This window comes from Aythya fuligula, chromosome 15 (genome assembly GCF_009819795.1).
Source record: "Aythya fuligula isolate bAytFul2 chromosome 15, bAytFul2.pri, whole genome shotgun sequence".
NCBI classification, from domain to species: domain Eukaryota; kingdom Metazoa; phylum Chordata; class Aves; order Anseriformes; family Anatidae; genus Aythya; species Aythya fuligula.
Window position 1 is genome coordinate 3,852,256 of NC_045573.1, and position 60,948 is coordinate 3,913,203.

General features: G+C 56.1%; 2 protein-coding genes across 3 annotated transcripts; one reads left to right on the top strand and one right to left on the bottom strand.

Moving 5' to 3' along the window:
* The first annotated feature begins 4,500 nt into the window (after nt 1-4,500).
* On the top strand, nt 4,501-54,341 carry TNRC18 (trinucleotide repeat containing 18). The gene is made up of 28 exons (XM_032197443.1): nt 4,501-4,775; nt 18,802-18,927; nt 19,260-21,092; nt 23,526-23,628; nt 23,802-24,007; nt 24,219-24,365; nt 24,898-25,082; nt 26,022-26,445; nt 26,945-27,898; nt 28,465-28,640; nt 29,251-29,387; nt 29,868-29,996; nt 31,760-31,934; nt 32,971-33,334; nt 35,925-36,200; nt 43,287-43,526; nt 45,108-45,550; nt 45,901-46,056; nt 46,835-46,976; nt 47,416-47,533; nt 47,818-47,893; nt 48,223-48,331; nt 49,250-49,366; nt 49,645-49,809; nt 50,161-51,455; nt 51,587-51,823; nt 52,286-52,360; nt 52,838-54,341. The coding sequence occupies exons 1-28, from the start codon at nt 4,577-4,579 to the stop codon at nt 53,042-53,044; spliced, it is 8,814 nt and encodes a 2,937-aa protein (XP_032053334.1). The 5' UTR covers nt 4,501-4,576; the 3' UTR covers nt 53,045-54,341.
* A 2,298-nt stretch (nt 54,342-56,639) lies between these two features.
* Nucleotides 56,640-60,004, bottom strand: SLC29A4 (solute carrier family 29 member 4). 2 transcript variants are annotated; one of them, XM_032197637.1, is made up of 10 exons: nt 59,840-60,004; nt 59,217-59,348; nt 59,011-59,124; nt 58,801-58,892; nt 58,617-58,686; nt 57,967-58,238; nt 57,747-57,882; nt 57,345-57,532; nt 56,904-57,144; nt 56,640-56,812 (listed from the first exon to the last, which is right to left on the bottom strand). In XM_032197637.1, the coding sequence occupies exons 1-10, from the start codon at nt 59,997-59,999 to the stop codon at nt 56,670-56,672; spliced, it is 1,548 nt and encodes a 515-aa protein (XP_032053528.1). In that variant the 5' UTR covers nt 60,000-60,004; the 3' UTR covers nt 56,640-56,669. The 2 variants fall into 2 exon arrangements, with proteins under 2 accessions (XP_032053528.1, XP_032053527.1); XM_032197636.1 differs by having other exon boundaries at nt 58,617-58,691; nt 58,801-58,929.
* Nucleotides 60,005-60,948: the final 944 nt, after the last annotated feature.

A 60,948-nucleotide genomic window follows, 5' to 3' on the forward strand; every position in this document is an offset into this window, starting at 1 on the left:
AGAAAAAAAAAAAAGCTTTTTATTGGGTAAAAGATGAGAAAAAAAAAAAAAAAAGCAAAAAACAACACAGAAACCAAAACACAACCCAAGAAGCCAGCCCTGCTCCACCAAACACCCCAGGATCCTTCACCTGCTTCCCGGGGGTCTCCCTACGGGACCCCCCCACCAGGATGCAGTGAGGATGGGGGGGGTCGCATGCCCCCCCCCCAATGTATCCTGATATTGGGATTTGTTGCACCAGGGACCCCTTTTTGCCTTCAAATCCCATCCGTGCTGTGCCACCCCCTGGGGGGGGGGGGGGTTATTTGGGGTGGGGGATCCCTGCTCCGCTTTGGTGATGTGGGGAAGGAACTGAGCCCCCCCCTTTAGCCCCCCCCCAAGGCTCTGCCCCCCCAAAAACGCAAGGGAAAGGAGATTTTTTTTTGGGGGGGGGGGGACAGTTTGCTTTGCCTCTCACATCTCCAGGCTGGTCCCCTCTGTTCCCATTGCCCCCCCCCCCTCCCAAGGGCAGAGAAAAAGAAAAAAGGGGGGAGAAAAAAAAAACGGGGAGAAAAAAAGGGGGGAGAAAAAAAAAACGGGGAGAAAAAAAGGGGGGAGAAAAAAAAAAAAAAGAAAAAGTGGAAAATTGGAATAATAAGGAAAAAAATGAAAAAAAAAGGGGAAATGAATGAATTAATAATAATAAATTAAAGCACTAATGAAGGGGCAGAGCAGGAGGTGGGGGGTGTCCCCCCTCCCGGGGCTGGGGGCGGGCGGCACCGTGGGAACCTGCCCGAGGGGGGGCACGAGTGACCTGCTCCCCCCCAAAAAATGATAAAAAATCGGTGTTTTGGGAAAAAGCAGTGATTTCAGGCAGAAAACGTGAGAGCCCCCCCCAAGCGTGGTGCCCCCCCCCCGGAGGAGCTGCTGCTGGGGTCGAGGGGGGGGGCGAGGGGATAACGTGGTGGGGGGGGGTTAATGGGGAAAGCGGTGAGAAAAAGCGATCCTAATAATTAAATTAAATTAAATGAGAGCTGCACGGGGGGGGGGGGGGGGGGGGGGGGAATTTTTAACCGGGGGGGGGCTCTGGGGGCTTTTTGCAGCCCCGGAGCTGCTGCTGCAAAATGGCTCCGGCCGGGGGAGGAGGGAAAGGAGGAGGAGGAGGAGGAGGAAGAGGAGGAGGAAGGGCTTGGGAGGGGTGTGGGGGTGTGTGTGGGGGGGGGGGCAGCCTTTTTATTAGCATTTCCCTGATTTATGGCATTTACGGCATGCCAACCCCCCGGCCCGGGGACAGCGGCGGGGAGGTCCGGGCGCGAAGGCATTAAACATTTATCAAATATGCTTTTAAAGCCACATAAAAGCGATTAAGCCATTAATATCCCCCCCCCCTCCCCTTATTTTTTTTTAATATTTTTTATATATTTTATTTTTTTTTATTATTTTTTTTTTCGGGCTGCTGCAGGAGAAAGGGAAAAAAGGGAAAAAAAAGCGAAAAAAAAAAAAGCAGCGGGGTTTGAGCCCTCGCCTCTGACGCAGCCGGCTCTCGGATATAAATAAAACACCATTTTTTTTCTATAAATACGGATTTTTTTTTTTAATTTTCTTTTTTTTTTTTTTTTTGCCTCAAATACGGCGCCTCGCGGAACGCCAGGAACGCGGCGCCGCTTTAAAAAAAAAAAAAAAAGGGGGAAAAAAAAAGAAAATAAAGGGAAAGGAAAAAAAAATAAAGTGCTGGGGGGGGTCCCGAGCTTCCCCCCCCCCCCACACCCAGCGATTTTTGGGGTAATTTCACCCGGTTTTTGGCCGGGAGCAGCCTGGAAACGCCCGGCGGCGGCTGCGGGCGGCTCGAAACTCCTGGGGGGGGCACGGGGGGGGGGTTGATTATTTTTTATTTTATTTTATTTTATTTAGATCGGGATGAAATTGGATTTTCTCCTCCCCCCCTCCCCTGTCCAAACCCGCTTTTGGGGTTTTAATTCCAAACTAAATCGGGAATTTGGGGGTAAGGAGGGGCCGGGGGGGGGGGCATTGAAAAAGGAAAGCGGGGCTGGATTTTTTTTATTTTTATTTTTATTTTTTGAGGGGGGGGGAGGCAGCTTTTTCCTGCCTTCTTCCCGCGGCTGGGAAAAAACAAAAATACCAAAAAAAACCGAGTTTTGGTTCAATCCGGGGGGGCGCCCCCCCCCGCGGGCAGCCCGGCGGTGTCGCTTTGCAGCCGATTTTTCCATTTTTTTCCATTTTTTTCCCGATTTTTAGCGGCGGGGCCAGCGAGGGGGATGGGGGCACCTCCCCTTAACCCCCCCCAAAATATTTTCGCCCCCCCCCCACCCCCCCCTTTGCCTAATTCAACCCCCTCAAAGGCGGCTTTGTCCGCGGCGGGGCCGTGGGAGAGGGCCCGGCGGCATTTCCCTCCTCCCCCCCCCTCCGGGAGGGGCAAAGAGCGGGGAAAAAGCTCAAAAACAACGGCGAGACCCTGGGGGGGGGGGGGGGGCCCCCCCTTGTGTCCCCCCCCCCCCAGCACCCGGAGGGGCGGGGCGGGAGGGGAGGGGGGGGGAGTGGAGGAGGGGGGGGGCCTGGAAACCGCCGCGCGTGATTCGCACCGGGCGGGGAGGAGGGGGAAGGGGGGGGGGTGGGGGGCCTTGAAACCGCCGCGCGGGCCCGCGTGGCGGCGCGCCCCCGCCGCCTGTTTACCCCGCCGCTGAGTGGCGGGGCGGCGGGCCAATGGGCGGCGCGGAAAGCCGCGCGAAGCCCCGCCCCCCTCCCGCCAGGGGGCGTGGCGCGGGAGAACAATGCGCGCTTGGCCGGCGCGCCGGCGCGCTTTTTTCCTCCTGCCCTCCCCCTTCCCCTCCCCCGCCTTTTTTTTTTTTTTAATCTTTCCCATTTTTTTTTTTTTTTTTTTTTTTTTTTTTTTTTAAGCTCCGGGCTCGGGGGGCGGAGGAGGAGGAGTGTGTGTGTGTGTGTGTGTGTGTGTGTTTGGGGAGGGGGGGTGAGACCGATGAAGCTCGGCGGGGCCCCGGCGCTCTATGGAGCGGCCGCTTCGCCGCTGCGCTGCCCCTGAGCGGAGCCGCCGAGCTGCTGCTGCTGCTGGTGCCGGCAGCGGGCTGGGCCGGCGGGGGGCGAACCGGCTGCTGCCCCCGCACCCCCCCCCTCCTCCGGACCCCCCCCCCAGCCCCGCACCGGGCCTCCAGCCCCGCACCGCCGCCGCCATGCCCCGGGACCAGGCGGCCTGACCGCGCCAGGTAGGAGCCGGCAGCTCCCCCCGGCCCCAAAAGCACCGTCCCCGTCCCCCCCCCCCCTCCCCTTTATCCCCTTTCCTTCTTGATTTTAAATCTTATTTATTTTCGCCACCCCCGCTTTTCGGTTTTTTGCCCTCAATTCCTCAGCCGAAAGCTGGGAGCCGGGGAAGCGCCCAGCCCGGCCGGAGCTCGGCGCGGGGCTTCCTCTTTATTTATTTCCAAACTTCACCCTGCTTTTATTTTTTTTATTATTTTTTATTTTTTTTGAGAAATTTTTTAAAATTAATCATTCCCCTCCTTCCGTCTCTTCCCGCTCCGGAGCCGCTCCCGGTGCCCGCTCCGCGGAGCTGCGGCCGCCGGGTTTTTTTTTTAAACCTTTTTTTCTTATTTTTTCCCCCTTTTTTCTTTTTTTTTTTTTTTTTTCCTTTTTTTTTTTTTTTCCGCCCCGTTGGAAAATAACCACGCGTCTCGTTTTTCCCCGGCGGGAGCGGCGCTGGGCAGAGCCGGGAGCACAGCCCACCAGGTACTTGGACGCCTCGGAAATGGGGGAAAAAGAGGCGAAAAAAGCTAAAAAGGGCACGGCACCGAGCAACCCTTCCCCGGCCGCCCCTCGCTCGCCTTCCTCGGCCGGGGCTCCCTCGGCGGGAGCGGAGCAGGAAGAAACCCGGCTCTTTTAGGTCGTTTTTCGGGCATTTTTCGCATTTTTGCATTTTTTCGCCTCTTTTGGCCGCCCGCTGGCTGCGGGGAGCCGCGGTGCTGGAGCCGGCTTTTGGGGCGCTTTTGGGGATTGGGGAATGTTTTTTTTTTTTTGGGGGGGGGATCCTCATCGCCCCCAGAACCACTAATTAACATTCCCCCCCCCCTCGGAGCCCCTAATTAATTTTTCCCCTCCCTTATCCTCCCCCTGCCTAAAATTCCCCGACTTCGAGGCCGGTTTTTTAAATTCTCCCCTTGGCGGGGGAAGCCGCGGGTGGGTCCGGAGGTGCCCCCCCCTCCATCCCTAGGGGGTGTGCTCATTGGGGACCCCCCCCCCCTTTATCAATCCGTGTCCCCCCTCCCCAATTTTTTTTTTCTTTTTTCTTTTTCTCCATCTCTCCGCAGGCACCACCGCAGCGGGGCTGGCTCCGCGCCCCCCCCCCCACCCCCCCCCCCCAACAACCCAACCACCACCATGGGACTCCCGGACGCTTTTTTTCTGAAAACCCGCTGATTTTGATTCTTAGCATCACTTTTTAATTTGGGGCGCGGGGAGAGGAAGAAGAAAAAGAAGAAGAAGAAGAAAAAATAATAATAATAAAAAAAAAGGGGGGTGGGTGGGTGGGGGGGGGGAAGGCACTAGCGAGCCGGGCGACTGCTGGATGATGGATGGCCGAGATTTCGGGCCCCCCCGCTCGGTGCACGGCCCCCCCCCGCTGCTCTCCGGGCTGGCCATGGAGAGCCACCGCCTGGCCGCCGCCGGCCGCCTGCCCCCCACCGCCGGCCCCATGGCCGGGGGGCTCCCCGCAGCCCTCCAACCCGGCAAGTTCCTCGCTTCGGGCATCAGCATCCACTCCCACCCCGGTAAGGAGCCGCGGAACCCCCCCAAATCCTTTCCCCTTTCCTTCCTTCGCCCACCCTACGGCCGGCCCCGCAACCGCTCGCTTGTGGGGTTTGGTGTTTTTCCCCCAAAGATTTGCTGCGTGCTGTGGGTTTTAGGTTTTTTTCCCCCCAAAATTTGCCGCGCGGTGTGGGGTTTGGGTTTTTATCCCAAAGGTTTGCTGCATGTTTCATTATTATTATTATTATTATCATTATTATTATAATTCCTAAACATTTCCTATCTACTTCAGATTTCATTTCATTTTCCCCCAAATTTTTCTCTATCCTTCAGTTTTTAGGGCGTTTTTTCCCCCAGAATTTGCTGCGCGGTGCGGGATTTGGGCTTTTTTCCAAAGATTTGCTGCGTGCTTTGAGTTTTATTTTTTTCACAAAGATTTGTTGAGTGCCTTGGGGTTTTTCTCCCAAGGATTTGCTGCGCGGTATGGGTTTGGATCCTTTTTCTGAGGGTTTGCTGCGTGCTTTGGGTTTTAGGTTTCTTTTTTCCCGAGGAATTGCTGCGCTGTACGGGTTTTGGATTCCTTTTTTCCCAGGGATTTGTTGCGTGATTTGAGTTTTAGTTTTATTTTTCCCAAGGATTTACTGTGTGGTGTGGGTTTGGATCCTTTCTCCAAGGGTTTGCTGTGTGGTTTGGGCTTTCTGTGTTTTTTTCCCAAAGATTTACTGTGCCGTATGGGCTTCGGGATTTTTTTCCAAGGGTTTGCTGCGTGGTTTGGGTTTTCAGTTCTTTTTTCCAAGGATTTGCTGCGCGGTTTGGGTTTCGTTTTCTTTTTTCCAAAGGTTTCCTGTGCCGTTTGGATTTCAGGATTTTATTTCCCAAGGATTTGTTGCATGGTTCGGATTTTTTTTTGTTGTTTTTACTTTCCGGAGGGTTTGCTCTGCTTTGCCTGGGACAGATTGAGGAAAAAATATTCCAAAAAAATAAAAGAGGCAAAATAATAATAAGGGAATTGGGGGGGAAAAATCGCTCCTTGTTGCTCGTGTGCAGCCATCGCAGAATTTTCGTGCTCCGTGGAAAATCCCTGCTGCTCGGCACGGCCACAGCTCGCCTCGGTCCTCCGGGAGAGAGGGAATAAATGGAGCTTGGGGAAGGCTGGGAGGAAAGAAAGCACCTTGGCTTGGGCTTGGGAAGGGGCTCGTCTGCCTCGCAGTGGGACAAAAAGCCACCCTGGGGTGGGAAAAAGAGGCAAAACGGGAAGATTTTGGGGATTTCGCTGGTGCGATTCCATGCCGGAGCGCGTTCGCCTGAGCCGCCGCGGTTTGTGCCAGCTCCGCGGCAGCTCTGCTGGGAGTGGGCGGCTTCTGTGTTTTCTTCCCCTTGGTAATTATTGTTTTTTAAACCTGCAGACAAAATTTCTATGCTTAGGCCATTCCTTCCCCTATTTTATTTTATTTTTTTTTTCTCGGCGCATTCCAACCTTGGGCAACCAACCACCCTCACCGTCGCCCTTTTTTTAAAAAAAAAAAAAAAAAAAAAAAAAAAAAGCACAAAGCTCAGTTGTTTTTTTTTTTTTTTTACAAAATGTGCACTTTATTTTTTTTCCCCTTACTCAGCTTTTTATTTATTTGGTTCCACGTCTGTTTTTTTGGAGGGGTTTTCTTTTCATTCCCTTTCCGAGTGGCCGGCAGGGCTGTGGAGGAGCGCGGCATTCGGCCGGCCGCGGGCTCTTGGGGCTGTGGCCCCGTTCCCTCACCAGCAAGACTTGGGAGATTTCTTCCTGGTTAATTTTCCTCGCTGGCTGATTTTTTTTTTCTTTTTTCTTTCTTTTCTCTTTTTTTTTTTTTTTTTTTCCCTCTCCTTTCTTTCCCCTGGGTGTGGAGAGGTGACTCGGAGTTTACTTTAGGCGTTGGGAGGGTGACAGGTTTTGCAATAATAAACCTGCTTTTCTCCCAGCCGCCCGGAATGAATGACTTTGAAATTTGCAAACCTGATTGCCAACATCTGCAGAGAAGGAAGCAGCCCGAATCGGGAGAAAAGATTTATTAGTTTTAGGCTAGGTGGCAGTGCCAATTTCCCAGGTGCGAAGAGAAGAGGTGTAAAACCAAAGAGCTATGAAGCCAAGCACATGGGCAAACACCTTTTCCTTCTCTCCCTTTTGTCTTTTTTTTTTTTTTCCACTTTTTTTTTTTTGTCCTCCACTTTTTCCTTTTTCCTCCCCCCACCCCCTGCTTAAAGCAGCACGCAATCTCTGCAGAAAAAAATTCATCTGGACAATCTCAAGCCAAACCCTTGTGCCTTTTTTTTTTTTTTTTTTTTTAAGTTTTAATTGGGTGGCTCTTTTTCTCTCTGCGTGCTTTTTTTTTTTTTTTTTTTCCTTTCTCCTCCAAAGTTTCCTTTTCAGGCGCTTCCCTGCAGCCTCGCCGCCCCGGGAAAGGAGGCAGGAGGCGAGTCCCAGCACCCATGCTCGGGCTGGCCCCGCGGGCGATGCTCCCCTTTCAGCTCACCCCACAGCCCTTTGCTGGGAAAAGGCGCCTGGTGATCCCATATTTTTAAAAATTCACTGCTGTATTTTTATTTTTATTTTTTTAAATTTCCTTCCCTTGCCCCAAAACCTTCCAAAAATCCCCCTCCCTCCGCCGTGCCCGGCTCCGTGTGCTCCTCGGGGTGAACGCTTAATATTGGGGTCGGCTCGGGCTCGGCGATTTGCAATCGGGGGAAAATTGTTTGAAAAAGACGTGCGTGGTCGGTCCCTGGTGAAACTCCCGTTGTGCCGCGACAGTTGGTAGGCAGGGATTTTTTTTTTTTATTATTTTTTTTATGGCTTTAACAATATCGTTTGAAACGATGATTGCTTCCTGCTATGGAGAGGCCTTTTGTGGGGACGCGTTTGCAGCATTGAGGGCGGCGTGGCTTTTTTTATTATTATTTCAATTTATATATATATTTTTTATTACTGCCTTTTTTTGGCGGCGTTTTTTTTCGGAGGGGCGGACGGCAGCGGCTGGTGCAAGGGGTTAAGAAAAAGTGGGCAGGAGGCGAAGCCTTTAAATAGAGCCAGCTCCAACCAACCTCTGCGCACCGCTGGGCTGAAGAAAAGAGGCTGCTGAATCCGTCCCAGCGTCCTCCCAAAATAAATACGCCCCGGTAAAAATAGCACGATTGGCCATATTTGAGGATCCAGCTCTCACCGGCACCGACGTCTTTATTTTCCTCGGCGCGGGCCGAGCCTCCCGGCCCCTTTTTATTTTTGGGGGGGATTTTCTGTGGGTCCTCGCCCTCAAGGCCGCGTTTTGGAGGCCGGGAGCCCTTTGTTTTGGGGTGTGTTGGGGCTGTCCTGGGTTTGGGGGTGTGTGGTGGTGTTTTGGGGAGCTTTCCCCGGGGAGGAAGGGGGAGGCTGGTGGTGGTGTTTTGGTCCCGGCCGTGGCTGGGAGGAGGGAGGCTGCGTGTGAAGGGAGGCCGCGGTCGATGGTGGCGGGGTCCATTAGGGCAGGAGCTGGCTCTTTGGGGCCTCAGGGTGGGAAATCAGAGGGGTTTCTGCCTCAGTCCCATCCCAACACCACCGTCCTTGGGTACAAGTGGAGCGAGCGACCTGGCCTTGGCCTGATCCGACACCGGCTTGGGGTTTTCGGGGAGCTTTGGGGAGGTGGAAGCTCACAAGGGGCTGTGGCCGTGCTGGCAGTCAGACACTGAGTTTAATAATAATAATAAAATCTGCTTTTTGTTACGTCCTGAGGTATCCTTTCTTGGGTGGGTGTCTGGGGTGCGTGCGGGGGCCGCCCCACGGCCTGCCTTTGGCTCTCACAGCCTCTTCCCCTAAATCCTGCCTGAGAAACGCTTCCCCGAGCCCAGAAAAAGGGACAAACGGAGCCGAATTTGCCTTAAATCCAGCTCGAGAGCAGCCCCTAAAAGCAAAGCAGAGGGGAGCGATCCATCTTAGCTCGTTTCCCTGCCTCCCCATCAGCGTGCGCACCGAAACGCGGGGATTATCGGGGTCAGAAACCAACCCCCAGCTCCTCGGCTCCAGCTCGGGGAGAAGTTTTCCAGCACAGCAGCGTTGGGGAGGAAATACCCAGCGCCCGGGGTCACTTTGCTGTGCCAGCAAAATCCCCCTGCAGGCACCCTGCTCGCGGCGGCGCGGGGCTTCTGCTGAGCCCGCATGTTCCTGCAGGCTCTCGGGGCGTGCTGCAGCACGGCTCCCTTCTTTTTTTTTTTGGGTGATTTTTCTTTTTTTTGGTGATTTTTCTCTTTTTTTGGGAGCTGCGGGATGCTGCGAGGGGAATAAGGCTGTGCGTAATGGCCCTTGAAATGGCCGTGCCCCCCTCCCTGCCCGCCCAAGGGGTGGTGCGCGGGGGGCTCGGGGGGGGGGGCCCGGCCCTGTAATGCTGCCAGGGGTGTGGATGGGATGGGAGGTGTCTGTGTGTGTCCCCCACTGTCACATAGGGCCCTGGTGAAATCGGATGCTCGCCCATACATCATCCGTCAGGGCAGTGAGAGTGGGTGTGTGTGGGGCTGGGGGGTGTCGGGCTGTCCCTTACACCCGGTGTCCGTGGGGACAGAGGAGATGCTCGGCCATTAAATGCTGCCCCCGCGGCTCCCTGGGCTTTTTTGTACTGTGAGGGGGAAAAATTCTGTGGTTTTGGGGGTGTCCCACAACGTGCTGTGAGGACAGGGGAGGCTTTGTGCTGTGGGGACCGCGTCCTGGTGCCGGCAGCCCCCTTGTCCTGGCGGCTGGGTGGGCTGTGGGGTGGCGTCTCCGTCCCCAGACCCCATCAAATTCCCATCCCCAGTGCCCCAAACAGGGATGTGCTTGGTGCTAGTGGGCTGTGGTGGTGGAGAAGAGAGAGGGGAGGGTGTGTGGGGCTTTCTGACCCCTTCCCAGGCTGAACGGTGGCACTACAGAGACCTGCTCCATCCACGGGGCTCGCTGTGTCCCCCAGCACCAGAGCTCCTTGGCAGGGCTGCCCCAAAGCCACCGGCCCCAACTGGTGATGTGCTGGGGAAAATCTGATCTGGAGAGGACGTTGGTGCTGGAAATCCTATCCTGGGGCACTGGGGGAAGGTGCCCACGCTGGGAGCAGCTCCGGCGCTTTCCCAGCAGCTGTTGGAGAACGGGGAATTGCCGGGAATTGATCTCACTGCTGACAGGGTTAGCCAGAGCAGGGCTTTCGTAAGGGCGATTTCACATCTCCTTCCTCGGATAACCCAGGCTGAAGCTGAAATTAGTGTCTAATTACATAGTAAATAGCCCTGACCCTGCCGTTTCGCCATCTTTTGGCGAGTAGGGAACCGAGCGCCGTTACTGGGCATTAACCTGGTGGGAGCCGGGCAGGTGAGCTGGGTCTGTGTGTGGGTCCTGGTGGATCAAACATGGGGTCAGCGAGTGGCAGCAGGGCCCCGTGCACCCCAAAACTCATAGGGTTGAAGCTCGGGGTGGGCACTGCCACAGGGACCTGGGGCTGGCCCAGTGGGTGCGAACGCAGAGCTCGGTCGCGCGATCCGGCATCACCCTCTGATGGTGCTGGAGACCAGAGCCCGCTTTGTTCTGCCCAAACTGATGGCACAGCAGGCACTAAACCCACCCAAAAACGTGGGTGGGGTGAGGCGGGGGGGCTGGGTTTGTGTTTGGGTGCTTTCACCCTCAAAAAAGGGCTCGCCACAAGCAGTGGGATGGTGCAGCTGGGTGCCTGCGGGCCCGGGCAGCCCGCGGTGTGTCTCCGCTGTTGGCTCGCTCCGCTTATCTCTTTCTTCCCCCCAGCCTTTAGAAGCCCAGGGGATGGCTGCCGGCCTCCTCCTCTCCGTCTGCTGTAGCTGACGGTGCTGGGAAGCGAAAGGTTTAGAGCTGGGTGTCTGCTGCCCGCATCGATGGGCAGAAAGGAGAGGCCAGGGAGGGCTCGGCAGCGCCGGCTTGGTGCAGCGGAGGCTGGCGGCGGTTTAAATCCGGGAAGACTTGAAATATCAGCAAAAGATGGAAGTGACCTTGGGAATAAACGGCGTTGCCAGCACAGCAGTGGCCAAAGAGCCATTTTGTGGGAGCTGGATGCAGGCGGGCTGAGCGTGCCGGGGTGGGAGCTGCGAGGAGCGACGCGGTATGGTCGGGAGAGATAACGTGCTTTTGTGGGGGGATAACGGGGGCAGATTTGAAGGCTCCCCGGCCCTTCTCTTGAGATCTGTATCCCCGGCAACTTCTGAAAAGGTGGCTCTTGCTCCTGCCACCATCCATCTTCCCCTGCCACGTTACCGAGAGCAGAGATCCGCTCTTGTGCTTCGCGGTTAGATATATTGCCTGCGCCTTCCTTTCTGCCCCCGCTCCGTTCCAGCGCGCCATTCATTTTCAGCACAATTCCCTGTGGCTTGAATACGCTTTTAATACATTTGCTTTAATTGCTTTTAATAAAATAATTTAAAGGGCTGCCGTGCTTGGGAGGAAGGGGTTTGGAGGGATTCAGCTCTCGCCCTTGCTGCTTGCGCTCTGCAGGCAGCGGCGTTGGCCGCGTGCGAGCGGAGCAGCGCCCACGTTACCCCGCGGACTCCCCGCGGCTCCCGTGGCCTCCTGCCCCTTCTGCGCCCCGATCCCCGGGGCGAGGAGGAGGATTTTTTGCAGGGAAGGCTCCGGGCAGGCTCCATGCAGGAGCTCCCGGCCGTGGTGAACCCCCCGAGCACCTTTCCCCCCTCGTTGCGCTCGGCCGGGCGCGCACATCGCGCTCCGCTCCCTTTGTGCGCCGCGCGCCGGGGTTTCCCTTTGCAATCCCAGCGCTACAGCGGGGCTGTCGGCGTAATGAGATTAGTGACACAAAGCGGCGATTCTTCGGCTGCTTTTCATGTACGTTCAGGGCTTGTGTGGGATCGGAAATTCCTACTTTCATCAGATGAGCCCTCTCTGTAACTGTTCTGCGGACGGACCTTCCTTCCCTCAGCTCCAGCGATGACATTCGTGTTGGCACAAGCGTTTCAGACTTTCCCCTCCCGCCCTCCTCTGCCTCCGCGTCTTCTCTGCCTGAGCCATTGTGAATTTTATCTCACTGTGAGTTTTATCTCATTGTGAGTTTTATCTTCCCTTCCCTGAATCTCGCCGTCAGCCCACGCCGCTTCCATCTTGCGGAGAACTGGAGAGCTCGGTGCCCTTCCCCGGCCAGGCTACGAGCTGTTGTAGGAGGGGAAAGGCAAAAAGTGCTCTAGGATTGTGTAAATGCTCCTTGGTTCCCATCTAAGCGTGTGTGTGTGCACAGGCAGGAGACACACGCAGGGCTTCACTTGATGGAGGGCTCGGCAGGGGCTGCCTGTCCCTGCCTCGTCTCAGCCCCGTGTCGTCGGGGCCAGGTTGGAAATTTGTCAAGGGTCTAAAGGCTGTGCTTAATTTTGAATGCGGATTTGCATAATTCATCAGGAATTAAATCACGCCGCCATAATATTTGCCTCTGCGCTCATCTCCGTGCATCAGCGGCAGGGAGGCGCGCGGTGCTCGGGTGCAGGTCCCCCCATGGGCGATGCTCGGGGGGACGCAGGGCACCTGGGGAGGGCAGGAGCTGAAAAAGGGCTGAGCAGGGCAGAGGGGGCAGAGGCTGGGCTTTTGAGCCTGGTTTGCTAAGGAAAAGAGGCTTACGGGATCGTGGTCTGTCCGCGGGTGGTGTTCTTCCAGCCCAGATGCCCGCAGCCTGCTGCTGAATTTCTCCTGGGGTGGTTTTGGGGTGCTGCGGGGTCTGGGTTAGGGCGGTTTGTTGGCACTGATGGGTGCCTCGGGCTTCACCGCGTGCTTGCCCCGTCCCAGCTGCACCACATCCAAAGCATGAAGCTGGAGTGGATCAGACCTCGTTAGCTCATCACTGCTAAACGAGAAGCTGGCGAGGTGCAGGATGCGAGCGGTCGGTGCCGGAGCTCCCCCGGCCGTCTCCATCCCGCACCGTGAGATCCTCCGGGAAGCCGTGGCCGTGGCACGGAGCTGGCAACGCCGAGTCTGGCGGCGTTGGACCAACGCTGGCTCTCCTCGGCGGCCGTTTGGGGAGATGGAAAGCCGAGGGGAGGAGAGGGCAGGTGGCATTTACCTCCCCGGCTTCTGGCGGGCGCCCCGGCGCGCGGCCGCAGGGCTGGCTCCTGCCCATCACGCAGCGGTGTTTAATTTCTCAATGGGAGGGCAGGGAGATAATGCTGCACGGTCCCATTTAACCTGCTGGTGACCTGGTCTTAAGTCATTGTGGCTGAAAATAGACTGCGTTCCCTCCAGGGCATGGCTAATGGCTCTGGGAAAGCTGGGATCTCTCTTTGAAGGCTGACTTAATTGCTGCTGGCAGGCACTCGGTGCAGGTGATGTGGGGACCGGCACCCGTGCCATCCCACAATAACCTCCCCCCACTGCGTGCCTGTAGCTCTCCTGGCTCTGGCAGCGGGTAACGAGCTCCTTTCTAACGAGCGAGGGCACGGGACGCGTGGGCGTAGCTGGGTTAATTGGGCGGGCAGGGCTCGGCGAGCCGCGGGGGCCCGCTTGTTTGCTGCTCCTGCGCCCATTTTGAGTAATTAACAAAAAAAAATCAGGAACGACGAGGTGAAAGGAATTGGGTTACGTTCCTGGGCTTAGGAAGGATGCTGAGCACACGCAACTGATGGGTACGTGTCCTTATCGGGAGCAGGGCCAGCCCTAGGACCCCTGGGGGACAGCTTGGACCCCAAGGATTTTTGGGCAGGTCGCTGGGAGCCCTGCTAGAGCGGGCTGCCAGCAGCCAGGTTGCTTGTTCCTGGGGATTTTGGTGAGCAATCGGGGAGTTAAATGAGTATTTTTTAATTTCCACACAGCGTCTTGCAGGACACGGAGCCGGAGAGCGCGCCGATCGCTGTGCAGATGGGAGGGCTCGGTGGGCGCCCGCGGGGCACCGGGATTAATTACTGCTCCATCACAGGGGAGGTGTCGGATGTGGCTGGGGGCGCAGGGGAGATGCTGCAGCACTCGGTGCTGGCCCGGGAGGGCTGACACTGTTGGGCTGTTCCCATGCTTTTGGGGTTGATGTGGGGTGGGTGGGACCGGCTCGGCTGTCCTCGGAGCGGCCGCAGCGGTGCCAGGCACGCAGCCTTCGGCGATGCTGCGACCTGGCGAGCGGAGAGGGACGAGCCTGCTGGTGTCTCCAGATTGAGCTGTCCTTGTAAAACAATTTGCCAGGAAATATCCCCGCCGCCAGCTCCCCCTGCCCTCTCCATCCCCTGTGGGCTGAGAACACAGTGGGAGCACGGAGAGCTGCTGGGGAACGTGGGCTGAGCGGGGACGTGCCCAAGAGGATGGTTTCCATCCTGGCACGAGGGAAAGCCACGGTCCCTCTGCTAGCGGGATGCGTGTCCCCAGCTGGGGACAGCCCTTTGGGGCATCCCTGAGGCTCAGACACCTCGCGTTGCGTTTGCTTGTCCAGGCAGGGGCTGAGCCTGCAAGAAGCCGGAGCGCACGAGCGCAGATCCCTCGAGTGCTCGTGGCCGCTTCTTCCCTTTTTCTTCCTCCTCCTCCTCCTCCTTTCTGGGACTCGTGAGCGCTCCCGGGTGAGCAGGAGGTGAGCTCGGGAGCTGGGCCGGCGGCAGGGAACCCCGCGTCCTGCCCCGCTGTGTACTTTGGCCGTGGTGATTCACGGCTGGAGGAGCGTGGCACGGCCGCCTGCCCGCCCGGGGCGCGCGGGCTGCCCGGGGAGCGCGTGGCGTTCCCGTGCTGACGCAGCCGCCAGCAGTAGTAAATATTGAGCAAGAGCCGCGTAAAAATAAAAACAGCCTGGACGCGGAGTCCCACGTGGAATGAAATAAAATTTAAAAGACAATAGAGGTCTGCGCCGGGCTCGGCTCTTAGGGCAGTGGTTTTTTTGCAGGGTGGTGGTGGTCGGGCCGGAGAAGGCGGGGAGCACAGCCCCGTGTGCCTGCAGGGACCACCACAGCTCTCCTGCAGAGATGGAAAGGAATTAAATTGACCAGGCTGTTCTGGATGAGACCGGAGCATTTCAGGGGACACAACTTGAGGCTGTAAATCCGGCCCTTAGAGCAGCTGCCAGCCCCGTGGCACGGGGTGCCAGCGGGGTAGGGGCAGATTTTGGGGGCAGAGCAGCTGCAGGGACGGGGAGCGGCTGCGCTCCGGGTGCATCTGATCCAGGGGTTTTGGTTTCAGCCCGCCGTGTCCGGGGGCTCGTATCGCTGTCGTCTCGTGTATGGCAGCGAGTCAAGGCGGCTCCGGTGCCTTGGGTGTCACTAGAGCCACCCTGGCAGCCAGGGGAGGAGGTGGCAAAGATTTACGCCGTCAGCACTCCTGGCTCGCAGCTGCTGGCGAGCCGTAGGCGCGGGCACGAGGAGTGGCCACCGCCGTGCTGCGCGCCCCTGGGGCGTGGGGTGTGCCAGGGGGGGTCCCAAAAAGGTCTCCCCCGTTAAGGTGGCATTAGGGGACGGGGGTGCATGGGTGGTGGTGAGCATCGATAGCCTCTTTTGGTGTTGTGGGGACAGGCTGGCTGCTGGATCCTCGCCCTGCTTGGGTCTCTCTGTTCCCGTCCCTGCCGGGGAAAGGGGACAGCTGGGGGTGGAAGCGGTTATCCAGCTGCCTGTCCATGGGCTGCTGTCCCAGTTGGCTGCTGTGATGTGCTGTGGGCTGGACTGGGGGAGAGGTGACCGTGTTCCTGGTCAAGGGCTGCAGCTCCGAGTGGCCGGGAGAGATCCTGGTTGGCGAGGGGGCTGCGGTCTCCCTCGGATATCCAGCACTGAAAACACCCGGTGGAAATAAACCCGTGCTGCTGTGCTTCCCTTCCCTGATCCCTTACACTCTGGGTTCAAGCTGTGGGGTGAGGACTTTTTAGCTGGGGCCCCTCGGTGTGTGCAGCCCCTTGCGTCACCCCAACCCGCTCCCGCTGCCTCGCGGGCTGGGGAGGAGAGGCGAGGTGCTGGCGGTTGGCAATATTTCATAAGTGGCAGAAACCCGTAACGGGCAGACGGGTGCAGGGGCTGGGGGGGGGGTTACTTCACCTCTTCCAGGATCTTCCGGTGCTGGGGCTGTGGTTTTTCGGGCAAAAAGGGCTCAGGCACGGGGCCCGGCTTTGGGGCGCGCTGTGGCCAGCTCCGCACGTGGCCACTTGGCCATGTAGGACACGGGGCTGTCACACAGCTGCGTCCTGCTGCCCCGTTCCCTTTGAGGGGACAGCAAAAGACCAGAGAGCCATCCACGGCTGTGAGCAGAGGCTTTGCAGATGCTGCTTCTCCCTGGTGTGTTGGTGATGCCGATGCTGCCGGGCGGTTGGGAAGGTGGGGAGCAGGTACCCCATGGAGGTGCTGTCTCGGCGTTGTTCCCACTTGCTGCCCGTGGCTCTTGGCAGGTCCCCGAGCGAGCTGGCACCTCCGTGCTGGGCTGGCAGCGAGGGGACGCGGCAGAGGTGCCGTCCGGGCTGGGGTGGAGCAGTTTTCCCAGCACCAACACACACACGTGCCGCACCAGGCATGTCGTCTGGCTCGTCCTCCGGAGCCCTGTCCGGGGGAAATGCGTGCTCAGCTCCAGCATACCCCCTCCTGCCCTGCTCTTTCACAACCCTGACTCGTCTGGCTGGGGCAGAATTTCAGGCCTGGGGACTGCCATGAGCGGAGGGGCTGAGACGGGAGAAATCCTGCGGGTTAAAAGCTCGGGGCGATGGCTCCTGGCTGCTCTCTCCTCCCGGGGAGCTTGAGGCAAACCCTGAGCGGGCTGAGCACGTGGGGCCCGGCCGCTTCCCCCAGCGCGACCTCCAGCCTCCAGACGTTTGGCGTGCGGTTTGTGCGGTCGCTGCTATCTCCTCTCCCCATCGCATCCCCTCCCGGCGCTGACTCACCCGGCTGTACCTCTTCCCCGGGCTGCCTCGGAGAGCCGGGCGGCGCTGCAGTTGTGGCAGCCCGGCTCAAAACATCTGCCCCTGCCGAGTTCCTCTAATAACAGCCCTCCGTTGATAGCTCCTGCACGAAGCTGGTATGTTTTTGGGGGAGATGGAGGCAGGGCAAGATGCTGGGATGTGCCCGTTTTGGAGTCGGGAAGGAGGGCGCGGGCGTGCGCCCCCGCTCCGTGCCCATCCACCGCCGCAGGGGCGTGGGTGTAGAGGCAACAGGAGCTGCAAGGAGGCTTTTTCCACCTCCCCTGGCTCTTTTCCTCATGAGGGTGAGGTTTTCCAGCAGCCTCTGTGCTGCTGGACGTGTGTTTTTGGTGTGGCGGGGACAGGGGGCACGAGCAGCAGGCTGCGGGAGCGTGTCCCAGCCTGACGGGGCACGTCCCTGGGCAGCAGGGCTCCTGCGCTGCTCCAGCAACCGCCCTGGCCCCGGGGCAGAGGGAGACGGTTGCGGTTTCCCCCTCTCCCCTCCCTTTCCCCTGGCAGCGGGCCGTGGTTGGGGTGAGCTGTGCGTTGCTCACTGCGGTAGAGTTTCTCCCCTTGGCATCGCTTTCTGGCGCGGAGATGCAAGGAGGAAGCAGCTCTTGCCCGCGGCCACCTCCTGCGAGCGCGGCTCCTCGGCACCCGGAGGAACCCTATCGCCTCCAGGACCTGCCCGGGGCAGCGGGGCAGCAGGTTTTGGGCTGTGAGAGAGTTTTGGGGCAGCCCCGGGAGCAGGAGGACTTCATGAAGGGGTGCCTCGGGGTTGCGTTTCCATCGGGTTCATCCCCTGGAGGGATCTGGCCCCGTTTTCTCCTCCCTGGCCCTGCTGCTGGTGAGAAATCGGACGAGGCTGCAGGTTTGGGTGATGAAGCAAATCCTTGCACGTGCCTGTGCCCTGTTTTCCCCACCTGCAGAGCTTTGGGATGGGCAGTGAGCCCCAGTGCTGGAATAAGGCTTCTCCCAGCCCCAGTGCCTCTACCAGGGCTCGCTAGGGGTGCCCAGCACATGGGGTTTTGGGGCTCAGCTGGTGCAAACCTGCCCCGTGCTGCACCAGATGGGTCCTGGGCATGGGAGGTGACAAAGCTGGGATGCTCCTCGGCTGTCTCCAGACCTAAGTGGGGCTGGAAATGCTCCCGTGTGAGGGTCTTGGGGTTAAAAAGGCGAGGATCGAACGCGTGTGCGCTCACGGTGCCTTCACAGGATGAATTGGGAAGTTTTGGCTGCTGGGAGCAGGCTCTGTGTTGAGCCTCGTGGGCACAGCAGCCAGGAGGGGTTGGTGTGAGGGTGATAACACGGGAACAGGGCGAGCAGCAGGAATCGGAGCCTCCTGGAGCCCACTGGGCTGTAGGTGCATGTGGGCACTGTGTGGAGGTGCATGGAAGAGGTCGAGGCTGTCCAAATAACGTGAAATATTGGGTAGCTCTCAGGGTTTTGCTTCACGTGCAGCTTCAGTAGGTTGATCTCCATCTCCTTGTGGGTTTTGGTGTGGTTTTGTTTTGATCCGGTTGGCTAGGGGACTACTGACAAAACTCATCCTTGCCTGCTTGCTTTCAGTGGGATCGATGCATTTAGGGGGAGTTTGTGGCTAACGGGATCTGAGAGGAAGGGTGGGAGCTGGCAGAGGGCTTCAGTGGCTCCTTCGGGCTGTCCTGATGGCTTTGATCCGGTCTTTAAACGATGGCACAGCCTGGGAACCTCCTGCCTCAGCAGGTTCTCGGGGCAGAGCGCGGTGCTGGGGTGTGCACTGCGGGACGGGTGCCGTGTGGTGGCAGTGTTGCAGAAGAATTGCTGCCCGTAGCCAAGAGCTTCTTTAATTACCACTATTACCCTGATTGCCTTCACCACCACAACCCTGCCTCTGGTTATTCACATCAGGACGCTGCTGGGGGGGCCGCTTGCAGCGGACTCAGGCTGTGCCCAGAGAGCAGCACCCTGGGCTCGCAGCGCACCGGCTGCGTGTTTGGGGTCCCTCAGAGGTGCTGCTGGGTATAGGGCGAGCTGGGGGACCCCGAGATGGGTAGCCAAAAGCGGGGAGGACCCGAGCAGTGCCCCCCATCGTGGGCTGTGCCCTGCCTGCTGTGGGGAACCGCGCGCGTCCTCGCAGCCCCCGCTGCTGGCGCGCGAGGGACCGCCAGCCCCAACAGTCTGCGCTCCCGCGGGGCTCGTTCCAAGGCAGCGGGGCTGAAACGTGTTTCCCTCTTCTGTTCCCGTCTTCCTGCAGGCTTCTCCCATCTGCCTAACGGGCTCTACCCGTCCTACATTCCCCTGAGCCACCTCGAGCCCCCCAGTGCCGGCAGTCCTCTGCTGGCCCAGCTGGGGCAGCACAGCCTCTTCGAGTCGCAGAAAGGTGAGTGGGGGTCCCGCCTGGTCCCGCCCCGTGGTGCTCAACATCTTTGGGATAGGGGAGGTTGAGGGGAGAGCTGCACCCCCTGGGGTTATCGCCAAGGGATATTTCTTGGGTTTTAGCAATATTGAGGTCTGAAATGTGGCTGTGCCGTGCAGCAGAAGGCTCGGTGTGCAGCAGACGGGGCTGTCCCGCGTCCCACCTGAACCACATGGAGGTTCCTGGTCCTTCCCAGCCTCCTGAGTCACTGCTGAGACATCCTAAAACCCCGCTCCCTCCCAATTTGCCGCCTCTCCCCTGTCTTTTCTAATCTGGTGTCTGCCTTTGCTCCGCAGATGGCTTCTACCTGTCCAGCCACGCGGGCCAGTCGGCTCTGCACCCGCAGCCGCCCCTCTCCAGGACGGCGGGCAGCCACACGCCGAGCACCCTGCTCCGGGAAAAGGACCTGGGGCAGCTGCACAAGAGCTCGAAAGAAAGCCTGAAGGACCCCGGCGGGAAGGAGCGGGGATGCCGGAGCGACCTCTCCCTGCCCTTCGCCAAGAAGGAGGGCAAGCCCAAGGAGGAGCCGCGGCCCCGCAGCGTGGTAGACCTCACGCAGGACACCAAACCCGACGGCGACCGCAAGGTGAGCGTGGTGGAGAAGGCGGTGAAGGTGGGCGAGCGCCTCTCGCCCTTCCTAGCCGAGCACTTGCCAAACCGGGGCGGAGGCGGCGGCGGTGGAGGAGGAGGAGGCGGCGGCGGGGAACCCAAATCCAAAAACCCGCTGCAGAGCTCGTCCCTCAGCAACTGCAACGGCGGCGGGGACCCCATGCTGAAGGTCCTGGGCGCCGAGCAGGACCGCTGTGCCAAGGACCCCGCTCGGCACGACGAGAACATGAGGCCTTCCGCGCACGCCCACGCCGAGCGGCTGAAGCGGGGCGAGCCCCTGCTGCCCTCGGTGGGGGCTTTGCACGTCTCCTGCAGCTGCCCGTCCCCGCACCCCTCGCAGCCGGGGAAGATGACGCCGGCCACCGCCTTCCCCCCGCAGCCCGTCCATTCCAGCATGTACACCATCTTCCCGCCGGCCAAGGAGCTGGGGAGGGAGCACAAAGTCATCGCCCCCACCTTCGTGCCTTCGGTGGAAGCCTACGACGAGAGGAGCGGGCCCATCCAGATCGCCTCGCAGGCCCGCGACAACAAGGCGAAGGACAAGGAGCTCGGCAAGGTGGGGGTGCTGCAGGCGCCCCCCGAGCGCTGCCTCGCCGACGCCCCCCGCCCGCTCTTGTCCCAGGACTTCCCTTGCCACGGCGACGCCAAAAGGATGGAGGCGCTGAGGGAGAAGGGCTCGGTGATCAGGGCCAACTCCATGGCGCTGAAGAGGCAGGTGGCTTCGGAGCCTTTCCTCAACCGGCCGGGGCTGGGCTCTCCGGAGAGCAGGGAGTTCCTGGCCTCCAAGGACTTGCTGAAGCCGAGTCCGGAGGCAGAGCATCGGCCCTGCGAGCGGGACCGCTTCCAGCGCTCCGGCTCCAAGGAGGCGGCCAAGGTCTACGGCACTTTGGACTCCTCTCGGCAGCACCTGGAGCACGGCGCGCTGAAGCCGCCCGAGCAGAAGTGGAAGCCCTTCGAGATGGGCAACTTCGCCACCACGCAGATGGCCGTGCTGGCCGCCCAGCACAACCACGTCACCCGGGCCGAGGAGGAGGCCAAAAAGGTTTACCTGGACCCCAGCGGCTTGCCCCGCTCCTCGGTGGTGGGCTCGCGGGGCGCCGCCGACGTCCTGCACCCCACCTCCCACGGCGAAGGCTCGGCCATGCAGAGCCTCATCAAGTACAGCGGCAGCTTCGCCAAGGAGACGGCGTCGCGGCAGAGCTGCGGCAAGAAAAGCCCCTTCGGCGGCTTGGGCAACATGAAGTTGGACTCCTCGCAGCTGGGCACCTCCAAAGTGCAGCAGCTGCTGGCGCAGCAGCCGGCCAAGCAGCTGAAGAGGGATCCCGAGAGACCCGAGAGTGCCAAATCCTTCGGCCGGGAGAGCATCAGCTCGCAGGGCGAGGTGGAGGTGAGGCATTTGCCCGTCGGCATCGCCGTGGCCGTGGCCCGGCAGAAGGACAACAGCAGCAGCAGCAGCAGCAGCAAGCTGGCGCCCAGCCTGGCGGACCGGGATCGCTCGCTGTCCCTCAGCAGCATCAAAGGTGGGTTCCCCAAACCCATCCTGGGGCTCTCAGCACGGGTCTGCGGGTGGGTAGAGCAGCCCCAGCGCAGGCTGCGTGGCGTGAGCTGAGCTGGGCGTCCTCAGCTCCCTGTGCCTCCTGTTCCCAGCCAAGTTTTGGTGGTAAATCACGGCCAAACGGGGCTCCCCATGTTGGTCCTGTCCCCATCCTTGGGCTGTGGTTGAGGCTGCACCGTCCCTGCTCCGGTGGCACTGGTGTGAGTCTGCCCCGTGCAGTTTGGCTCCTCCGTGGACCACCAGCTGCAGCCCAGAGCTTCACGAGGCTGTGGCAAAGCCAAGCTGGGCCCATTTGGCATCCCTGCCTTCCCATTTTTCCCCCGTAGCCTTCCCCATTTTTCTCTTTTGCCCCCCTCTCCGCGTTCCCATCGCCTCCCGGCGCCCTCGAGAGCCGCCGGGGGACGTGGTGGGGCAGCACAGGGAGCTGTTTGTTCAGCCCTCGCATCGCCCAGCCCCTCCCGGCTTGCCTTAAACGTAATTTACCGAGCCCGGACTAAAAGGGCTGCAAACAAGGGCTGGATTCTGGCAGGCCCACGGGCGTGTTGCTAAGGGATGCAGTTGGCTTTCAGACAGAACACAAGCCTGCTTTTCTCCTCCTCTCGCCCCCCAAAAGCTGTCCGTCCCCCCCCCCAGCTTTGTGTGCCGGGAGATATTCATCTAATAACATCAGCTTGCTCGCGCTGAGTGGACGGTGCTTGAATGTTTAGACCTTTTAAGAAGCAGAAAGCGGGCTTTAGCGGGCTAATCTGTAGTATTTGGCAAGTAAAATGCAAGTATTTAGCGCCGGGCATCGGTCGTCAGGGAGACGGGCCCGAGCCTTTTCCCCTGTGCAGCAGGGATTGAATTTTTCTCTGCGTCACGGTGGTGGGGACAGAGCCATCATTCACCGCCGGGACAATCGGCGGTCTGTAGGGAAACGGGCCCGTCCCGCTGGCGGGGCTGGGGCTGGGGAGGAGCTGCACGAAGAAGAAAGGGTGTGCGTGCACGGGGGGGGTGAGGACAGGGCCATAAAACCGCCTGGAGACGGCTGCTGACCCTCTTTGGGATGGAGAGGTGTGTGCCGGTGTGCAAAGCATCTTCCCTTTCTGCCTGAAGCCCGTGGCAGGAGCCTGGGGAGAGGATGCTGGGCGAGATGTTGTCTCGTTCCTGGATTCCTTCTGACAGTGAAAGCTGAGGGAGTTGGAGGCTTGACAGCAAAAAAAAAACCAACAAAACCCAAAACGTGGGCTGTCCAGGTTTGTGGGAATACCCAGCGGAGCCCTCCTTGAAAAGGCTGCTGTCAGCAGAGCGGGCTGGATGTTACGGGAGGCTGGCTCCTGTGCCAAACCTCAGCCAGACGCCAGAGCCGGGGGCCAGGGTGCAGCCATGCGAGGCCGCCGAGCCCTGCAGGGTGCAGAGCATCTTCCAGGCTGGAGATGTGCTGGCAGGGAGCACCCAGAGCCGTGAGGAAGCAAGCACCTTCCTCCTGGACCCACTGATGGCCCTTTAGAGCGTCTGGCAGCTCGCTGCAAGCAGGGCTGGGATTTAGGGGTCACCCACAGACAGGGAAACGTGGAAGAAATGTGTGTACAAGAGAGTAGTTGGGGAAAAGGAAGCCTAAAATCAGGCAGCTGGAGACCTTGGATGAAACGAGAGGGTCCACAGTACCTGCTCCGAGCAGGGCCAGCAAAAAGCAGCTGCAGGTGTGCTTCTTCCTCCCCTCGCAGACACAGCTGCTGCCCTGCCAGGCTGTGTTTTAGGATTCTGGACGAGCTGTTGCTCCAGCGAAACACCCAGCCCTGTCTTTGGACTCCTGCCCTCATCTGCCATCTGTGCCCCTGCCTCACCGGCCCCTTTCCTGTTGCGTGGTGTGGGAGGGGGGATGCAGATGCCCGCTCCAAGGTTGGATTGCAGCACCCAGCCCTGAGAAAAACCATGTTTTTCTCAGCATCTGTCACGTTATTGCTGCTTTTTGCAGAGGGACAGGGCTTTGAAGCACACCCAGGCTGGTTTACAGGAGCAGAAGGAGCCTCTCAGAGGCGCAGCTCACATCCCTGCCCCGTGAGATGTGCTCAGCCTGACCGTGTGGTTTGATGCAGGGATTTAGCCGGGCCTGTGCCCTTCTGAGATGGGAAATCCAGCACCGTCCTTTGGCAAAATGGTCCTGTTGGTCCTGCTGCTCCAGGAGGCTGGAGGCTCTCCTGTCCTGGGAGAGCAGCCTGAGGTGTTGAGTCGGTCCCTGGATGGCTTGAAAAATACCAACCTTGAGCCGGGTGCTCCCAGGAACCCCTTTTATGAGAGCATCTTGGTCACGTAGGCAGCCCTGCCATGTCCTCTGGGGTTTGAACCTGGTAGTTTTGAGGAGAGAGAGCTCGTCCTGGGCTGCTGCTCGCCTCTGATGGCTCTGGCTGTCTCCTAGGGCACGGACGCTCGGAAGACGACTGCGGGGACGAGAGGAGCCGCCACCGGGACAGCCACCTCCTGGCAGGGCGGCTGGAGCGGGATCAGGAGAAGCTGCTCAGGTGAGGCTCAGAGGGCAACGGGGTCTCCAGCCGTGGCTACCACAAGCCACATTTGGGATCACGCTTGTTTTACAAGCTGGCCCCGTCCCCCTGTGCTCCCCCTGTGCTCCCCCAGTGCCCCGTAGCACTCAGCGCCTTCCTTTCCTTCTCCCTCTTGCCTCCCCCGTGACCAGAGAGAGCAAGGAGCTGGCGGATTTCGCCCGGATTCATCCCTCCGGCTGCGCCACCAACGGTTTGAACTCCAACCTGATGGTGACGGGAGGCCCGGCCCTGGCGGGCTCGGGGCGCTGGTCTGCAGACCCCGCTTCTCACCTGGCCGCGCACCCCTGGCTCCCCAGGACGGGGAGCCCCTCCATGTGGCTGGCCGGCCACCCCTACGGTGAGTGCCCTGGAGGCAACGACACGTCCACGGGGTGCCCAAACCGCTGTGATCCACTGCCAGGTATCGCAGAGCGCCCGGTGAGGCTGCTCGTTGATGGCAGGGGATTGGGAAGGGGGTGTTGTGGAGCTGTCGGATGCTGGGTGGCTTCTTGCACGGGTAGGAGCTGCCCGTGTCCCTGGAGCTGTGACCGTGCTGTTCCTTCTTCCAGGACTCGGCCACCCTTCCCTGCACCAGGGCATGACTCCAGGCTTCCCCCCTGCCATGGGGGGGGCCCTGCCTTCTGCCTACCAGTTTGCCAGAGACCCGCAGTCGGGGCAGCTTGTCGTGATCCCCAGCGAGCACTTACCGCACTTCGGTGAGTCCCGAGGAGGGGAGGAGGCTTTGGAGGTGGCTGGATGGGAGCGTGCGTACCCGTGGGGACCAGCAGCTGCAGCTCTCGGGTGGGTGTGAAGCAGCTTCTTGTTGGGTGCGTTTTGGAGGTGGAAACGTGTCGTCTTCTGCGCTGGCTTCTCATCGTGCGGAGGACCTCGTGGGGTTTGGCTCTTTGGTTAGGAGAATCTGCTCTCGGGGTCAGGCAGGGACGGGCAAACCAAGGCTGCCTAGAATCATAGAAAGAAATAGAGAGCAAAGCAAGAGAACAAATAAAGAGCAAAGCAAGTCGGAGACCCTCAGGACCTACACGTCAGTGGGAGTGGGGCTGCAGAGAGCAAGACAGCACGCCTTCCCCTTCGCATTTCAGGTTGTTTTTTTGCATAGCTGGATGTCCGGCATCCCCACACCGTGTGGTTGGGGTAGATCCACTTCCCCTGAGCAGCCCTGAATCCTCTCACCCTCTATCCACCCCTGTCCTCGCGCCTCCTTGACCGTGCCTCTGCTCATTTCTCCAGCGGAGCTGATGGACCGGGCGCCCCCACTGTGGCCCGCCATGTACCCCCCGACCCGGAGCTCCCTGCAGCACGCTCACCAGCTCCAGCTGCTCTCCCACCAGCAGCTGCTGCGGCAGCACGAGCTCTACATCCTGCAGCAGCAAGCGGCCCACGCCATGGAGCTACAGAGGAGCGCCCAGCTCGTGGTACGTCCTCGGGAGCTTCCAGCTTGGAGGCGGAAGAGCCTCGAGTTGGGGGTTTTTTGGGGGGAGAGCGCAGCCCCGCGGGTGTTGTAGGGGTGTTTTAAGGGCAGGGATGTGCTGAGAAATGCAGTGCTGGTCCCCAGGAGCTGCGGGATTTAGTGCAGCACGCAGAGGTGGGGTGGTGTTAAAGGGGTTTGGCGTCAAGCCCTGGAGCAGCGGTGGCAGGAGAGCACGTGGCTTTTATTCCATCCTTGGGATTGTCCCTGATTTGGGTGGTTTCAGCCCTGGTTTCCTCCAAACAAGCCTCCTGTGGTGGCTCAGAGAAGCAGCTGCGATGCTGGCAGTGATCTGGGTGCTGGAGCCAGCTCCCACCCACCCGGCAGTTTTGGCAGGGGGGAGGTTTCCTTGGGGTGTGTTTTGCACCCAGTTAATTTTTTGTAGTGGTCATCTGGTTCTCAGCCTTCATTTCACGTGTGTGCTCGCCAGTCTGGAGGCTTAGAAATAGAAACCACTTCTTCCTGGTTGTGATGGAAAGCTGAGACACCCTTCACGTGGCTCCGGGAGCTGGGGCTTCATAAAAAAAACACTATTACAGACCCCACAATGAGTCCCAGAGCAATCTACATCTGTTCCTGCAGATGCATCCTAGCAGAGCGTCGTTCAGGTGCTTCAGGAGACCTGTCCTAGCTCTGAACACTTGAATTCTTCTCGTCCTGGCACTTAGGAAGTGCTGGTTTGAGATCAGTGCTCCATCAGATCGGCCTTGTGGTGTCACAGTCAGGAGTGTGTCGCAGTGGTGTTGCAGTCAGGAGTGTGTTTTTTGATAGGATGAGGTCTAATTTTGATCGGATGAGGTCTGGGCCTCGTTGGGCGCTGGGTCTGTGCCGCTTCCCAGGAGCAGGCGGAGATGCCGTGCTGAGTTGTGCTCTGCTCTGGTCACAGGAGAGGTTGAAGGCAAGCGAGCAGCGAGCGGACATGGAGGAGAAGGTGACGAAGCGGAGCCTGGACAGTGCCAAATCGGGCCTTCCCTCCTCTGCCCCGGGCCTGGTGCACCGAAAACCTCCCGTGCTGTCTCCCAGCGCCTCCACGTCCTACAGCAAGGCTGTGAGTCCACCTCCCCTCTCGCCCAGGGCCTCACCCGTGTCTGTGCTCAAAGCTGAGGTGATCCAAAAGATGGAGGAGCCACCTTCGCAGCCAGCCTACTCCTACCCCGCCACCCCCAGCTCCCATCCTGCCAGCCCGCCCCCCGCCTCTCCGCCCCCTGCCCCTGCCATCCCTCCAAAGGAAGAGGCGCCCGAGACGGTGGAGAAGAAAGACCTGGAGCTGGAAAAAGAGGCTGCCGGTCCGTTCCAGGCCTTGTTCCCAGGTAAGAGAGCCCTGCTTTGGCAGAGTCCTGGTGTCTTTGTGCCTGCCTCCCTTTTTCTCCTCGGCTCTTTCCTGCTTCCACCCTTTCCCCCTAGAGAAAACCACGGCGCTCCTCTATGAGATGCAAGAGGCAAGGACTGGGGTGGTGTGAGGGGCTGGGATCGATGCTGGGGTTGTAGGGGCACCTGGTGCTGAGGGCTCTCTTCTTCCCTTGGGTCGAGCCTGGGTTGGTTCCTCCGGAGCTGAGGTCTCCGGTGGGGTAGGATGCGGGGTCCAGTTGCAGTAGGGTGCTGGGGAGGTGGAGAAGGGATGTTTGGGGGCTGCTGCCCGAGGCAGAGGGTGGCATCGTGGCCAGGAGAGAGGTGCCCCAGCAGCCACCCTGTGAAAAAGGAAGCGATGAGAGTTGATGGAAGCAAAGGGAACCCCTCTCTGTGCCTTAGTGAGAGAGGGGGCTGCTTGGGAGACCTGGACGTTCACGCATCCCTTCTGCTGTCTCGTAGAGATCCCCCCGGGATACCCATTCCAGTCCCTGCCTCCCTCCTTCGGAAGACACTACCCCTACCTCCTCCAGCCCACCGCCGCGTCCGATGCGGACGGCCTGGCTCCTGACGTCCCGCTGCCTGCCGAGGGCTCCGAGCACATGGAGCTTTCCCCCGAGGTCAAACCCATCCACCTGTCTCCGTCCAAAATGCTAGAACCCATCCAGGCGGCGGCCGAAGAGGAGTCCTTGGAGGAGCGGGTGAAATCGGAGGTGCAGATGGAGGAAAGCCAGGAGGGCATCTGCGAGCAGGACATGGGGGCTCTGAACATCGCCGCCGCCTCCGCCGCCGCCGTCCCGGTGCAGAACGTGGACAACTGCAACCTCCTCCTGCATCAAGGCGAGGCCCTGGGTGCTATGGAGCAGGACCAGGAGGATCTCCAGAGCTGCCCGCCTCCTTACCAGGTCGTGGCCTGCCCCGCGGAAGCAGAGGCTCCGGCGGAGACGGGGAGCGGGGCAGAAAGCTGCTCCGTGCACATGGACTACGACGGCTCGCTCGTGCACGCGGAGACCGAGCCGCCCCAGATGGACTTGACGCCGCAGCGGGAGGAAGCCTCTGTAGCCATGGATCTGCAGGGCGCCGACGTGCCCCGCGGCAGGGAGTTCCCCAGCCTGCCCCCCGAGGAAGGGGAGCAGGGGCCGGAGATCCCACCCTACACGGACGAGGCGATCTCGTGCCAAATGCCGGCTCTGGACATCAAGCCGGGCGACCCGCTGGCTGGGATGAACGCTCTGGTGGCCGCCACGGAAATGCCGCAGGCTTGTTCCTTGCTGCCCGCTGCCAGCGTCGCCCCGTCCCAGGTGAAGCTGGAGGTGTTACCTGAGCAGGCCTTGGAGCACTCCTTCCTGCAGGGGATCACTCTGCTGAGCGAAATCGCCGAGATGGAGCTGGAGAAACGCAAGCAAGAAATGCAGAGTAAGTGGTGGGAGCGCCGTCCGGCCGTGGGGTGTCCCTCGCACCCTCGGCCACGCAGCAAGGAGCGGTGCCCCCAAATTCTGGCGCTTCGGAGGGAGTCAGAATCAGGTTTTTGGTGCAGTGGGCCGAGGTGCACGCGGCTTCTGGACTGCCCTCCCCTCCCAAAGGCCCTCTCCGTGTCTAGACAGCTCGCGGTATGCGGAGCGGAAAGGGAGCCCCACTTGCTCGGAGCCGCCAGGGTAACACCCTGCTGGCAGGCACCGAGGCTGCAGGCTGTCGGGGTTTGGCACGGGAGGCCCCAGTAGCTGGAGAGGATGCTTTCCAAGAGCTTGGCAGGTCCTGGAAAGATCTCACCTTCCAGTAACTTCCTGAGGCCAGGCGTGGTGGGAGCTGCCAGTTGCGCTATGGCTGGGCACAACGGGAGGTCTCAAGTAGGGGTCAGGGGCATCAGGGAGGCTCTGTGAGCTGCCACGGCCCAAAAAGAGGGGCATCAGCCTCTCCTTGTGGGGCTGCTGTTGCGGGATGAACCTCTGTAGCTTTTATTTTTCCCCCCCTATCACTCCCAGCAGGTCCAGAGAGTTTCCCTGTCCGGCCAACGCTGGAGAGTCTGCTGGCTGCCAGCACCCACATGCTCATGGAAGTACTTTCCACCCCCTTCATGGAAAGTCTGAAAACCATCCGGCTGCCTCGAGAGCTGAATCCCAACAAAAAATACAGCTGGATGCAGAAGAAAGATGAGCCCGTAAGTAGCTCGTGGCGCAGCTCAGCCCGAAAAGCCACAGCCCGCGTCGCCCGTGTGCATCCGGCAAAGTTTGCCGGCGCTTCCCTCCGCGCTGGGAGCCGAGCAGGAGGCAGGGAGCTGCCATCCAGCCTCCTCCCTCGTTTGTAAATCCCCACCACTGATCTCAGCAGGCCTCTCCGCAGCCCCAGAAGGGGTGTCTGTAACACAGAGCCAGCAGGAGCTCCTATCTTAGCGCCTTGGCAGCGGGGGGAAAGCAGAGAGAGTGGCAGCAGGGATTTTTTTTTTCCTTTCTTTTTCTTTCCCGACTCTTCCCCGTGGAAGAGGATGCCAAATTCTTTTGTGCCCAGCGAGTAAATGTTCCACAATGGGATATTTTGATAAATAAGGGAGAAGACACTCCATGGGTGTAGTTGATTCTGGAGGCTGCTTCCCAGGGTTGCTGTCCCGCAGAGCTCTTAGCATCCCATGCACAAGCCCCAGAGCAGCTCAGCTTGGCTGGTTTTGCTCCGGTCCAGCTCTAGGGTGGGGGGCGAGGGTGCTGGAAGCACGGAGGGTTTTGCAGATCTTGGCCACTGCTGGTCATGCCCTGACCTTCTCCTCCCCACCCCAGATGTACTCCATCAAATCGGCCATCGAGAACATGGACGCGATGGAGCTGGACTACAGGATGAGGCTGGCGGAGCTGCAGCGGCGCTACAAGGAGAAGCAGCGGGAGCTGGTCAAGCTGCAGCGGCGCCGGGACTCCGAGTAAGTGGCAGGCTGCTCACCCCGTCTTTTTTTTTCCAGCTGGGCACTTGCACTGCCCCTTGGTGCCGGAGAGAAATCAGCCCTCCATCCCTCCATTTCCTCTCCTCGCGGTACGGCTCGCCAGGGCTTTGCACAACACACTCCTAGGCTATGTGGCACAGCAGCCTGAGCACTGGTGAATGCAGCTGGGAGACCATATTAGAGACAACCTTGGCTTCAGCAGCTCAGTTTAGCAGTTCGGTGACAGGCGAAGGTTCTGGGTTGGCTCCCGTTCTTGCTTGCTTTCATTTTTTTTTTTTCCCCTTTTTCTTCCTTTTTTTTTCTTTTTGTTTTGGATTTATTTGCTTTATTTTTTTCTCTCGTTTATTTTGCTTTTTTGGTTGCAAAATTTGATTTCTTTTTTTTTTTTTCCCCTTTGCTTTTTGTTTCTTTTTTCCGTTGTTGCCTTGGTTAACAGTGAAGCGTGTGGTTTTTTTAAAGGGAAAAGCATGACGAGAAAAGTAGAAGCTTGGCGAGAAGAGGCCCTGGAAGGCCCAGGAAGAGGAAACTTGGATCAAGCGCTCTGTCGCCCATTAAGGAGAGAGGGAAGAGTGACAGCAAGAGTGGAAAGTAAGGCTGGAAACTGGGGAAGCCGGGAAAATGGCAGGGTCGCTGCACAGGGTCGCACTTGGGGAGAGCATCTCGGACGCTAGTGGGGGCGATGTGTCGGCAGGCTGGCTGCTGGCAGCAGCGGTGGGAGCACGGTGCTGGCCTCCTCCTCGCGGCCGTGGTGCTGGGCGCAGGCAGGGCAGGCAGAGCAGGGAGGTGCTGAGATGACGGAGCAGCCTGCGAGGTGAGCTCTTGGTGATGGGGAAGCGTCCTCGTGTGCTGTCGGGAGAGCAGGAGCCGCAGGGCTCGTTGCAGAGAGGCTGGTGTCAAAAAAAAAAAAAAAAAAGAAAAAAAAAGGGAAGGACAGGGCTAGGTTAGCTGCTTCCTCGGGCCTTGCTGCTGCGTTTCTTCTGTCTTCATCTCCTGTGCCTTCCATCAGTGGGAGTTGGTTTGGCCTGACCTCTGCTCTTTTCGATGGTCTGGATCGTTCTCTCTCCTGCTTTTTTTCTCTTTTTGCAAGTCCAGCTGCTCTTGTTTGGATGTGTGGCTCACACCGCCGCTGGCCATCCAGCCACCCGTCGATGGCCAAGCCCCTCTCCAAAGGGAAGGCACCTCCGAGCTGCCTCCTTGGGTGCTCCGTATTTTTGCAAACATCCTTTCAAGGCTGCAAATTAGCCTCAGGTGCCCAGCTCCCACTGACCACGTGCCTTTGAAGATCTGTTCCTCTCGGTGGCTCTGTATTTTGCTCCTCTTCTTCGGAGGTGCCCGGAGGTGGCTGGAGTCGTGCGTGTGTGCGTGCGTGAGCGTGTTGTGTGCGCCCGTCCCCACGCTGCTTGGAGAGACCTGGCGTGGGAGGTGAAAATGCACTTTCAGCCAGTGTCCAGGGCCTGAGGTGTTGGTTTTGGTGTCTGCAGTGGTCAGCAGGGAGGACAGAGGGGAGGGGAGATGCCTGGAAGCTGAGGAGGCTGTGTTGACGTGGGCAGCAGGCTTAGCGTGAAGGAGGCGGCGTGAGGGAGCTGTTAATGGAGGCTTGGTAGAGGTCTTGAGGTGTTGAGGGATCTCTCCATCCATCACATCGCTTCTGGAGACAGCTGGGGAGCAGTGAAAGACGTGCTTCTAGTCTCACCTACATAATTTTTTTATTTTTTTTTTTATTTTTATTATTTATTTATCCTCTCCTTTCCTCCCTCAAATCCTGGAGAGACCAAAAACACACACCGTAAACGCCTCTCACACTGGGGCCGGGCTTGTAAAGTGGATTGCCTGCCCCCTGAGCAGGTCGGTCCTCAGGGTGCCCTTGTCCCTGCGTGGTGGTTCTTTCCCATCTCCTTGCTCGTACCCGAGCAGCCTGGTGCCCAGGCGGTGCAGCACCTCCCTGGGCAGCTCTGCACCTACAGAGTCTGTGAAAACAGAGGTGGGAAAAGACCTATGGGCCAGCTCAGCTGTCCAGCCTTCCCTCTGCTGATCTGTACCAAATTGGGCACTTTTCGGTGGCTGTTACTCCAGACACTTCCTTTCAGGATCTTGCAGATCTCTGATTTCAGGCCCCTCATCTGTGCTGGTGGCCAGGAGTGTGCGAGGAGGGCTCCTTGGCTCTTCTCTTTGGTGGAAAACAAGAGGCAGGCCCTCACTTTGTCCAAACTGCTGTCACTTCACAGTGGATTTGGCTCCCGTTGAGGATCCCTGCTCTCCTAGGAGACATTTAACCTCACTTTTGAGCTTGGAGGGGATCACAGGGAGGAAAGCCCCCCCCCACCTTGACCCATCCTGTGCTTGGCTTGCAGACTGAGCAAGTCCTTGTTGCTCTCCGAAGACTCTGAGACTGGCGAGGGCATGAAGAAGAGGCACAAGGGGGCCCTCCCAGAGGAGGACGAGGATGTGGAGAGCAGCAGTGGCAAGATGAAAGGAAGGAATCAGAGCTGGGAAGAGCACGATGTGGCTCCCAGCTTCTCAAACGAGGTCAGTGCCCTCATGGGGAATGCAGAGCCACGGGCCAAAAGCAGCTCTTTCCCATTTTGCCATCGTTGGCTTGCGCTGAATAACTCCTCCTGATGTTACAGCATCTGCTCTCAATTCACCTGTGTTCAGATGCTCCTCAAGGGAGGGCTTTCTGCAGTGGAGGGGTGTTCACAAAAGCTAGCGTTGGCGTATGGAGGCTGGGCAGGTCTGGTAATAGGTAAAAGCGAGCACCTTTGAGCCAGCCAGAGCATTGCAGTGTTGCACTGAATCCAGAGCAGCGTTTGCCTTACTCCTCTGGCTGTCGAGGCAGCAGTGGGGGACAGATTTTCTGAGCAAGGGAGTGCGAGCATGCTGTTTTAAATGCAGGCTCTTCTTCTGCTCCTATTGAAGCAGTGATGTATTTACTGGAGCTTTAAGCTGCTGATGAAATCCAAAATGCGTGCAGGCAAAGTACTGAGTTACAGCTGCTGTTATCTCACTGTAGCATGTGTAAAGTAAATTTACTTTTTTTTCAAGGAGCAAGAAAATATGGAATGGGTGTAACAGCCCTGGCTGTAATGCAGGGGTGCTGATATTCTTGCTGAGAGGTATTTGGGTCTTCTTGGCATCCCTGCCACTGCAGCTGGTTACTTATATGGAAATCTGTATTTGGCTGGAATTTGGGGTAAAGAAGATTTTTAATCCTTTAGAGAAAAGCTTATAAAACCAACCCAAATAAATCCTAAAAAACAGGAGGTGAGAAGAAGAGAACTCCAAATCATGGTGATTTGTGAATATGTTTATTTTGGAAGAAAATTCAGGTTTTTTTTGAGTTAGTCTTGAGATTCTGCACTATTCAATAATAGTGAAGCTGTACCTTTTGCTATTTCTCCCTGGCACTGTGATGGGCTAGGGCAACTGGAAATTAAGATTTTCCTTTTGAGGCATTGTTAATTGGCAAGCACAAGAGACTGAAATGAGGGCTAGGTAAAAACCCTGGGGTCTGCCACGCTACCTGCTCTGTGTTAACTTGTGTCCCTTCCTTTCACCTTGACAGTTAAAGCTTAAGAAAAAGAAGGTACCATCAGATCAGGAGCAGCTAGCCAGCAAGCTTGACAAGGCCCTGTCGCTCACCAAACAAGACAAGCTCAAATCCCCCTTCAAGTTTGCTGACAGCTCTGGGGGGAAGCTGAAAAGTGGTGGAGGTGGCAGCAGGTACCTGCCGCCTCACGAGGCTCTGCCAAGTAAGGAGGAGAAGAAGAGCCTGGCCAAGAACCTGGGCCTGTCATTGAAAACCGCCAAGGAAGGTAAAAACAAAGTGGCTGCCAAAATGAAGAAGATGGAGGTGGGGTTAAAAGTGAAAAATCAGCTCAAGGTTTCCCATTCACCAGCAATATCTGAAGTTAGCAGCTACTCCTATAGTAAGTAATCCTTCGTTTGTCTCTTCTTACGGCGTAATCTGTTGTGGGAGCTTGTGGTGGGGGTTTGTGGCCTCTTGGTAGTGGTCTTGGTTGGAGCTGGGTCTGGTTTTGCTCACAGGTGAAAGGTGACCTACACCTTGGTTAATTAATGCTACTGTGTCTTTGGGGTGAGCAAGAGATGTCCCCCTGACTCGCCATCCAAGAGGTGGCAGACATCACTGCATCTCTTCCTGGCCTGTGTTGTTCTGAGTATCAGTGGGGAAGGAAGTCATGAGCTCATGTCCTTGCTTTCAGTAGGAGTAGACACTCTCCATCTACCTGTCAGATGAATACTCTCAGCCTCTCCTCTCAGGAGGTGGTTAGCAGTTCACTTTACAGGCCCTTGGTGACTTGGGTAGGATTATACTGTGCAGGTAGCTAGAGAACTCAAAACTTGCTGGGGGAACTGGTGTTTGTAAGCATCCTGCTGCCTTTTCCTAGTGCCATGGCTCGGTTCCTGGCTGGCTGTGCGTAGCCCTCCCATTTGTCTCGTCAGGGTTCATCTCCACTCTGGCATCCTGTGTGTTCTGATGCACCCAAAGTACACCCAAGGCAGAGGTTCCCTGAAATGAGCAGACACTGTTACAGAAGGAAAAATCTGTAAAATTTCAGGTAGCATCGGGAAGGTCATAGGACCAGGCGTAGAAGAGTCTTTAACAGCTCAGGCAGACACCAGGGCAGAGAGCATGTGAAGGACTTGGAGTTTATGGTCTGTGGCCTGGTTGTTTAATTGTCTTAGCTCGCTTACATATGTATCTTTTTCCTTTGCTTGCAGCTATTTAAACCCCATGTTAAAACTCTTATGGGGTATTCATACGCATAACAAATGTATGTGGCAGTGCAAGACCAGTTTAGCAATTTCACTAATGGGGAAGATGATGAGCTAGTGATTCTCCAACCGAACAAATGTTTGGCATGAAATCAACCATTTACGTGGTAAAATAGGAGCCATTGTGTCCACTGAACTTGAACACAGCCTTTGGCTGGTTGTGCTGTACAAACCGCGCAGCAGTGCTGCTTTTGTGCACTTTGCTGCCAGAAACAGACCCAAGGCTCCTCAACTGGGAGCTCTGGAGATAATGGGGAGGTAAGTGGGGCAGCACAGACCCTTGCTGGCAGAAGGAGCTTTCACAGTGTCCTTGCACTTGGTGCTGTGGTTTCAAGATCAAAAACTCCTTCCCAGACCTAAGGGGGCTGCAGTCTGAGTCCTCTTCTCTGCAGTGAGTCTCCTGGTGTAGGATTGTGCCCCTGTTGCCACATGAATCTCAGAGCAGAGGATTATTGTTACTGAGGAACCGACTCAGGAATGGCTCAGCTTTGATACGCTGTTTTTCAGCTGTGTGCAGGTTCAGGGAAAAGGGCCTTAGGCTGTCATTTGGTCACTCAAGCGTGATGGATTTGGGAAGGCAGGGCGAGCATATGGCAGCACCTCCCGTGTCTGGTGGGTTGCTCTTGTGGAGGAGAATGGGACTGGTGCCAAATGCTTGTGTCTCCCAACCTCGTGATTTTCTAGCTGGAGTCCTGAAAACCTTGGGCGTAGATCCAACAGGCGAGATGAGTATCCCATTCCTGCACATTTTAATGGAAGTTAGACTCACGGAATCTTTTGTGTATTTGGGCTTTGAACCTTCTAAATTGCCACCCCTCATTCTTTCCTCTCCACATCCAACACGACAGGGGTGGGAGTGATATGCAATCAGGGCTGATACTGGAGAACATCTGCTGCTGCTCCCAGGCTGGAACAGTCTGTGTCCATAACACCAAGTCGGTGTGTTTGTGAGTCGGGATGTGACCGTTCCTACCTGCTTCTGTTGTATACAGGGGCACCAAATGTTTTTGTTCCACTCATCAGGTTCTGGAAAGGGATGGTTGGATAACATCTCACTGCCTGCAGAGCAGGACAGCTGAGTAAAGTTGGGGTTTGTGAATCAGGGAGTCTCGATCCCTGCTGTGTTTTGATGTACTTTGTGCTGCATGCTGCTGAGTGTCTGGGGTGGCAGGTTCGGAGTTAGACCCGATGCCGCTTAGCAGCTGGGCTTGCTCTGGCTGCCTCTGTCAGAAACCCTCCGGGAGAGTCAGTTTATGTAGAAAACTGAATTAGGTTCATTATGATTTAGGTCAGAGGATGGAGCATAACCATGGTTGAGACTGATTCAGTTTGAGCCCAGTTATTGGTTGGCATCACTGCACCTTTGGTGCGCATTTCATGATGGAAGCATCTACCTTGGTTTTCTTCTGAGCTGAAAACATTTCTGCCATAAGGGAGAAAAAGAGGTCATTTGGCCTAGATGGAGAGTGTTTATTTGTAACTGAAAGAAGGAAATACATATTTGTGTTTTTTCGGCTCCAGCTTGCTGAACCTGAGACTTGTGATGGAGGGCCTGACAGGGAGGACATGGCAGCACTCAGTCCTTCATGCAGGCACTTTTCTTTCCTGGTGTAAAGCCTCTTCATGCAGAAATGCACAGAAACAGCCCTTTGCCCCCCTCAAAAAAACAAAACCCAACCCTGTTCTCTGAGGTAACGTTCTTCCCGCCTGCTTTGACCGCAGATACAGACTCGGAGGAGGAGGGATCCCTGAGGGACGAGTGGCCGGCACAGCCCCCATCCGCCCCTAAACCGCGGCCACCCGGCCTCTACAGCACGGCGGCCAGGAAGGGTGGCCGGGCGGCCGGCGGCCCCAAGGCAGCCCCCCGCAGCACGGCGGCCGGGCGGCCGCTGAAGCCCAAGGTGGCGGTGGGTCGGAAGCAGCCCTTCTGCCTGCTGCTGCGGGAGGCCGAGGCAGGATCTTCCTTCAGCGACTCCTCGGAGGACTCGTTTGATCAAGGTTACTAGCATATAGCAAACGCAACCCCAAACGCACCCCTCCGCCATGCCTGCGGGGGAGTGGGCGGGTGGGGGGTGAGTAGGGGCCTGGCGGGCTGGGGTCAGCCATTTTGATGGTCGGAGCCAGGGCGGCCATCTTTGTTCTTGGCAGCGTAGCCTGCTTTATCAGCCCGACGTTTATTTTTTATCTTTTTGTACTTGTATCATTGTGATATTATTACTGGCTGGCTCTTTTAGAGCTTTTATATCAACTGGGTTTTAGTGTCCACCTCTCCCTGCTTTCCTGTTCCTTTCCTTCCCTTCAGTTTTTCCCTCACTTTCTTCCTTGCTGCCACCACCACCATTATATTATTATTATTATTATTACTATTATTATTATTATTTTATTTCTTGTTATTTTATTTTGGCATGGGCCTTGTAGCAGTTTGGAAGAAGCCTTTTTTATTTTTTTAGTTACTTTTTCTTTTTCTTTTCTATTTTTTTTTAATACCGGGATACTGTTGTGTGGCCGTGTGACTTGATGTTTGTACTGCAATTTGGTATACCAAGCTTTATTAAACATATCGAGTTCATTTTTAACTAAACCTGTGTACCTTGTCTCTCTTGCTGTGTCTCTTATCAGGCGATTAGGTTGCCGCTTCACTTCATCCTGCTCTGCATCCCCCTCCTGCTCCCACTCCCCATGAGTAGAACTGGAATTAACCTAGTCTGGGTACTCTCTATTATTCAAATATCCCTGCTAGCAATTGTCGCTCGCTGCCTTTGTCCAAATAAAGCCTAGGCCTCTCTCCCACCCCCCACCCCTTTAATTTCATTTTTATTTTGTTCATCTAAGTGTTTTTTTGTTGTTTGTTTTTTTCTTTTTTTTTTTTTTTTCCAACCTGTTTCCTCTTTTGATAGACTCTCTCAGGGCAGGCAGATAAACGTGAAGGAACTCGGTCTTTATTGCTGCTGCTGTGTGTAAGGTCCCCATTATTTGAGAGTCAGAGATTTTTTTTCTCTTCACTTTTCAAAATGTATACGGCAAGTTTTTATGCCCCTTTTGGGTGGTAAATTTTTTCAGATGCCTGGATGTAACCCATAGTGCTCAAGGATGTGGCAATTACTGCATTAAACTTGAGTCTATGGTTTCCATCCCCCACCCTCACCCCAATATTTTTTTATTACAGCTTTTTTTTTTGTCAGCCTGTCATTAGTACTTCAGTGGGAAAGGAGATTACTTGAGACTTTTCCTCCAGAGACACAAGGGGTTTCTGTTTTAGAGCTCACTCATTAAATAATAATCATGGGGAAAGGTCATTTTAATGAGCCCTCGGCTCCCAAAAGAAAGTAGCTCGTCTGGGCTGAATGCTAAGCAAGAGCATCCCCAGTTGTTATCATTAAGTTACATGGCAGATCTGAATGTGGCACAGCAAAAGCCTTTTTAGTATTTCACACTGCTCAGACAGTTGTTAATTGAAAATGGGGCTGGATAGTTTTGCTTTGTTTTTGTTTTTCTTAGGTTTTGGTCTTAATCTCCTCCATGCACCTGTTTGTTTTTCCTTCCCTCCAAACCCATCCTCCAAAGAAAATTTAAGATAAAAAATCAAACACAGCAGAAAGATACAGAATGCTGATTTGGTTTGATTTGATTCTGGGCTGGACCCACCGATGCATCTAAAAGAAAAACAAAAAGAAATATGTTTCAAAGAAATTAGATTTATTCCTTAGAGAACCCAAAATGTTCTGGGGATAGTGGATTTCATGTAGTGGTGAGATTGCCACATTTCCACAAAGAATGTGTGTTAACTTCCGTTCAGCTTGATATCCCTTCCCTGCTCCTTTCTGCATCTTTTCTTTGTTTATTTTGCTACTGTTGGAAATTTTGAGTATATCAGTCCCTTTTAGGTGCTATGTTTTTGATTTTCTGGGGGGTTTGCTTTTTGGTTTTGCTCCAGGTAAGCAGATAGGTAACTTGTCCCTAATTGGCTTTGTCTATTTTTCAAATAACCTGTCTGCTTTTTTAAAAGAAAAAAACAAAAACCTATCCCAATTTTATGGGATAAAATCTTGGGAGGGGAGGGGATACGGGAGGAGGTTGGGGAATCTGGAACAAATGGGAAAATGCATTGTAAATCCTTCTGAGGTGTCATTTAATGGTGGGGAAACCAAAGATGCAAAACCTCCTGGGGTGGGAGGTGGGCATGGAGAGGGAGGCCGGGAGGGATTATTGTTACAGTTTTGTTCTTTCTGCAAATGATTTTTATTTATTTATTTACTTTTGGTTTATAGTTCTTTTCTCAGAAGCATTACTTGAAGGGATATTTGGGTAATAGGGTTTCTAATGGCTTTCCCTGATACTAAACCAATTAATAACCTCAGCTTTTCTAGAAGTGCTCGCTTTCTCCTTGCAGCTGCTTGACCAACCCTTTCACCCCTGCCCCTATCCATGATGCTTTGAATGTCTGTGTCGGTCTCTTGCATTTGCTCTCACGCTGCACTAAAGAAGCAAAGTGGTTGGCTGGTTGTAGGGCAGACACTTCTCAGCGAGGGTCACTAGCCATGAACCTGAACCTTGACCATTGTTATGTAGGTAGGCAAAATAACTTTTCTTTATGTCATCTGTCAGCCTCAGATGTTTCGATGTTACCTCCGTGAATAATGACACGTAGTTCTTTGCATTCTCTCGGTTCTTTTAATTTTGAAGATGATTGCTGTCCACTTTTGACTTTCCTCTATCCATGAATAGTTTTGCATGGAAGATTTGCTTGAGTGTCTGTGTTTGAGGACTCCAGAACTGCTTCACTCTTTGCAGACTTCCTTTTGGGGAACCCCTTATCCCAGCAAAATGAAAGGATTTACAGACGGATCCAAGGTGGAGAAGCATTGCAAGGCTACGCTCTTAAAGGTTTCTGAGCCACAAAGCAGACTGTTTGGGTATTAGGGTGATGGATGGCTATGTCCCTGCCACTGTCTGTGTCAGATACAGGATTAGTAGCTGCAGGAGAACTTATTTTCGTCTGCTTTGAGATAGAAGAGGTAGGACATACTGCTTTCTTGCAGACCAAACACAGCCTTGCTGTTCTGGTAACGGACAGAGCTTGTGGTGTTTCATCCGGTGACCTTGGAGGGAAAACTGCTAGCTACGTAGGACCTTTGAAGGCCATCAGGATGGGTAACAAATGCCATGAACTTCCCAGGACCAAAGACCTACATTTCTTCCTCGTCCATGTCTATTTTCCTTAAGAAATTAGTACCTTTTTCCTGTCCCCTTTTCCTTGACCTGGAGGATGGTTTTTACCCCAGTGGACAAAACAGTGGGGGATACCTAATTTCGCCATACAGCCAAGCCCACGCAATAGTCATAACGTTTTATCCTGTTTATAAGTACTTCTGGAGTCAGCAGCACAGCACGTATGGGGGGAAAAAAACCCTGCAAATTACGAGAATTGGTTTGCTTGACAAAATACAGTCTTAAATTGGGAATTCAAAAATAAGCAATCTCCAGAATCTGGACAGATCACACAAATCAGATGTCAAGGACCCAGTAGCTGTCTAAAGTCTGCCTGTACTTAGCCTGCTTTGTATGCTGTAGGCCTGCTTGGTGTTATAAAAAAAAATCATGCTATTTTTTTTACAATGTGAAATGACTCTTTTTAAGTGTACGTTTTTACTCCCCTCCCCTTCCCCAGCCTTCCCTCTTCATACCCTCCTCAGTCCGCCTTGTTTACATCAGTCTTTGAAAACCAAATTGCTTAACCAATTTCTGCTCATCTTCATTTATGCCTCTCCTACAGCAAAACGCCACGGTGGCTTAGCTGTTAAAAGCAGTGAGAAAGTTTAGCATTTTTAATTTGGTTTTGGTTCTGAATTTAATGCAGGTAAAATTTTTTGGAAAAAAAAAAGTCATCTTTGACTCCAGTTCATCTGGTTCCAATAGCATTTAAATACGTCTTTTGTTTGTTCTGGCTGTGGAATTGTGTGTGTGTGATTGCATGTGTGGGTATATACACGCATATACATGCTCTTAAAAATGTCAGAAAAGCCATCTTTAACCTCGAATATTTTTTCCTCACCTTGGCTTGGTGTTTACAGAATTACAGTTGGAAAAATGCTTTGGATTTTTTTTTGTCCCATTGTTTTTTTTCTCCTTGGTTTTTTTTTTTTTTTTTTTTTTTTTTTTTTTCAGGAGAAAGAATTGAGACTTAGGTTGTCTAAAACATCTCTGTATACTTCATTTTAAGCCTGGACATGGGTACAGGGAGAGTAAAACTCCAGCTTCAGGTTATACACGGGCATCGTGAGTCTTGCCGAGGGGCCATGCGGTTGGCCATAGCGAACCAGCAGCTTATTTGCCACCAGGAAGATAAATCTGGGGGCTTAGTTTAGAAGTGGATGGATTTGGAGAGAAGCCCCAAACGTGTGCTGGGTTTGTTTCATTCGGTGGTTTTCATCTCTTGGGAAATGAGGAGGAAGAGGAGCCGGGCTGCGCTGTGCATGCAGAGCAGAGCTAACGAGCTGCCCTCGCTGCGAGAGGTGGAGGAGGAGAGAGCTGTGGGTGCAGGCTGGGAATGTGTTAAAATGTTCTTTTTTTTTTTTCAGGCTGAAAATTGAATCTCGTGCAGATAAAAATATAAGCGTTTTGGTAAAAATGCTGACGAGGGGCTATCTTGGGTTGTCTTTCCGTGGTGTGACACCGTGTGTGTGACGGAGGTTAGAATAACTGCCGGGTGCGTTACCGGATCGCACGTTTTCCGTGGCATGAGTAATAGCTGCTTTCATCGTGGCTTTTAAATCTGTTTCACCTTGGTGCGTTTGAAATACGGTAGCAGCTTGATACCCTCGTGTCTGCAGAGCCCGTGCTGGCTGCTGGGGAAGAGTCCTCAAGTGCTGAAGGAGAAGCGTGCTGCGTGGCGGTCGTGTGGGACAGGTCGGGGAGGGATTTTCCTGCCAAATTCCCCCATTTTCTGCCCGTTTTTCTACCCACCTGCCCAGGCGAGACGCTCTTGGCTCGGCCAGCATTTTAGGTCTAACACGAAGGGCTGGATGAGCTGATTTTTTATATTATTTTTTGCTGAGAGTTACTGAATTTTGGAGCCTAGTTAGCTGTGAGGAAGAGGTCTCAAATCCAGGGTGCTTCTTGGTGGGAGTTGGGGCATCCCACTTTTGAGTGGAATAAAGCAGGTTTAGGAACTTGGGCATGGCTTTGCTGCTTCCAGGCAGGTGGCTTCTGCACCTCAGAATAGCCAAATTCATCTGAATACCTTTTCTTTTTGGCAAACCGTGGTAGAAAAACAGCAGTTGCGCCCCCTTTTTCTGTGAAGGGAAGGAGTCTGATCCTAATTTGCTGTGGATTGGGGTTTTTTTGCATGTGGTTTTTATGCGAGGAGCGTGGAGGGGTGTGGATGTCTCGGCATTTACCGCAGGGCTGTTGGTTTAGCAGCATTTTTATATCCAAAGGATCCAGTTCGAGCGACTGAGGCGGGGAGGGGATTTCTATGCAGTCAAGAATTAGTATTCCGTGACTATCTGATGGATGCTGTGCAGAAAAGCTCTCCTTGTATGAAGGAAAAAGAGAAAAAAAAAAAAAAAAAGGCTGGCCATTACTTCATTTGATAAAATGCAAGGACGAGAGCGCTGCTTTCTGATGTTCCTGTTATTTCTAATGTCACGGAAAAACAAGCCAGAGTGGAAAACTGACGCTTGTGTTATTGTATTTTTTTTTAACAACCAAGTGTGGAGAACATTTTTATCTATCCCAGAGGGCATAAGTGAAAAGAAAAGGATTTTGGTGTTCATTCCAGCTCATTTTGAAGGGATCTGGTTTCTCATTTGGCCGGCTTTCAGACGCGGGGCCAGCGGCTGGCAGGGGAGGCTCAGGCGGGGAGAGCAGGGCTCCTGCTAGCGGTGGAAATCTTTCAGCAACCTCGGTGATCCTATTTTAAGCCCTCAATTTCAAGAGAGATGAAATCTGCCTTAGCAGAGCCACTTCTGACAGTTAAAACCCGAAATCTGTGTGTGTATATGCGCTCGTATATGCGTGCGTGTGTGTGTGCGTGTGGCATACGTGCCTCGGTGTGGTGACTCGGGCTCGCCAGAGCTACCTGGATGAGGTGTCGTTAAAATTAATTGCCTTTGGGCTGATGAAGGGCTCTTGGGAGGTGCTGCCGGGAAGGGAGAGAGACCCCTCTCGGAGCATCTGCCCCCGAGTTCCTGCTGCGCACACCCCGTCAAGGAAAATCCCAGCCCCAGTGCTCTGCGTGTGCCAGCAGAGGCAGGCTGCGAGGCTGCTTTCTTTGCCAGAATGACGCTGTGGGCAGCTCGTCCTGCCTTTCCCGAGCTGGGCTTCCCTAGCCTGAGCTGTAGAGAGGGAAGTGAAGGGCAGGGAGTTTTGAGGCAGAGCGTTCAAACACTCCTTGTTGCCATCTCCAACACAACTGCTGCAGCCCGCTCCTAGCAAACGTCATTTTCGCCCTTTGTCTCTTCTCATCTGCAGATACAGTTTCCCTCCTCCTGCATTCCAAACCCATCGCTTTCAGATTATTACTTCTCTTTCCCCCCCCCCCCCCCCCACTTTGCATTTTTGCCTCCTGCCCCTTCTCCTCTCCATGTCCTCCTCGCCTGCTGCCCTGGCGCAGGCTGGTCCCCGGTATTCCCCTCCCGTGCTGATCCCTGATTCTGATTGTGCTGACGGATTTTGTGCTGGAGGACGAGGTGGTGGGCGGGAGGGGAATCCCACAGCTCCCCGGCTGGGATTTTCGGAGGAGTTAAGCTTTTAATCCCTCCCGCGAGCTGTCAGGGAAGGGGTGCCTGGCTTCCTTTGCAAATCCCCGCCGGCGCCCTGCTCTTCCCTCCCTCGCCTCGGATGGGTCCTCGGGGCCATCCCGTGTTGCTGTGTCCTTCAAGGGGTGGTGGTAGGCAGGGTGATGCCAGCTGTCTGGCCGCAGAGACGCGTGCGTGTCCATGGCCAGCATCTTCTGGCTCAGCTGCTGGGTGGCTCAGTGCTCCTTTAGGTGAGCACGGAGCGGCAGGAGAGGCTGGGGTGGAAATGCGGCTGGCGCACGGCTCCGTGAGGTTTGTAATGGGCTTCCTCTTTTCTGCGTGCTAGATTCCAGCTCCGAGGAGGAGGAAGAGGAGGATGAGGAGGAAGAGGAGGAAGCGGAGGACTATGGGACCGACGGCACCGACAGGCTGTCGTCGCCTGCCCTTGACGAGAGCGGCCTGGGCCTGCTAGCGAGGTTTGCTGCCAGCGCCATGCCCAGCCCCATCGTGCCCCCTCCGCTTTCCATCATCCAGCTGGAGGCCAAGCAGAAGGCGAAGAAAAAGGAGGAGCGGCAGAGCCTGATGGGTGAGCTGCGTGCCTAGGGTTGGAGCCGTGGGGGCAAGGTGGAAGGTTCAGGAGGTCCCAGCGGTGCTGCAGAGAAGCAGATTGTTACCCAGCCACCTCTCGCCCTGTCCTTGCCTTTGGCTGCCTGGTTCTCATGCTAAAGGCAGGGACAGAGAAGCAGAGACACCCAAGCAGAAGAAAAACCTCTTCAATTAGCCCATGCCATCAGCTTCCCCGTGGAAACCAGCCAGGCAGACTCAAAATGAGAGTTCCTTCCTCTGCTCACGTGTTTGCCATGCCAGCCCCTGTATCAGTTTCGGTGTTACAAGCAGTAGGAGTTTCATTTCTTCTCCTCCCCATGCCTGGCTGCACAAGTGCCCCTGGGTGACATCGTTCCCAGTCAGACAGATCTATACGGGCTCCATTTATAAATTCTCTATTAATATTTATTAAGTGATAATGGAATTTATAGCATGCTCCGGAATGGAAAATGATGTCTTCCTTGGGAGCCCAGCTTGTTTTAGCACCATTTCCATGCTATATTAGGCTTTTGCCAACTTGTTCCAACAGCCTCTGTGAAGAATTTATCGCCTTGTAACCTGCCCTCCTTGAAACTGGAAACATCTAGAAATTGTCTCATGCGGCAGCGAGGGAGGAGCACGGGCGTTGTGATTTCCAATGGGTTTTTCATCTCGAGCGTTGCCAGCTTTGATTTTGACAGGCTTGCTCTTCCCCTGTTCGTGCCGGGGCTGTCTCAGGGGAAGAGGTTTGGGTGGAAGAGGAGAGCAGGTTCCTGCAGGTTGAATTTCTGAAAGAAGATGCTTTCCCTGCATGCTCGTGCCTTGTACGTTTTCTTTTACCCACGAGTGTCGTTCAGTTGTGGCTGTCCTTTCCCAAGGGTCTGCTGCAAGCACAGATTATCATAACAGGGGCTGTTCACTGTGGGGCTTGAGGAGAATTTCTGCCAACCTTCCTGGCGTGAAGCGAGGCCTGATTTCAGACCGTGTTGGTCTTGAAGGCAAAGTCACAGAGATGTGCAGGTGCTGCCTCAGTTTCCCTTCTGCCCTTGAAGGCCTGTGATTTTGCTCTCCTTTATCAGGTTCTGGAACACCTTGGTGTCATTAGAATATTTCAGGGTGCTGGGTACTTCTGTGCCTGTAATGCAGAGCAGTACGAGGGGATTTCCATCTGCCACAGACAAAAGACCATTTATGTTTCTTGACTTCAAGATAATTAGTTGAGCCAATAAATAAGCGTGGTGATGTCTCTTGGCCAATGGGAGAAAATAAGCTTGAAATCTGGGTTTGTTCAATTCATTAAGGAGCTTGTTCTCCAGAAACAAATGTGAGGCTGGAGAGGGCTGCACCCAGAAGGGTCGGAAAGCTCAGTCTGTGGGGTTTGTGCTCTGCTTCAGCCAAGCAACTGCTTCTTGTGGAGGGCTAGGGGATCTTTGCCTTAGGGATGGTGGGGTTTGAAAAGGGGACACCAGGGCTGTGTGGAACAGGCATGACATCTCCCGTGGAGCCCAAAAGCTTCCAGCAGGACGTGGCCCCTCTGGGCTGAGCCAGGGCTTTGACTGATGGTTGAATCCTTTGCACCTAGGGACGGAGTTCGAATACACCGACTCGGAGAGTGAGATCAAGATCAGGAAGAAGTCGCCCTCAGGGCTGCTGCGGGGGAAGAAGGGGCCGCTGGAGGCAAACAGCATCCCACCAAGCCAGACTCCGAGCAGCCTCGACCCCGGATCTGGAAGCTCTGACAAGTCCAAGCTTGGGGCTGAGAAAGGCCGCAAGCTGAAGAAATTCAAGTCCCCCAAGGACCTGAGCTTTGAGTTTGGGCTGGAGGCCAGCGACGATGACCTGTGGAACCGGCGCCGGAGCGAGAGGATCTTCCTCCACGATGCCACCACGTCCTCGGCCTTGCTGACCCCCACGGCTCCTGTCAGCTCCACTCCTGTCTCCAAGCCCGGGCGCTGTGGGAAGGGGGCCCCCATGAGCCCTAAAAAGGAGGGCAGCAAGGGGAAGGACAGGAAGGAGCTGAACAAGGTGAGGAACATGCTGACAGCATCGGTGTGGGAGCTGAGGGCAAAAGGAGAATGATTAACTCTGCTAGGAGAGAGCAGGGGGGGTTCAGTCCCATCTCAGGGGTTGCTCAAATGCTGTCTGACTGTCCCTTGTCCCCTGTGCCACCTTCCTGGTGCCTTCTGAGGGCTGTCCCTGGCTGGCAGTGGCAGTCATCTCCTGTTTGCTGACTCCTCCTCTGAGCTGAAAGCTTGGCTGCCACCCTACCTGAGCATAACCTGCTTTGCTCTACCTTTCTTCTATGGGCCTGGATCTTTATCAATGGGAGTGTTTACTTTTTTTTTTTTTTTTCTCCTTTTTTTTTTCTTTAGCAGCGGAAGAAAGGTAAAGAAGCACCCTGCTGCTCCTCGTCCATGTCTCCTCCTGGCATCCCTAGCTCCCCATCTGATGTTCGGGTCAGCCTGGCAAATGCCTTGGGCTCCACCAAGAAGAGCAAAGCCAAGGTGAAAGCCAAGGAGGTCAAAAAAGAGGTGAGAGGCTGGTCCTAGACTGTCTGAGCTGGAGAGCGATTGGCAGAGCCCTGCTCTTTTTCTGGAGTGTGAGGGAGGGAAAACACAGAAAGCAGCTACATGTCTGTTTGGTGTGTCACAGGCAAAATCTGAGAAGCCTGAATTCCCAGGAAGGCTAGCAGGTAGTACGTGCTGCTACCATCTGCTGTTCATTTGAATTCATGCCTCAAATTAATGAGCAGGCAGGATTTCTCTCCAAGGCATGGAGTTGGTGGTGGAGGGACAGCCTAGCCAGGTCACCACTGTTTTCTGCTCAATGTAGCCTGTCTTCTCTCATAATACACATTTCTATGTCTTTTCACCTGATTTCTGAGTGTAATGCTTCTGGTCTGTGTGTAACAGCAAGAAACAGATCGTGGGGCTTTGAGAAGAAAAAGGAGCAGTGTCTGCTGCCTGTTCAGTGAAGACAGGCTCTCAGGAGCGCTGTGCAGAGCAGTGCTAGAGCTGTTTGCTCTTAGCATCTCTCCTAGCCTCCAGGAGTGAGATGTGGCTAGAATGTGCAAAACAGCTTCTGCTCAGCTGTCGGTGATGCTCAGCAGTGAGGCTGGTAAAACAAGGATCTTTTTTTTTCAGCCAAAAAGCAATTTTGGTTACACCCACTTAACTGTGATTAGCACTGCTGAGGATGGAGACGAGTTTGTCCCGATATCCTCAGGTTGTTTGTTGCTGGAGGAAGGTGAGCTGGGATCAGACTGTTCCCTCTTGGCATCCAGCTGACATGCTGCTTGCTCTCCTACAGAACCGAGGGAAAGGAGGAGCTGTCAGCAAGCTCATGGAGAGCATGGCAGCAGAGGAGGATTTTGAACCCAACCAAGACAGCAGCTTCTCCGAGGATGAGAACATCCCATTGAGCATGCTGGTTGAGAGGCCACCCACACCAGGTGAGGGCAGGAGGGGCTGGGAGGGCTAATTGTGCGTGTAGAGGACCTGGATAAGATTCCCAAGGCTGCTTTGGAGAGCTCTTCTGCTTTCACACGTTCCTTGTCCAAAGCCATGAGTCCTTGTGGTGGAGATATCACTTTTCCAGTCAATTTGGCTTGCCAAACACCAGCCTGATCAGAGTGGCCAGCTCTGTTTGACATCCAGACAAAGCCCAGTCACTGAGCAGCCCTGTTTTCATTTACTGACATATTATTAGCGGGAAGGGTGCCTTTTTCTCTCCAAGTATTTGGCCAGAGAGAGAGAGCCCTTTCTGCAGACTACTTGCTGGCCCTTTCCTACGGAAGGTCATTCTGGGACTATGAGATTTCTCTCTGCCCTTGCAGTCTGTTTTTCATGTATGGTGCTCTCTAATCCCTACCTTGCTTCAATGCCTCGCAGCTCCCCGCTCCTGCATAATTGACAAGGATGAGCTGAAAGATGGCCTGCGTGTCCTCATCCCCATGGATGACAAGCTGCTCTATGCCGGCCATGTCAAGACAGTGCATTCACCTGACATGTGAGTTGCGGGGCTGCTGAATCTGCCCAGGCTCTGCTAGAGAATGGGGATGTGGCTGGTGCAGGAATGGATCTGGGGGCTTTGTAGGGCTGTCTGGAGAGAGACTGACAGAGTCTGGCAGGGATGGAAGGAGAGTTCGTTCTGTTTTATCAGTGCTGAGGAAAATCTAATGACCCCTCGTTGAATGCACTAAGCTAAACTGGTGGTAGGGCTCAGAGAGAGGTGTTACCCCTTCCAGGTGATCTGTTCCATGTGCAGTGTCTGACTGGGCCTTTGTGTTTCAGATACCGTGTGGTAGTGGAAGGTGAGAGGGGAAACCGACCCCACATCTACTGCCTGGAGCAGCTCTTGCAGGAAGCGGTACGTGAGGCCAGCGGGTGCCTGCCCTTGATGCCTGGGCCCTGTTTTGGAATGGATTAGGCTAACTGAGAGTCCTTCTCCGTCTGGGGCTGCAGGGGTGCCCTGTTCCTGTCCCCATAGACAGTCTGGGCAGAGCTCCCTTGGTGTGGAGCTCCCTGCTAGCAGGGGTAGTCCTTCATGCTGTCTTGTGAGCAGACACGAGGCCATTTCCCAGCAGGGAAACCATCCCTTGTCTTCTCCAGAGCTGCTTTGCTACATGCCCAGTGTGCTAGGATGGTCTGTGCTGGTGCCAGGAGCCTCAGTAATCGCCTCCCTTTTGCCCCGAGCAGATCATTGATGTGAAACCACCCTCAGTGCGATTCCTGCCCGAGGGCACGAGGATTGCAGCCTACTGGAGCCAGCAGTACCGCTGCCTCTACCCAGGGACAGTTGTCCGAGGTAAGGCCGCCCTGGCTGCACTGTGAGCCGGGAATGTTGTGGTCCTGCATGCCCTTAGGGACGTCAGGCTTGTCTGGGATGGCCCTGAGGGCTGCTGTGAGTGTCTGGAGGTCAGAGGCTCACCCATTCCTCCAGGTCATGCCCAGCTCAGCGAGGGTGCTGGTGTAGTAACAACCTGTGGTCCAGGAGCCATGCTCTGGTAGGAAGAGGTCTGAGTGATTTAGGAGCTTAAAATACCAGGGAAATTTGACACATTCCAAAAAGCAAGAATTCACTGCAGCCCAGGCACTAGTGATTTCTGAGGTTGTGGAGGTTTCTGTATCATCTGCCCACTCACAGCTTTGCCTCTGACACATTGCCTCCCAATGTCTCCCCCATCTGGCCTCATGAAAAAGCCAGTGAAGAGCCCTGGACAATCCTGCCATAACTGGCCTTGCTTTGGGCTCTCGGTCACACTGTATATAAAGAAAGAATTGCTTAAAATATATAGAGTGGTGATGCTGATGTAGGGAGAAGGAAGGTGAAAAACAGGAGCTCGTGATTGCTGAGAGTAGTTAAAAAATGCAGGTCAAAAAAATGTACTGCAGTGAAAAAAGAAAGGCGAATCTGCAGGAATACAGGGAAATAGTGACACAAGGTGGGAAGTCAACTGGAATGGTTGTTACATGCCATAGCAGAGCTGTTGATGGAGAAATTGAGGAATTCTGCACTGGTTGGGCTGGTTTAGTATTATCAGGAATCTTTCCTTGTTGACTGAACCTTCTGTGCTCTCCTGCATAGCCATGTAGGAAAGGTGGGGGTGGGATGTTTTGGAGTTGGTGCAGGATCCCTCTATTCCCCTGTGTTCCTGCTTCCCTGACAAGTGGTTTGTACTCTTAAGTTTGTCAGTAACACCTTCTTCTGCTCCCTAACCTGCAGGAACCCTGGATCTGGAGGAAGATGGTGATCTCATCACAGTGGAGTTTGATGATGGGGACACCGGGCGCATCCCACTGTCTCACATTCGGCTTCTCCCACCTGACTACAAGATCCAGTGTGAGTCTGACTGCTCAGTTTCTTGCACGATACTTCCCTCTCCCAGGGGTAGGGAGTTTGGAGCCACCGTCCTCTTAGATTTTGGGGTTAATTCACAGACTTCCAACCACAAAGGTTGCGCCATCAATTATGGACCTACAAACCTGGGGTGGGGCACAACCCCTTGGGGAAAAAGGCCCAATCCCTGTTGGAGAAGTGTTAGAGACAAGTTCCCTGTATCTCATCTCTGTTGTACGTGTTGTTTCACTGCTTTTGAACATCTCTTTGACCCGTTCCAGGTGCTGAGCCTTCCCCGGCCCTTTTGGTACCCAGCACCAAGCGCCGCAGCCGTAAATCCAGCAAAGATGCTGGAGAAGGAAAAGAGGGGGCTACACTGGGGTCAGAGGAACCCGTGTCAAAGGGCAAAGGGCGAGGGAGGAAGCCGAGCGTCAAGGCGAAAGCTGGTAGGTTGTCATCTCTGCCAGCCCTGGAGCTGAGAGTCCTTGCACAGATCCCCACCACTCTCCCCAAGTTAGGGCAGTTGCCTGGGGCAAGGTTTGGACCAGAGGGATGGATGTACTGCTTGAGCGCAGAGCATCTGTGCATCAGCCCTCTCTGCTGTGACCGTAGTTGGCAGGAGGCAGGCTCAGAAGGAGCAGTGAGCACCTTTGTGCCTCTTCAGGGAGCCCTAAGTAGTCAGGAACAAGCCACCCGTGGCCAGAGACCAGTCAACAACTGGTGTCTGGCTGTGTCTGAGCTCATGGTGCCCATCTGGGTGGATACCTTCATGCTTTTGTGTTTCTTAATCTCTGCAGAAGAAGCTGTCTTGCCAGAAGAGAAGGACCAGGTGGAGCCTTCACCTGGTGCCTCTTCAGTCCCAGAGAAGCCGGCCTGCCTGGGCAAGCAAAGTGTGAAGGGGTCACGAAAGTCCCAGCCGCTGCCTGCTGGAGGCTCCCCTGCCCCCACAGAGGAGAAGCGGTCAAAAGCCAGTAAAATGAAGATCTCCACGAAGCTGCATAGCCCCCCCCAGCCCACTTACCAGCCTGCTGTGTTCGGCAGCATCCTCGGCACAGAGCCCTACGGCGACCTCCCGGGGACGCTGGCGGCCTTCAGCTCCGGCGATGCCTCGGCATCGAAAGGCAAGGCCAAGAAAGGGCGGCCCACAGAAGAGACGCAGGAGTTCGGCACCATGGCCAAGGCTCAGAGGAAGCACGACAGCGAAATCCTCATCAAGCTGGACCACGAGGGCGTGATGTCTCCAAAGACGAAGAAGATGAAGGAGGCGATGAGGATGCTGGAGGACTCGAACCTGGCCAGTCGCAGAGATGGCAAGAGTCTCTTGGGGCTGGGCTATTCCTCTGCAGTGGGTACGGAGGGCAAGCAGAAATCTTCCCGAACCAAAGCAGCTGACGGAGACCCTTCTCCTGCCAGCTTTGGGGGAAAGTTTGATGGCTCAGCAGAAAGCCTCGCTGCCTCCAAGGACCAGGAGGACAAGGCAGCAGCTCCGGCAGCCGTGGAGGAGTCTGAGAGCAACAGCAGCGACAGCAGCTCAGAGTCAGAGGGAGAAGAGGAGGCTGAGAAGAACAGAGGGGAAGCCCAGGACAGCAGCTCGGCCAGCTCCAGAGCATCCACCCCTCTCTCTTCCTCCAACTCCTCCTCTTCTTCCTCTTCTAGCAGCAGCTCCTCTTCATCCTCCTCTTCCTCCTCGTCCTCCGCCTCATCGACCTCTTCTTCATCGAGCTCCAGCTCCTCTTCCTCCTCCACGACGGACGAAGACTCCTCCTGTAGCTCTGATGACGAAGTAGCTGAGGCCCAGCCAAGTTCCTCGGTGCAGCAAGCCCTCCCTCCCAAGCAAACCAAGCAGGCAGGGAAATCCCGCGCGTCCTCCCACCCCCAGAGCCAGAAGCAGCCGGCGCAGCAGCCGGCGCAACAGCCGGCGCCGCAGCAGAGTGGCAACAAGAGCAGGCCCAAGAAACGCGAGGGCATCCACCTGCCCACCACCAAGGAGCTGGCCAAGCGCCAGCGGCTGCCCTCGGTGGAGAACAGACCCAAAATCGCCGCTTTCCTCCCCGCCCGGCAGCTGTGGAAGTGGTTCGGGAAGCCCACGCAGGTAAACGCAGCCCCTCCTGTTCGCGTGGTGCCTCTTTGCCCCTGGGGGCTGCACAAAGGAGGCTGGCACAAAGGTTGTGCTGGCTGGGGGCAAACCAGGGCTGCTCACCCGTGTCCATCCTCTCTTGGCAGAGACGAGGAATGAAGGGGAAGGCCAGGAAGCTCTTCTACAAGGCCATCGTGCGGGGCAAGGAGATAATTCGCATTGGGGACTGCGCCGTCTTCCTCTCAGCTGGCCGCCCCAACCTGCCCTACATCGGCCGCATCCAGAGCATGTGGGAGTCGTGGGGCAACAACATGGTGGTCCGAGTCAAGTGGTTTTATCACCCAGAAGAAACCAACCCTGGGAAGAAGCTGAATGAAGGCAAGGTAGGCTGGTCTCCCTCGCTGAGAGGGCCGCAAAGCTGCTTGTCCCTGTTTGTTTCCCAAGGACCAGGAGAATCACAGCCCAGTTTGTTACTGGTAGCCTTGTGGGGTGGACCCATCATGTCCTGCTGTTGGGGATGCCCGTGGTATGGGCAGGCCTGGTATTGACCCCTTCAGCAAGGGAAAGGGTGTCTTTTATCCTACTGGGAAATAAAGATGTTTGTGTCAGTCCAGAAAGAGTCTGTCAAGAGTCAGAGTGTTTGTGTGGTGTAAAAACTGATGCCTTGCTGCTCAGAACCACTGAATTCTGCACACGTGCACAGGGTGGTTTGCAGTAGGCCCTCAGCGTGTGTTACCTGTGGCTGAGGTTATAAAGGCACAAATGGTGGGCAGGTGATAGCATAGAAAAAAATACTAATTCACCCTTCATTTCTCTTCTCTTTCTTCTTTTCCTCTTGGGCACAGCGCTGGGATCAGAAATCAGGCAGGAGCCTGTCCACAGCTCTGCAGGCATCCAACCAGAGGAAGGACTTCATGGAGGTCAGTGAGGTTGGGGGCGGGCTGGGGTGGCAGGCTGGGGACTGCATCGCCAGTGCTGCTGGGGAAAAGCCCCTCGATTATTTGACTTTTACCTCAGCTGCTGAGGTAAAAGTCAAATACCTTTGCATTTGCATCCTTTACCTTTGCATTTGCATCCTTAAAAAAAGGATGCAAAACTCCTGGTCTCTGTATTCCCCTGCTGGGGCACTCTGCAGCTGAGTTCCCCTCCGTGGAAGCTGGCTGTGAGCAAGGGCTCGGGTTTATTGTGCTGGACCCATTGTGTCTGGACTCCCATGGGAGCAGCCATGCCCCCAGTGCCCCTCCTAGGACTGGTTGAGTTCTGCCTGAGTGTGAGCACAAGCCCTGGCCAGTCCTGGTGGATGTTTTTTCTTGCAAATTGAAGATGATGCGTTAAATGCCGTGAGATCTAATTGCTGCTTTTCTTTCTGTCTCCCTCCTTCCCTTCCGGTAACGCAGCGAGCCCTCTACCAGTCCTCCCACGTGGATGAAAACGATGTCCAGACCATCTCACACAAGTGTCTTGTTGTTGGTCTGGATCAGTACGAGCAGATGCTGAAGACGAAGAAATACCAAGACAGTGAGGACCTCTACTACCTTGCAGGGACCTACGAGCCCACTACGGGCATGATCTTCAACACCGACGGGGTCCCTGTCATCTGCTGACCGCCCAGGGGACGCGTGCCACCCCCTGGGAAGGGACGGGACAAACATGAGGACGTGCCTGTTAAGACGACATGATTGTTTCTTTCAATGCTCATGACTTCTGTGTCACACTACAGACAGGAGAGCGCGAGAGACACGAGGAGGAAGGAGAGGGCTGAAGAAAGGGGTTGGGGAAGCAGTTACAGGACTTGCGGAAGATGCCGGGGGTGGCGGTGGTGGTGCGTGAACCCCAGAGCTCCTCCCGAAGTGGCTTGAGTTAAGGTGACGCTCGACCAACTTCTCCCTTCCTCCTTTTGGTCCTGGAAAGCACATGGGTCTCATGATCATTTCACCAGCGGGACCCCCCAGCAGGAGGGATCCCTTTCGTGTCATTTGCCCCCCATCGGTCACTCAGAAGCCGCCTGTACGTGGAAGGACACCGCTGGCCTTCGACGTACGCTCCTCTCCGTCCTTATTTCCCCTTCCCTGCTTGTTTTCGCATGACCCTTTAGGAAGGACAGGGTGGAAGAAAAAAAAAGGAGATGAGTCTCAGCGCCTCGTCTCGATCCTCTCAGCAACCTTTTTGCAGTTCCCTTGCCTGGCCACGTGTGCAGCACGAAAAGGCAGAGCTGGTCCTGGGGTGGAGGTGGGCAGGAGAGCTCCCCCAGGCCGGGGGGGGAGCCGGGTGGAAGGTGAGCTGCCCTCCAGGCTGGGGTGCTGCCTTCCCAGTACCCCGAACAAATTGTCTGAAGCCACCTTCCCACTCCCTCCTGCCCCAAAAAGGCCTTGGGGGAGCAAGTGCGGGGTGAGGCGGTGATGCGTGGTGAACAAAGAGCGTGAAGGGAATGGCTGGGGGAAGCTGCTGCTCGGGGCTTGGAGCAGAGGAGCCTGCAGGCCCTGGGGGCCGTCTCCCTTGGCAGAATGGATTTCATCCATGCAGCCCTCACCCAGCTTGAGCAGAGACGTGGAGCTGCCTGGAAGCCCTCAGCTGCAGGGAACAGGGACAGAGCGCGAAGCCCCGCCGTGCCCTCTGCTGCGTTTCCAGAGCCCTGCTGTCACCTCGAGCAGGGGAAGGGGCCCTTCAGCCTGCTCCATCTGCCTGGCCAGCCTTGCCACGGCTCACGGCGAGCCACCACCATCACCTCCTGCCTCCCCCTGCAGCTCAATCCACGGGGGCATCGCCGCCACCAAACCGAGATCCCACCCGGGAAGGCAGCGCCCAGCCAGGAGAGAGACGCTGGAGGAGGAGACCCCAACGCTGCACCATCCTTGCACTTAAATAAATAAAAAAACAAAACACACACACACACAAAAAAAACAAACTCCAAGAGACGCACTGACCTTTGCAACGACCGACTCGCACTACAGCTCGCTAGGACGCAGAGCTGCCCTGGCTCCTCCGGGGAGGAGATGCTGGGATGAGGACAGATCACAAAGGATCCCCCCCGACACTGCTGGGGGCCCTGCAGTCCCCCCCTCGTACTTCAGAAGAACCACACGCACGGTGCTGAGCTGGTACCACCTCTGCCCCAGGCCGCCGGCGCCTCGGATAGTGACGGTTCCTAGCCTGTACAGTTTTAATGTACCAAAAGACTCTTTAGCCCTCCTGTATTATAAGTCTTTAAATGGATTCAGCTTTTTAATTATAAATATAAATATAAATATATATATATAAATATAAACTTTTTAAAACTGTGAAAAAAAAAAATTATGAAATTCTAAAAAAGAAAAAAAAAAAAGAAAAAAAAAAAAGACGGCAGAAATGAACACAGTCTGACGTTTAGAATATTATTTTTTATTTCCTGTTGGATTGTGATTGTAAATGATCTGGGAACAGGCACACCCCCCACGCTCAAAGTGTACTGTAATTCTAGAAGCAAAGTGTGTGATCATATTTTAAAGAGCGAGAGAGAGCGCGCGAGAGAGATTTTATGCTAATGTTAAATAGAAAGCACTTAAAACCCACTGCCTTCTATGGAACACAAGGATATTTCAGACAATCGAGAGGAAAGGAGAGCCAGGTTTTTTGTCCTTTTTTTTTTTTTTTTTTTTTTTTTTTTTGTCGTCGTTTTGTTTATGTTTTGTTTAAAGCGATTTTTTTGGCATTCTGTTTGTTGGAGAACTCCGTGTGATCTTTTTTCAAAAAAAAAAAAAAAAAATTAATTGAAAAAAAAAAAAAAAAAAAGCAACCCAACGACGCATCGTTCTTTGTCTCGCTTTCCCTGCCTGATTGTTGGTGTGGTTTTTTTTTTCTCCCTTTGGTGCCAGCAGTCGCTTTTTGGCTGTGCGGGGGGGCTCAATGGGGTCCCAGGCTGTGCCCCGGTCCCTGTGGCTGCCCCAGGGGACAGAGGGGACATTGGAGATGGGGAGAAACACTGGGGGACAGCACCAAGGGGCTGTGGTGTCCCCTGATAAACCCGAGGGATGTGGCGTGATGAAACGGGCCATACAGCAAAATAGGGTCAGTGGTGACCCCAAAGAGCCCGGTCCCTTTCTACCCCCCCAGGAAGAACCAGAACACGCAGGATACTGCCTTTCAGAAAGTAATAAAAACCTCAAAGCCAAAAAGCATTTATTCATGAGGAAACCCCAAAACCCAGCAGTGTGTTTGGGACCGGGACAACTGTGCTGCCCTGTGGGTGCTCACGGGTGCTCCAGCAGCACCCCAGGGTGCAGGCACCTTGCCCCTCGTTGCTCCTCTTGGGGTTTTTTTTGGAGGATTTCCTTTTCCCTGTCTGGCCTCAGAGCATCTCTGGTGCCAGCCTCGCACCGAACCCGTTCCATCCTCTCATCCCAGCACCTCATTTCCCCTCTAGCAGCCCTCCTCTCCCTGCTGCTGTCAGCACGGCAGGGCACGGGGTGGCTGCTCCTGTTGTGGGACCCTGCCCTGTCCCACAAGGACAGCACCGTCCCCTCCATCCCCTCGCTGTCCCCTTGCTGTCCCCTGTGTCCCCTTTCTCTGTGTTCCCACAAAAGGCGGGCACGGCGGAGCGCAGGGCTAGCTGCAAATTGAGCCATTTAATCCCGTGTCAGCTCTGATTTATGGCCCTTGTCCCAGAATTGGAGGCTCAGCAGCAGCCCTGGGCAGCACCCGCGGTGCCTTGGCCTTGAGACCCCCCCTCCAAGGCAGCAGAGCCCCCCCGGGGGCAGCCCCACACCGTGGGGTAACACCCTGCTTCTCTCACGGTTTTGGGACAAAAAAGACAAAACCGAGTGTGTTTTTTCTTTCTTTTTTCTTTTTTTTCCATCCAGCAGAAGTGATTCGGGTCTGTTACACGGTCATTTTGGGCAAGGGGGGGGCACAGTTTCAAGTGCTGTCAATAAAATCCTCGCCGTCCCACAGCACCTTCCTCCCTCGCTCCTCTTCCTCACCAGCCCTCCCTCTCAGCGCTGCCCCCGTTCCTTTTGGGATGGGGCAGTATTTCCTCGGCAAGAACTCAAACAGAAAACCTCGCCCCCCTCCCGTACCCCCAGAGCCCTGCACTTCACCCCTCAATAAACCTGGGGGGGCCACCACCCCGAGAGGTGACCCCGCACAGCACCCAGGGGACGCCTGGATGGGCACCGAGGGCTTTTTGGGGAGGCCACAGCCCCACGCCAACAGGACCCGCTCCCATCCTGCCCCCACACCACCCGTCCCCGGGGCTCAGTACCCCCCCAGGAAGGAGCCGTTGGACGTTTCGGTGTAGAAACAGCTACTGTGGGACGTGCTGGTGAGGCTGTAGGCAAAATACGCCACGGCCGAGCCCAGCGTCAAGCCCGTCATGTAGGACACGGTCATGGTGTTCCCTGCGGGAAGGGACGCGGCGGGTCAGGCTGCCAGCCCCGGGCCACCCCCTTTGTGGGGTCCCCGGGGACGGTGTCACCCCCCCCACCTTACCTGCCAGCTCCCGCTGCTCGGGGCTCACTTTGCCGGCCGCCAGGATCATGGGCACGCTGCCGAAGTAGCCGTTGGTGATGCCCATGAGGAGGGAGAAGACGCAGGGCCAGGCCGGGTGGCCGAAGGCCGGCTTCCCGTTGGGGTAGACGCACATGATGAAGAGGGGGATGAAGACCACGCGGAGGCAGGAGTAGATCAGGAGGTGGGGGCCCCTCCAGTCGTAGGGCAGGGCGGCCAGGATCTGCGGCCGGGGGGTGGGAGCGAGGAGTTTTGGGGAGGGCCAGGAGGAGGCAAAGGGCTGGGAAGCCGCAGGAGCCCAACCTCGGCCACCCTCACGCCGGGGGGGTGCCCACGGGGTGGAGAAGCCCCCCAGGTGGCTTAGAAAGAGAACACAAAAATAAAAGGGGAGGGGGTCGGGGTGGCTGTGTTGCCCGCTCCTACCTTGCCGACGAAGTCGGAGAGGTTGAAGATGGCCATGATGAGGATGGGGAGCCACTCGCCCAGCGTGCAGTTGTGGATCTCCGACTCCAGCCCGGGGAAGAGGCACAGGGTGATGAAGTAGGTCATGGCGATGGACAGCATGTAGGCCCAGATGAGCCGCGACACGACGTAGCGGTGCAGCAGCATGTCTGGGAGAGGCGGGCAGCACGGCTCAGCCGGCCACCACGGCCCCAAAAGGCTCACCAGCAGCAGCACGGTGAGATGGCCTCGTATTTTTGGGTGCAGTCACCAATGGATGAGCCTTCCCCCTAAAACCCCGGGCTGCAGATTGTGCCTCCTACCCCACAAAACCACCCTGTTATGCCCACCTGCCGGCGGCTCATCCCTGAGCCCACCACCCACCTCTGAAGCTGGGCCAGCTCCTCTTGATTTTGGGCCGGGGCACATCGAAGCGCATGTAGGTGCCGCTGCCCACCAGCTCGCCTTCGGGGCCAAGGCTGTCCCGGGGGGAACCAGGCTGTCCCCGTGGCCGGTCCTCCTACACGGGGAGAGGGGACACCAACGCTGAACCCTGCGGACAAAGGGACCCTGGGGAGCAGCGGGGAGCCCTGCCCCGGCTTACAAATCGGACGTCCTCGGCGGTGACATCGTGGTGGACGCGGTACCCTGTCCCTGTCCCCGTCCCGTGGTCCCCCCGGGATGCGGGGTGGCCCTTGCGGGGGCAGGAGGTGTAGTAGCGGACGAAGCGGGTGCGCTTCACCAGGAGGTGGAGGATGAAGCAGGTCAGCTCCATGCCGATGGAGATGAAGAAGAAGATGACCGTGTTCTCCTTCTCGTCCGACAGCAGCAGCTTGGTGAAGATGCGGCTGAGCGAGATGATGACCCCAGCGGTGCCTGGTGGCACAGCAGGGCGCTCGGGGCTGGGTCCCACGGAGCCCTACAGCTTGGGGACCTCCCCAGCAGCCCCACATTGCATGGGGTCGGATGCTCCAGGCATGGAGGAGCCAGAAGAGGCGTTTTTGGGGGGATGGAGCCAGCTCGTGGCAGACCCCATGGCAGCACAGCTGATACCGCACAGGATTTGAACACCCCACTTAGCCAGGGAGCCCCCGGGGATGTCCCATAGCTGCTGGCAACCCAAAAGCCACCAGGACGTGGTCCTGGGCAGTTTGTTCTAAGCAGGGGGATGGAGAAGATGCCTCTGGGGGCCACCTCAACTGTTCTGGGACTCTGTCCCCAACCGGGGACATCGTGGTGGCTGCTGATACTCACTCTCGCCCGTCATCACGCCCTGCGTGTAGCGCTTGGGCAGCAGCCCCGTGTAGCCGTAGAAGCTGGATTGCTGCACTTCAGGAGAGATGTGCAGAGGGGAGAAGGGAAGGGATTATTGCCGCAGCCGAAAACGCCCGGCTGGGAGGCTGGGACCGGCGAGGGGGCCCGGGAGACCACGGCATACCTGTGCAGCCAAAAGCCACCACCCCGACGGCCACCAGGTTGATGGCGTAGGCTTGCCGGCGGGTGAAGAGCTCCAGCCAGACGTCGCAGATGCTGACAAAGAGCAGGGGGCCCAGGGCGAAGAGGTAACCTGTAGGAGAGGGGATAGGGGCAGGTGGTGGGGTTGGTAGGGGGGCTGGCAGTGCCCGGGGACACGGGGACCCCAACTCACCCACGGAGATGCGCGTGTGCAGGCTCAGCAGCTCCACCAGCGCGTTGTTGAGGATGACGGCCACCAAGGCCACCAGGATGTAGGTGAGGCTCATGTCGAAGACGATGGAGGTCCCTGCGGAGAGGCAGGCAGTGGGGAGGTCATGGGGGGGCTCAGCTCAGCTTTGGCAGGGTGGGCAGGAAGAGATTCGGCTGCTGGAGACCTACCTGGGTACTTGTGGTGCAGGTAGTCCACGTCGGTGATGAAGCTGTTGTACGGCAGGAGAAACCCAACCCCAGCCAGCAGCATGGCGAAGTAGATCCCGTGGTATCGGTCCTGTGGCTCGGGGTCTTCAGAAACTGCCCCGAAAGGGAAGGAAAGAGAGGAGATGTGACAGTGACACCGGCGCTTCATGTCCCTTGTGGCACTGGGGGCGTCGAGGCTCAACGCGTCTCGCTCGGGGCAAGCCAGCCCCAGCCCTGCAGCGCTACAAATGCCCTCAGCCTGGAGAAACTCCTTCCAGAAATAAAGGCTGGAGGGCAGGAAAATACCGGGGATTTGAGGGTTGATGTTTTTTTTTTTCTAGCGGGGGGAGAGCTGGGCAGGAGAGAGCGTCTGAGAACCCCCCTGCTAACCGCAGAGCCCACCCCTGCAGGATGCTGCGGCGGCTAAAACGGGTACAAAGAGCTCTCCGAAAGAGCCATCAGGCCATTTCACGGCGCCGCATGACTTCGTGGCAGAATAGCCATTTGTGGCTCTTAACCCATCCCAGGAAGCTCCTCTAAATGAGTGGGAAAAGCCTCGGGGTGGGCTTTCCCCCCCCCCCAACCCATCCATTCCCCCTCCTCACCCGGCTCCATGAAGGTGAGGACGCCCTTGGCCTGGCTGCCCCGCTGCAGCTCGTCCTCCTCCAGCTGGTAGCTGTCGAAGCTGAAGCTCATCACCACGTTCCCCTCGGGCGTCCCCGCCGGGCTCAGCTCCTTGAAGCGCTCCGTTCCCACCGAGCCCATCGCGGCCGACCTGGGGACGGAGAGCGGTGACCCCCCCCCCCGGGTGGGTGACAGCCCCTGCGTCCCCTTTGGGTCCTGTCCCCCCCCCCTAGGTGATGCTATGGGGTCTGCAAGGGATGGCCGCGATGCTCAGCACCTCGCTGGGGTGCTACCAATGCTGTGATCTCCAAAAGCAATTAGAGAAATTAATGGGTGGAAACCACTCGCCCGGGGGGGGATCCCAGCTGCCTCGGGAAGCCCTTGCTCTCTGCGGGCTCTTTATGTTTTTATATAGCCCATAAACTCCGGTTTATACCCTTTTTCGGCATCTCTGCTGCCTGGGGCTGGGCGCACCGCTCCTGCTGCCCTTTTGGGGTGAGGACAGGATGCGACCCAGCTGTTTTTTGGCAGCGTTTTGTTTTTTTGGCAACATTTTGGGCCGAGGGGGCCACGGCACTGCAGGGAGATGCTCAGAGAGCCTCCGGGTATGGGTGCACAGCCCCCCAGGAGCACAGCTATGAGTGACCACGCCAAATACATCCCTGAACGAGCTCCCACACCACCAGGCATCCTCTTGAGACCCCCCCCAGAGCCCCCCAAAACCCTGCTGTCCTTCTGTGCCCACCCTAACCCCGCTCTGTATTACCAGCGCCAGTCGCTAGATGCCAGCCTGCCCCTATACCCACTGCCCACGGGCCACCCAGCCGCCCCGAGGAAATAAAAAAAAAAAAAAGCAAAAACCAAAAAACCCTCCTCCGAGGCACCAGGCTGAGGCAAGCAAGGGAGGAAAAATCAATTAAAGTGATTTGTCTGGTCTCCCTGCAAGACGCGGCGCTCGCAGGAGCGCGGAGGTTTTCCAGCCTCTCCCCGCTGCCAGGACGCCTCGGATGGGGTGGGTGGCAAACGGGGGGTGCCCACTGACACTGCGAGCACGATCCCAAATCCTCAGCAGCGTTTGGTTGTGGCACAG

Bases quoted from the DNA above. Each gene is read 5' to 3' on its own strand.
- TNRC18 (XM_032197443.1), top strand. From the start codon at position 4,577: ATGGATGGCCGAGATTTCGGGCCCCCCCGCTCGGTGCACGGCCCCCCC. The intron at 25,083-26,021 runs GTACGTCCTCGG...CTCTGGTCACAG, and splicing joins AGAGGAGCGCCCAGCTCGTG to GAGAGGTTGAAGGCAAGCGA. The intron at 49,810-50,160 runs GTAGGTTGTCAT...TAATCTCTGCAG, and splicing joins GAGCGTCAAGGCGAAAGCTG to AAGAAGCTGTCTTGCCAGAA.
- SLC29A4 (XM_032197636.1), bottom strand. From the start codon at position 59,999: ATGGGCTCGGTGGGAACGGAGCGCTTCAAGGAGCTGAGCCCGGCGGGG. The intron at 58,692-58,800 runs GTATGCCGTGGT...TCTCTCCTGAAG, and splicing joins GGTGGCTTTTGGCTGCACAG to TGCAGCAATCCAGCTTCTAC. The intron at 58,239-58,616 runs GTGAGTATCAGC...CTGTGCCACCAG, and splicing joins GGGCGTGATGACGGGCGAGA to GCACCGCTGGGGTCATCATC.